This window comes from Myotis myotis, unplaced genomic scaffold (genome assembly GCF_014108235.1).
Source record: "Myotis myotis isolate mMyoMyo1 unplaced genomic scaffold, mMyoMyo1.p scaffold_m19_p_2, whole genome shotgun sequence".
In the NCBI taxonomy this organism is placed as follows: Eukaryota; Metazoa; Chordata; class Mammalia; order Chiroptera; family Vespertilionidae; genus Myotis; species Myotis myotis.
In genome coordinates this window covers 94082381-94154469 of record NW_023416324.1, presented here as the reverse complement: position 1 = coordinate 94154469, position 72089 = coordinate 94082381, and the positions used below count along the sequence as shown (strand labels likewise).

Genomic DNA, 72089 nt, shown 5'->3' with positions numbered 1-72089 from the left:
ATATTCTTGGCATGGTTCTCTCGCCAGTCATCTTGGAAAGCGTGTCTTGAAACTGGCTTCCATATTCAAGCAGGTTCAGTTCCACCGCTTTGTAGTTTATGCTCATGTTGTGAAAAAGCTTCTTTGCCATGTTGCAGTAGGAACAAGATGTTTTTGAGTAAATCACCACACAGTTGTCAGAAATGGTTTCCTGGATCTGATTCATGGGAGCAGCTGCCGGCTTCCCCCAAGTCCACGACGTGCTGTTGCCCATCCTCGAGGCCGCCCTGCTGAGCCGGCCCGCCAAGCCACTCCCGCTCCAGGCTAGCAGCGTCCCCACAAGGACCGCGCAGCGCCATATCATGGTCAGAGAGCCTCATCATGTTTTTTAAAATGTACTTATTATAGAAATTTCTACTCAGCCATTTTTAGCTATTGTTTGTAATAACTTTAGATCAGCTGTTAGATTTCCTAGTAAAATAACAATATCATCTGCAAAGAATAATTATTTTATTTTTAATTTTCTAATTTTAATTTCTTTTTTATTCTCTAATTGAATTTCTAGTATCTGTAGAACAATTCTAAATAAAAGTGACGATAAAGGACATCTTTCTTTTTGTTTCTGAATTTTTTAAAAATGTTATTTCCAAAGAATTCATCTCCTCATCAATTATTGCTTTTAAATACAAGAATGGATTTTGGTTATTTGATTTTATAAAACTTTAGTTATCTATGGAGATCATATACTTTTTTGTCTTTTGACATTTTTATATGATAAATAATATTAATAGATTTCCTAATATTTAACCATCCTTGAATTCTTGAGATAAGCCCACTTGTCTGTGGCATATTATTATTTCAATATTTTCCTGGACTCTGTGGACTAATTGAGAAGTAAAGGTTAATCTGTCCAAGACTGATCTATGGAATTCTGGTCTCCAAGAGCTACTCTTTCAAGCTACATGGAAAGTAGTAATAGTCCAGTTTTTATGGCATCAATGCTTGTCAACTGCAAGGTCTGGATCAAGCTCCTGATTAGACTAAGATAGGAGCTTCTAATTTCCCTAAACTGAATGCTGATATTATTACAAGACTAGAGGCCCGGTGCAAGAATTTGTGCATGGTGGGGTCCTTTGGGGTGGCCTGTGGAGATCGGGCTGAAACTGATAGTCCCACACTGCCTGCCACTCCTGCCTACTGGTCTGTCGGTGCCTGGCCCATTCTCCAGAGATTGGAAGAGATTGGACCTGCAGGAATACTGCGGGAGGGAGTGGCTGCTGCCAGGCTGGTGGGCTCCCGGGATGGGTCCATCAGCTGAGTGGCACTCCCACTATGGGAGCACACTGACCATCAGGGGGCAGCTCCTGCATTGAGTATCTGCTTCCTGGTGGTCAGTGCTCATCATAGCAACCGGTCGACTAGTCGACTGGTCATTCGATTGCTTAGGCTTTTATATATTTGGATAGCAAGAAACTAGGAAAAATTCCAAGGCAGTAGGAGTAGGGAAACTGAGATAATAAAATTAAACAAAGCCAAACAGTTTGCCAGTCTACAGCCAGCTTGTAAATAGCAAGCCCTTATCTTCCCCCAGTCAAGGACACTTGAGAGCAAATGGTTAATGTCTCTCCTAATAATGTAAGAGAAGATGAGGATGGGGAAGGATGAGTGCAGTCTTATCTTATTCCATCCCCTAAAAGAAAAGCCAGCAGTCTCAGGGTTTGACAAGATAAAATTGCCAAGTGCTTCTCACAAATTCTGAGAAAGCCATAACAAAGTAAAAGGGGGACCTTGAAAATTAATCTGTATCAAGATGTCTGGCAGAGGAATTTTAAGATTTAAAGACATAAAAGTATATAAGGTAGAAATTTCCCACCCCATTGGCTCTTGGGAATGCTGAGAGCCCATCTGAGTTTTATGCTGGGTGATATATTTGCTTTCCTTACTCCTTTAATAAATTTGCATGTTTTGCTTTCTTAATAAATTACGTTCTTACTAAATTCACTTTAACACAATACAGTATCTGGAGTCACTCATTTGAATTCATTCCCATGAGAAGACAAGAACTGAGGAGGGGACAACTCTCTCCCTCTGACTCAGGGGACTGACAATAACAGCTCTCTGGTGCTTTGATAGGTGACTGGAACAATATGACAAATCCTGCTGTTACCTTGCTCCTTCATATAGCTCTAGCTGCAAGGTTTGATTTCCAATTTCTTTCTCAACAGAAGAGATTCTGATGTTTTCCCTCCTAGTCCATGAACCTTGGGCTGGCAGAATAGAACTGAAGCCAAGTTTCCATTACACCATATTGATTCTTGGTCCCTGATCACATCAGGCAAGGGGCTGGTGCCTCTATAGCATTATGGCATAAAACTTCCTCTGCATAGGAGTCAGGGCCCTTCCTCTGGAGTATTATGTCAGGCTCTGCCAAAGTTTCAGGCAGTGCTTTAGCATGTGATAGATAATAAAGGACCACACATTCACTATAGATTCTGTCTATCTCAGAGTCCCCAGTGCATCCTGGCCTAGCAGGGACATTTTCCCTGTTTGCATGACTTTATGTAGGTCTTCTATGTTGGTATTCATGTGAAATAAGCCTATAGTTTTCTTTTATGTGATAACTAGAGGCCTGGTGCACAAAAATTTGTGCACCTGGGGGGGGGGTTCCCTCAGCCTGGCCTGTGCCCTCTCGCAGTCTGGGACCCTTGGGGGAATGTCCACCTGCTGGCTTAGGCCCGCTCCCCAAGGAATAGGGCCTAAGCTGGCAGTCAGACATCCCTCTGGCAGCCTGGCAGTCCTTGGGGGATGTCCACTTGCCAGCAGGGAGCAGGCCTAAGCTGCAGTCAGGCATCCTTAGCGCTGCTAAGGAGGCAGGAGAGGCTCCCACCACCACCGCTGTGCTGGCAGCCGTCAGCCTGGCTTGTGGCTGAGCAGAGCTCCCCTTGTGGGAGTGCACTGACCATGATGGGGCAGCTCCTGCATTGAGCATCTGCCTCCTGGTGGTCAGTGTGTGTCATAGTGACCAGTCATTCCCAGTCGTTCTGCTGTTAGGGTCATTCTGCATATAATCCTCTTCTTATATAGGATGTTGGGCAAGTTTTCTTTTTATCAATGTTATGCTGTTTGCATAAAGAGAATATGAATAGTCTGAAACAAATTAAATGGCACTGGAATTATCTATTCTTTCAAGTTTGGTAGAAATCTGTGAAACTGTCCAGACTTGGTTATTTTAGGGAGCAGATCTTTAATACTTTTAGATCTTCTATGTTAATTAATCTGAATGTATTTTTCTATTTTGGGCTAAATTTTGATAATTAATGCCCACTTATTTGGATGAAGTCTTAAAGTTAGCCTTATATAGCGAAATAACAACAGACCCCACAGAAATACAAATGATTGTTAAAAAATACTATGGACAGCTCTACTCCAACAAACTAGACAACCTGGAGGAAATGGACAAATTCCTAGAAAAATACAACATTCCAAAACTCAATCAGGAAGAATCTAAAAATCTCAACAGGCCAATAACTATGGAAGAAATTGAAGCAGTCATCAAAAAGCTTCCAGCAAACAAAAGCCCAGGACCAGACGGCTTCACAGGGGAGTTTCACCAAACATTCAAGGAAGAACTAAAACCTATCCTCCTCAGACTACTACAAAAAATTCAAGAGGAAGGAACACTTCCAAGCTCATTCTATGAAGCCAGCATCACCCTAATACCAAAACCAGATAAAGACAACACAATGAAAGAGAATTACAGGCCAATATCTCTCATGAACATAGATGCCAAAATCCTCAACAAAATCTTAGCAAATCGGATCCAGCAGTACATCAGAAAGATCATACACCATGACCAAGTAGGATTTATCCCAGGAATGCAAGGATGGTACAATATCCACAAATCAATAAATGTGATACATCACATAAACAAATTGAAAGAAAAAAACCACATGGTCATATCAATTGATGCAGAAAAAGCATTTGACAAAATTCAACACCCATTTTTGATAAAAGCTCTCAGCAAGGTGGGAGTAGAAGGATCATACCTCAACATAATAAAAGCCATATATGACAGGCCCACAGCCAACATCATACTCAATGGACAAAAACTAACACCATTTCCCCTAAGAACAGGAACAAGACAGGGATGCCCACTCTCACCACTCCTGTTCAACATAGTACTGGAAGTGTTAGCCATTGCAATTCGGCAAGAAGAAGAAATAAAAGGCATCCAAATTGGAAAAGAGGAAGTAAAACTGTCCTTATTTGCAGACGACATGATATTATACATACAAAACCCTAGAGACTCCATCAAAAAGCTACTAGACTTAATACATGAATTTGGCAATGTAGCAGGATACAAAATTAACCCCAAGAAATCTGAGGCATTTCAATACACCAATAGTGAACTTTCAGAAAGAGAGATTATAAAAACAATCCCGTTTACCATCGCACCAAAAAAATTAAGCTACCTAGGAATAAACTTAACTAAAGAGGTAAAAGACCTCTACTCAGAAAACTACAGGACGTTGAAAAAAGATATAGAGGAAGACATAAACAGATGGAAGAACATACTGTGTTCATGGATTGGTAGAATCAACATCATTAAAATGTCCATACTACCCAAAGCAATCTATAAATTCAACGCACTTCCCATTAAAATACCAATGGCATACTTCAGAGATCTAGAATGAACTCTCCAAAAATTCATCTGGAATAAAAAAAGACCCCGAATAGCTGCAGCAATCCTGAAAAAGACCAAAGTAGGTGGGATCTCAATACCAGATATCAAGTTGTATTACAAAGCCACTGTTCTCAAAACTGCCTGGTACTGGCACAAGAATAGGCATATAGATCAATGGAATAGAATAGAGAGCCCAGAAATCAGCCCAAACCAATATGCTCAATTCATATTTGACAAAGGAGGCAAGAACATACAATGGAGCCAAGATAGTCTCTTCAATAAATGGTGTTGGGAAAATTGGACAGATATATGCAAGAAAATGAAACTAGACCACCAACTTACACCATACACAAAAATAAACTCAAAATGGATAAAGGACTTAAATGTACGACAGGAAACCATAAAAATTCTAGAAGAATCCAAAGGCAACAAAATCTCAGACATATGCCGAAGCAATTTCTTCACCGATACAGCTCCTAGGGCACTTGAAACTAAAGAGAAAATGAACAAATGGGACTACATCAAAATAAAAAGCTTCTGCACAGCAAAAGAAACCATCAACAAAACAACGAGAAAACCCACTGTGTGGGAAAACATATTTGCCAATGTCATATCTGATAAGGGCCTAATCTCCAAAATTTATAGGGAACTCATACAACTTAACAAAAGGAAGATAAACAATCCAATCAAAAAATGGGCAAAGGACCTAAATAGACACCTTTCAAAACAGGACATTCAGAAAGCCAAGAGACATATGAAAACATGCTCAAAGTCACTAATCATCTGAGAGATGCAAATCAAAACAACAATGAGGTACCATCTCACACCTGTCAAACTGGCTATCATCAACAAATCAACAAACGACAAGTGCTGGAGAGGATGTGGAGAAAAAGGAACACTTGTGCACTGCTGGTGGGAATGCAGACTGGTGCAACCACTATGGAAGACAGTATGGAGTTTCCTTAAAAAACTGAAAATGGAACTCCCATTTGACCCCGTGATCCCACTTCTAGGAATATATCCCAAGAAACCAGAAACACCAATCAGAAAGGATATATGCACCCCTATGTTCATAGCAGCACAATTCACCATAGCTAAGATCTGGAAACAGCCTAAGTGCCCATCAGTAGATGAATGGATTAGAAAACAGTGGTACATCTACACGATGGAATACTATGCTGCTCTAAAAAGGAAGGAACTCTTACCATTTGCAACGTCATGGATGGAACTGGAGAGCATTATGCTAAGTGAAATAAGCCAGTCAATGAAGGAAAAATACCACATGATCCCACTCATTCATGGATAATAGAGACCATTATAAACTTTTGAACAATAATAGATACAGAGGCAGAGCTGCCTCAAACAGATTGTCAAACTGCAGCGGGAAGGCCGGGGAGGGTTGGGGGGCAGGAGGTAGGGGGGTAAGAGATCAACTAAAGGACTTGTATGCATGCATATAAGCATAACCAATGGACATAAGACACTGGGGGATAGGGGAGGCTAGGGGACTGTCTAGGGCGGGGGGATAAAATGGACACATATGTAATACCCTTTGTAATACTTTAAGCAATAAATTTAAAAAAAAAAAGAAAGTAAGTAAAGTTAGCCTTATATAATTTAAAAAAATTTACTCTGAATTTGCATTATCATTTCTAATTTTTATATTTGTATGTATATCCTCATCTTTCCAATATTTTTTAATGTTAATATTACTAAACCCAGCACTTGAATTTCTTTAGTTGTATTATTATTTTTTGGTTTTGTAATTTATTGATTTTTTTCATTTGTAGTAATTTCTTCTTTCTGCTTTCCTTAAGTTCATTTTGTCATTGTTTTTTCAAGTTCTTAAACTGTATGCTAATATGCTCATTTTTCATATTTTCTTTTTAACAATATAAGCATCTAATGCTACTGTTTTCCTCTGAACACTGCTTTTATTTTTCCCTGTAGCTTTTTGTTTTGTGTTTTTAGAGAGAGAGAAAGAGAAAGGGAAAGGGAGAGAGAAACATCAATGTGAGAAAAGCATCGATCAGGGATTGAACTTGCAACTTGGGTATGTGCCCTGACCAGAATTGAACCCATAACCTTTTGGTGCAAGGGACGATACTCCAACCAACTGAGCCACACCAGCCAAGGCAACCCATAGGTTTTGATATATGTTGTCTTCTAAATATTCTACTATTTTGGTTTTGATTTTTAGTGACTAAAAATGAAGAATTTTTGTTGTTGTTTTGGAAAAAAAAATTTTGTTGCTAATCCTCACCCAAGGATACTTGAGGATATTTTTTCCATTGATTTTTTTTTTTTTTTTTTAAGAGAGAGTGGCGGTGAGGGAAGAAGGGGAGAGAGAGAGAGAGAGAAAGATCAATAGGTTGCCCCCTGCACTTGCCTTGACTGGGCCAGGGATTGAATATACAACCTAAGGAATTAAACCCAAGACCCTTCAGTCTGCCAGCTGATACTCTAACCACCTTGCCACATTGGCCAGGGCAAAAGAAAATTAAATATTTTAGATGGTAGGTTTGTTTTTTTTCTAGCATCTACTTTTATTACTAATTTCTTATTTTATTGCATTATGATCAGAAAATATTATTTCTATTTTTATCATAAAACTAGAGGCCTATTGCACGAAGAGATTCCTGCAGTAAGCCTTCCCTTCCCTTGGCTGCTGGCACCAGTTTTCCTCTGGCACCTGGGACACAGGCCTTCCTCTGGCTGGGCTCCGGCCAGAGTCCGCCCCTCCTCCCCCCCCCACCCCCCCAGCCATCAGGCTTCGCCGCTCCACTGATCCCGGGGCTGTGAGGCCTCGCAGCTCCGCCAATCCTGGGACCGTGAGGCCTCGTGGCTCCACCGATCCCGGGGCCATGAGGCCTCGCTGCTCAGCCAGCTTCAGGTACGTTTGGCTTCGCTCCACCGCTTGGAGCCTACGTATGCAAATTAACCGCTATCTTTGTTGGCGGTTAATTTGCATATCACCCTGATAAGCCAATGGGAAGCATGTCAAAGGTACAGTCAATTACCCTTTTTGTCTTTTATTAGATAGGATATGTATTGAGATCTACTTTCTGGATGATTAGAGTCAATTTTTGTGACTATTACTAGGTCATCTCTAAAAAAGTTATTCTCTGGTTTTAGGGTATAAAATTCAAGATATAGCAATTACCTCATTATTTGTGGTGTAGCTCATCTGTGTATGTGTGTGTGTCTTTTTGATATAATATGAACTGAGTCTTCTACTATCAGTGAATTTTTGCATATTTATTTTTGTAGTTCTTGTGGATTTTAAACTATGACTATTAATGCTATGCTATATACAGTGCTTATTCATAATTCTTGGAGATTGCAAGCTCAATTATTATAGAGTGTGTTTCTTTGTGAAATCTATGATACTACCACTTAAAGCACATGTGCTTGAGGGCATATTTTTATGTCACAGCTATTGTGCAATCACAGACCATCCAGGGCCAAATAAAAACAAGACCTTGATTTTTTTTTGAATTTATGATAATAGAACTAAATTTCTACTATAAAATAATGTGCTTCACCAGGTCTCAAAAAATAACTTCAGTTTATGTAGCATTATCTTTTAGAAAAATAATTGTATCTGTACATATGTGAACCTCCTTCAACAACACACACATACACACAACAAAATAAAGTGAAAGGATTTAAAGAGCACATTACTCACAGCTGATAATCAAACCACAGTTGCAATTTTCCTTCCTTCCTTCATTTGGCCATCACCTCCCCCATTCCTCTCAATCCTCATCCTTTCTCTCTGTGTCTCTTGACATATATCCCTTGAAGAAATATGCTCTTTCTGAGGAGCCCTTGACTGCTGCTCTCTCACAACCAAGATCATTTGAAACTTGGGGCATTGTCACACGAGTGCCCTTGGACTCACTGAGTATGCAGTGTGATCCCCCAGAAGTGGAAAACAGTGGAATGATCTCTCTAAACCCTGACACATCACACATTCCATTTTTTACCCTTCAGAGTTTTCATTTATTTAAATTCTTTTTTTTTTTTCACTTTTATTGCATGCCACCAGTTTCTATACATGCATTTTGCAAAGACAACAAAATCTGAGTCTGACAGGTCATCATGTCTCTCCAGGTCAGATGAGCTCAGAGCAACTTCTTGGCCCTGACATTTATGCACAGTCACAAGGCCAACCTTGGAAAGCACAAATGGGGGAAATTTGGAAATAAAGAGTGATGTTTCATAACTGCTAATATAACTTAGATTAACACGTTGGAACCTGATGGTTAAATTTCTTGTATTGTGGTGAGCATGTGTCAACCCAGATCCTCAGAACACTGAGCTACACAGTGCATAAGGGGACCAGGAAAAACCTGATGCCACTAGCAGGTTCTAGTCTTGCTTTCTCCTTTCTGTTTACTAGAAGATGTGAGGATTCATCCAGACATGTAACTATTAGAGCAAGAGCACAGAATAGTTCTGGGTTGCCCCACCCAGATCAGGCCAGGTAACCATGGATTTTGAACAAAATTAGTATGTTTCAGTTTTTGGTTACAAATGTGCTTCTAAGGAAAATAGTCTAATTTTAAACAACCATAAGTAATTGGGAATTGTAAATGTTTTACTCTTTTATTATGGGGTATTACATATTAACATTTTTATTTCAGAAATTGTAGCAAGATATGAAATTAAGAATGGATAAACATCTAGATTATTTTTAAAATTTCATGTTAACTGCTGGAAAGTAATAGCAGAAAAAGAGAGTGACAAAGGTCCAGTCTGTTTTACTTGTTTAAGAATACTGGCTGAATTTTGACAATTACAAACCCGTTAGCTTGAAATCTATTCCCAGCTACATTCTAGAATAGACAAGCAAATGAATATTGGCTGGTAGAGATCACCTATGGAAAGAGCAGACAGACCCATCACTTCTTCTTCCATTGGAGTTGCAAGAAAAAACTTATAGATGGGGACACAGAGTGAGTATCTCACATCAGAATTTCCACAAAACATTCAAACTTTCTCTTGTGATAGCTGTCAAAATCCAACCTGAATGAGGAAGGATAGATGATTCTAAAATTTTTAAAATATTTTTGCCTGAATAATCTACACTAATAAAGAGAAAAATGGTAATTGGTGTACGGTGCTACCCTTTTCATTGGCTAATCAGGGCTATATGCAAATTAACTGCCAACTAAGATGGCAGTTAACTGCCAACAAAGATGGCGGCTAATTTGCATATGTAGGCACAATGCAGGGAGGCAAAAGGGAAAGCAGGAAGAAGCCCCCTGCCACTGACAGTGATCGGAAACCCAGGGGGGAGCTAAGAGCTGGGGGGCAGGGCAAAGGTGGCCCTGGGGCCGCCTTTGCCCTGCCCCCCAGCCATGATCAGAGAATCAGGCGCATTTGCCGCCCTGGCCAGTGATAGCAGGAAGTAGGGGTGGAGCCAGCAATGGGAGCTGGGCACGGTCGAAGCTGGCAGTCCCTGGAGCTAGGGGTCCCTTGCCTGGGCCTAAAGCGGAGCCCACGATCGCGGGGCCACTGCAGCTGCGGGTCCCCGCTGCCCGAGCTGGATGCCTCAGCCAGAGGAGTCCTGCAGGGGCAGGCGCGGAGCCCGCGCGATCGTGGCCCCAGCCCCCCCCGCTGCCACTGTGGGTCCCCGCTGCCCGGGCCGGACGCCTAGGCCAGAGGCATTAGGTCTGGGCAGGGACGGAGCCTGCAACCGCGGGGAGCTGGGGGTCCCCTGCCAAGGCCTACTGCTTCGGCCAGAGGTGTTAGGCCTGGGCAGGGGCAGACCGGGAGATGGCGGCGCTGCTGCTGCTGTGGGTCCCTGCTGCCCGGGCCAGACGCCTCGGCCCTGGGGTTAGGCCTGGGCAGGGGCGGAGCTGCAACCGCGGGGAGCTGGGGGTCCCCTGCTCAGGCCTAACACCTTGGCCAGAGGCGTTAGGCCTGGGTAGGGGCGGAGCCTGCAACCACGGGGAGCTGGGGGTCCCCTGCCCAGGCCTGACACCTCTGCCGGAGGCCTCAGGCCTGGTCAAGGAGCCGATCCGGTGATTGGTGATTGGAGGGTGATGAGGGTCAACTCCTCTGGCCGAGGCCTCAGGCCTGGGCGGGGGTCAGAGCCAGTGATCGGGGGGAGATGGGGGTCCCCTGTCCAAGCCTGACACCTCTGGCAGAGGCGTCAGGCCTGGGCAAGGGGCCGATCAGGCAATCGGAGGGTGATGGGGGTCTACGCCTCTGGCCGAGGCATCAGGCCTGGGCAAGGGGCAGAGCCAGCAATCGGAGGGGTCTGAGGGTCCCCTGCCCAGGCCTGACGCCTGGGCCAGAGGCATCAGGCCTGGGTGGGGGCAGAACCAGTGATGGGGGGAAATGAGGGTCCCCTGCCCAGGCCTGACACCTCTGTCAGAGGCGTCAGGCCTGGGCAAGGGGCCGATCCTGCGATTGGAGGGTGATGGGGGTCAACACCTGAGGGCTCCCAGTATGTGAGAAGGGGCAGGCTGGGATGAGGGACACTCCCCCCCCCAGTGCACGAATTTCGTGCACCGGGCCCCTAGTAGTATTGATAATGGCTTTTGTCAACTGGAATGAAGAGCCTAACCCACTACCTAACTGCCTACTGCACTTGGGAATGAAAGGAGCAAAGGGAATAAAAGTGTAGGTGCTGGAATCTAATGACCTGGATTTTGAACCACTCATGCTCTGCTGTGACCTTGAAAGGTTTTTATTTTATTCATGAATTAATTCATTGTTTCAACAAATATTTATTAAGCTCCTAATGTAGGCTAGGTACATTTGTATGGTTGGAGGAATCAGCAGTAAATTGTAAATAGATAAATGAATGAAGTCCTGTCCTCTTGAAATTTATATCATGAAGCTTATATCATGGGCAATAAAATAAATACATAAGCTAAATATGATGTATGATGGTGAATGGCACTAGACTAAGAGTAAACTTGCATCCTCATGTTTATTGCAGCATTATTTATAACTAGGGGCCCAGTGCACGAATTCGTGCACCTTGAAAGGGACTGTGGGCCAGGGATCTTGGCCCATCCTCCACACCCCTGCCCTGCCCCTCCCCCCTCAGCCCTCTGTCCCTCCTGCCCGCAGCCCCACTCCCTTTGCTGCTGCTCCCATGAGCTAATGGCGCTGGCCCTGCTCACACCCGCTGATGGTGTGGAGCGATTGGGGCTGGCACTGTCAGTGGATGCGAGTGGCGGCTGCTGCCCCAATCACCCCTCAGGAGCAGGGGAAGTGGCAAAGCCCTCAGGGATGATCGGAGCCAGCAGCCGCTGCTCGCACCTTCTGACAATGCCGAGCGATCAGGACCGGCATGGGCAGCGGGTGCGAGCAGTCGCTCTGGCACTGGCTGCGGGTGAGAGAGGCAGCTACAGGACCTGATTGCCCCTCAGGAGCAGGGGGAGGTAGAGAAGCCCTGAGGGGTGATCGGGGCTGGCAGCTGCAGCTCGCACCTGCTGACGGGGCCAAGTGATTGGGGCTGGCACCAGGCGCCAGCAGTGGGTATGAGCAGCGGTTCCAGCACTGGCAGTGGGTGTGAATGGGGCTGGCACCGGCAGCAGCTGCAAGCACTGGACAGGACCCCGGTGCATGGGAGCAAGGGATTTTCAGTAACCACCAGAGGCTCACCCCGATGACAGCAACCAGTGCCCTCCCTTGGTCTGGTGATCCCGCTCACCTGTTCCACCAACCTGCCATGGCTGACCCCTGCCATGTTCCATGCCCTGCTGCCTGCTGCCAATGCCCACCATGTTCTGCGCACTCCCCCTGGTGGTCAGTGCACACTGACCAGTTGTTCGGTTGTTCCGCCGTTCTGTCTATTTTCATATTAGGGTTTTATATATATAGATAGTCAAGACATGGAAGCCATGTAATTGTCCATTGATGGATAAATGGATAAAGATTTGTGGATATTAGTCTAGTGCCAAAGATCATATATATATGATCCCACTATTTGTGACCATATGGATGAGCCTTGAGGGCATTATACTTTATTCAAAATCAGACAGAGAAAGACTGTATCATCTCACTTCTTTGTGAAATCTAAATGAAAAAAAAATTAACTCATAGAATCAGAGAAAAAATTGATGGTTGCCAAAGTGATAGGAAAAAAGTGGGTGAAAGGTACAAATTTTCAGACATATGATGAATAAATTCTGAGAATGTGATGTACAGCATGGTGACTATAGTTAACAACACTGAATTGTATATTTAAAAATTGTTAAGGGAGCAGATTTTAAAAGTTTTCATCACAGGTAGAACAAAAAAAGATTACAACCAGGTGAGGTCATGTGTGTGTTAACTAACCTTATTTTGGCAATCATTTAACAATATATACATATTTTAAATTATTACATTGTACACCTTAAACTTACACAATGTTATATGTTAATTATATATATCAAATCTTAGAGGAAATAAAGAAGTGAAAAGCTGTGCAATAAAATGTCTTCTTCCTACCTCTATCTGTCAGCCGCCCCATGTCCATAAAACTTTTGTTTCTTGTGCATCTTTCCAGAGTTTTTAACATAAATATATATAATCTTTCCTTTTATAGTTACACCAAAGGAACATGCTATATACTCAGTTTTTTCACCTTGATTTTTCACAAAATTATATATTTGGAGATTTTTTCATGAAGTTCCAAATAACTGCATGTTCCATATTTTATTTAAATAATCCCCACTAATGGACATTTGAGGTGTTTCCAGTCTTTTGTTATAAACAATGCTGCAATAGGAAACCTTATATAGGTGTCATTTTGTGTGCATGCAAGTATATCTGCAGGATAAAGTTCAGAATAAAATTACTAGGTTAAAGGGTGACACGTGATTATAAGGTTGATAGCTGTTGCCAAATAGACCATCACTGGAGCTGTGCACTCCAAGCAGCAATGCATGACAGGACCTGCTTCCCTGAAGCTTCACACCAATGGAAAGTAGTAACAATGTCTGGATGTTTGCCAATGTTATTGATGAAGAATAGCATCCCACTATAGTTTTTACTTGAATTTCTCTTATGCTAAGTGCAGCGAGCATCTTTTCATATGTCTAAGAGACAGTTATTTTTCCTTTTCTGCAGATTGTTCCTATCCTTTGCCCATTTTTCTATTGGATTGTTGATCTTGGCTCTGTTGTAACTCAAAATGAGAAATGTTAAGGGCTAGAAATTATTTTGGGGTCTAAAAAACCCATTGCATTTTTAATGTTGTAAAACTTACAATAAGCCTGCAACTTGAATACTAGTAAATTTGTCTTATTACGCTACAAAATGCACTCTTTGTTCAGGGGCTGAAATTAGAGATTTCGAACATGGCTTATATGTATGTGTATGTGTGTGTATAATGATGCCCTGCTTATAAAGTCACACAAGGCTATAAAACTTTACTTTAAACAAGGAAATCCAACTCAAATGAGCTCTCTGGAATATACCTATTCTGAGCTTAAAAATAAAGTTCAGATTAGTCTAAGCATTGCACACACTGAAGGGGATAACATTTCTAATTATTTTAAGCCCATTTGTTGAACTGTTTCCAGTCTAAATCATTAGTGTCAAACTACATTTCTACATTGGCTATTTAGATGGTGTATAGTTAATTACTGGTATATTTATATTAAACTCCATTTTATTGAGAATTTTTAAAGGAACAATGGACATCAACATCATGAAATAGAATGTCAGAGCTTGTCATCTGTCTCCCCTCATTTTACATAGGCCATTGGTATGGGCTGTGATTTCCACCCCTGGCTTTTACTTTTTCTTACCTTTGTAAATGCTTTCAGTGCTTATCATAGTGCGGTTGTAAGATAGGTCCCCTGAAGTCCATGTTGCATGGTGCTATACAAACCTAAATATACCCAGAGTCATTCTTACTTATTCCTTGGCTACTCCAAATTTTAAGAGTCACTGGAAAATGTTTCTAAGAGAGTAAATATTGTATTTTTTGAGTTGATAGGCTTTAGTTTCCCGTGGGTTAATTAAGGACTTTTTATTAGATGTCCTCTAAAGTTCCCTAAGATCCAACCATCTGTGAGATTGTGAGAGAATTAAAAGGTGGGTGACAGATTCCTCCACTCTCCCCAAGGACAGGGCTGCCCTGCTATGGAGTAAGTTAATATTTCTGCAGAGCTTTGCTACATTCTGTTTCCTGAGGTCATAACCATCTGGGTTTCAGTTACATTCCTAGAATAATGAGTCTGTTACAGTAAATGAACATTTTCAAGTGCAACTGAGTAGCCATCTATTGAATGCACTGGCACCTAATAATTCTCTCCTTGGTGGGAGGAGAGAAGGAGGCATTTGAGTGACAGGAAGTAGCCTGTAAAACGGGATAGAGAAAAGGACCATGAGAATGGAAGGCAGCTCTCTCACAGCTGCTGTCAGAGCAAGGCGATGGCCATTTTCTGCAGATGGGGAGGCTCCCTGACTCCAACCGCTTCAAGGTTGGTGCTCACCTGACCCCTGTAGTCACCTCATCTAAATCAGTCTCCTTTCTCCTTTTTGAAAGTCATTATTGATATCAAATGACAATTCAGTATCCTGACTTTATCGGATTCCAGCTACCACAAAACATGGAGTTGGATCAAGTAGCCTGTGTTGAGAGAGTAAGTTTTAGAAATAGATAGATTTTATATGTTAAAAACATAAATTTCAATAAAGCATGTTATATGTAACTGTATTGCCCTTTGACTTTATGGTATTTTCATATGGTTTTTATCAAGACAACTTTGTGGACATACACATAGCAGGTGTTCCTCTTAAAGAGGCAAAGGGAAAGCTGGTTGGCAACTGTCAGAATAGGAAGTCCTGGTGAAGAAATGCCCTGACAGGATATAAAGAAAGGCCCCAAAGCAAGGATGGAAAAGAAAAATGGTTAAGACATCATCTACAAGTACCTATGCATGCTTTTCTTATCAATTGCTAATCTTGCAAATTTTAACACAGTGGAAAGAACAATGTTTTAGAGTAGGATTACGTGTCTATGTCTGGCTGCACAGTCCTATATAATAAAAGCCTAATATGCAAATCGACTGAATGGCAGAATGACTGGTGGAACAACAGGTTGCTATGATGTACACTGATCACCAAGGGACAGATGCTCAAAGCAGTAGCTGCCCCCAGCCCTCAGGCGCCAGATCAGCCAAGGTGGGTGCCAGCGGGGGCTCCATGATCTCCCCGCCAGTCATCCCACAGAGAGAGGCAACCAGTGGCAGCAGCAGGGCAATCGGGGGGCAGGACCAGCCGATGAGGGGGTGGTGCCACCCCCTGATTGCCCTACTGGTTGCCTCCAAGGGGAGTACCAGCGGGGGCCCACTGATTGCACCACCAATTGCCCCACAGATCAGCCCAGATCGCCAGCCAGGCCTAGGGACCCTACCTGTGCACAAGTTTTGTGTACCAGGCCTCTAGTGTTCTATAAAAAAAAGTTAAGTTTCAAGGAAACTCCATCCTGTTTTCTATAGTGGCTGCACCAGGCTGCATTCCCACCAGCAGTGTACTAGGGTTCCATTTTCTCCACATCCTCACTAGCACTTGTCATTTGTTGATTTGTTGATGGTAGCCATTCTGCCAGGTGTGACATGATACCTCATTGTCTTTTTAATTTGCATCCCTCTGATGATCAGTGACTTTGAGCATTTTTTCATATGTCCACTTTGGAGAAGTATCTATTTAGGTCCAAAGCCTATTTTTTAATTGTATTGTTTGTCTTTCTTCTGTTAAGTTGTATGAATTCTTTATATAGTTTGGACATTAACCCTTTATCAGATGTATCATTGCCAAATATGTTCTCCCATACAGTGGGCCCCCTTTTCATTTTTTTGATGGTTTTTATTTTTGCTGTGAAGGAGCTTTTTATTTTTATGTAGTCCCATTTGTTTATTTTTTCCTTAGTTTCCTTTGCCCTAGGAGATGTATCTATAAACACATTGCTATGAGAGATGTCTGAGATTTTCTGCTTATGGTTTCTTCTAAGATTTTTATGGTTTCATGACTTACATTTAAGTCTTTTATCCATTTTGAGTTGTATACTCCATTGTATACTCTTGCCTCCTTTGTCAAAGATTAATTGAGTGTAATGGCTTGGGTCCATTTCTGGGGTCTCTGTTCTGTTCCATGGATATATATGCCTGTGCTGGTGCCAATACCAGGTTGTTTTGATTACGGTGGCTTTGTAGTACAACTTGACATCTGATTTTGTGATTCCTCCAACTTTGTTCTTTCTCAAGACTGCTGTAGCTATCCGAGGTCTTTTTTGGTTCCATGTAAATTTTTGAAGTATTTGTTCTAGATCTGTGAATATGCTGTTGTATTTTAATAGGGTTTGCATTAAATCTGTATACTGTCTTGGGTAGTATGGACATTTTTATTATGTTGATTGTACCAATCCATGAGCATGGTATAGCCTTCCACTTGTTTGAAGTTTCCCAAAAAATTAAATATGGAATTGCCATTTGACCCAGTGATCCCACTTCTAGGAATATATCCTAAGAAACCTGAAACACCAATCAGAAAGAATGTATGCACCCTTATATTCATAGCAGCACAATTTACAATAGCTAAGATCTGGAAACAGCCCAAGTGCCCATCAGTAGATGAGTGGATAAAAAAGGTGGTACATTTATACCATGGAATACTATGCAGCAGTAAAAAAAAGAAGGGTCTCTTACCCTTTGAGACAGCATGGAGGGACCTGGAGAGTATCATGCTAAGTGAAATAAGTCAATCAGAAAAAGGTAAGTATCACATGATCTCACTCATATGTGGAATCTAATTAACAAAATAAACTGATGAACAGAGAAGATCCAGAGACATGGAACTGAATTCGAATTCTCAGAGGGAAGGTGGGATAGGGTGGGTGGGAGGTAATCCACCAAAGACCTTATATGTATATATGCATAACCCATGGACACAGACAATTAGGTAGTGAAAGCCTGGGGCAGGGGGGGGAGGGGTTGGCAGGAAGGGGTTATTGGGGGGAAAGGGAAACATATATAATAATTTCAACAATAAATATTTTTTAAAACACACAAAAAATAATCAAGTTTTCTATCTTTTCTTTATCTGTATAGACCACCCAAGCTCAACTAAGAAGTAGCTCCATTTTCAAATATTGTGCTTGGGGCTATATGTGGTGTTGTTGCTACAGCACATTCTATTGATTTGTATTCTTTTATAGGAATCAGAAAGAGTTTATATTCATGTGGAATAGACAACAACATTCACTTGTAGTTTGTTTCAGGACTATGCTAGCTTTCCTGCCCTCAGTATCAGTCCAAGGAAATATGGACCACTCAACCTCTGCAAAATATCACATTAATTCATTACACTGATGGCATCATACTCTTTGGACAGGTCAAACAAGTGATGGCTAGTATGTTGCAGGCATTAATAAGATATACGTGCTTCAAAAGGTGAGGATTAAAACATACAAAAATTCTAGGGTCATTTGAGTAGAGTTTTTAGGGGTCCAGTTGTGCCTAGATATCCCCTCCAAAGTAGCAGATGAACTGCTGTATCTCGCATCCCTACCACACAGAAGGAAGTGTTCTGCAGGCTACATTGTATGCCTAGGATATTCTCTATATCAGATGATACAGAAAGCTACCAATTTTAAGTGAAGCCTGGAGCAGGAAAGGGCTCTACAATGGGTCATACAACATTCAGTACTGCTACTGGTACGACATACTGTGGCAGACCCTAGTGTCAGAGGCATCTGTGTGAATTTGTGTTAAACCCCAGTAGAGGAATCAGAAAGGCAGACCAAATACAAACAGATCTGGAACAAAGGCATGCAACTGGGGAGAAGGCACAAAGGATTAAGATTTTATATCACATGTTGATGTCCACCATTAATTATACATGCAGAAATAGGCAAACAATTCAGCCAGTTCAGGTTGAACAGCTTTTATTATTGGCCTCCTTAAAGCTGGTACAATGGCTCAAGTGCTTAAATTCTCATTTAACAAGGCCAGCCTAGCTACTGCTGTCTCTAAACATCCAATCTGTCAGCAACAGAGACCTATGCTGGGCATGCATTATGACACTATTTCTTAAATAGACCAATCATCCTTTTGGTGGCACGTCTACTACATTGGATCCCTTCCATCTTGGAAGAGCAGTAGTTTTTGCTACTGGGGATAGATATCTTTTTTAGGTATAGTTCTCCTTTCCCTCAGAGCTTCAGTCAGCACCACTATTCAGGTGCTATTTGCAGAAAGCCTGATCCCATAGGGTTGGAATCCCATACAGTACAACAGTCAACCAGGAAACCCATATCAGAGCAAAGGTGGTGCAGGAGTGGTCTCAGAACCATGGGATCCACTGGCTGTATCACAACCTTGCCTTAAAGAAACAACTGGTCTTGTAGATCACTGGAATCGCCTTCTGAAGACTGAAATGAAGTGCTAGGTTAGAGGAAACACTAAGGGATAGGTGCTACCCTTCAGGACACAGTGTATGTATTAAATCATCAACCTTTACATTATGCTATATCCCCAGCAAAAGGAGGTAAGGTTGCTGTTACACAATGGAGGCAGAGGAATGTGTGTGGAGCTCAGGTGATCTATGGGGGTACCATATTATAATCTGGAATGGGAAGGTTCAGTAATCCTGATGTGAAAGGGTATGATTATCAATGGCTCAGACTCCCTAGAAATGAAGGCTTAAATCACACCACCATGCCATCAAGGCCACCATGACAACCAATAGTGAAAGGAATGGGTACAGTAGAAGGGATGATGAGTACCAATACTGGACCAGCAACCAACTGTATTGGTAGGGGGTTTGTTCACCCCAATGAACTCCTTCTTCTAAATTCCCTCTCAAGAGTAGCCCACAGGAACCACAGAGTAACTGCTAGACAGGGCATGGAGAAAAGGTTATGCAGCAGCCATGATGATGTATGTATTAGATCTCCTTAAGGAAAACCTGTTGTGGAGAGCATAATTGACTAACAACCTCAAACCACGGTCCTTTTGAACCTACAGGGCTATCATGACTGAGCATGGCAGGAATACTAAGAGTAGCCCATTCTTGCCAGACATGGAATCCTTCCAATGTGCAACAGTTACTCAAAGACTCGCTAGCCTGGCTGAGACTGTCTCTGCTTTAGGAGGATCTGAGCTGATGTAGGTTAGAAATATGTGCAAAGACAAGAAGTTAGTTAATAGATAAAGTCAGTCTTCAGCTTTTAAACTAAAGGGTTTTATTCTGTATTATGCTTGTGCAGTTACCAGTTGAGTCAGATTTTTAGTTTGTGGAGATGTAGTCATATGTTGTTAAGATACTAAGAAAATAATTTTTTGAGAACCATGCCAACCTAGCTTTGACACTCTTTGACTTTGGGTGAGTTGTTTAAGTCCTCTATTCTTGGTTCCCATGTAAGAAAACTAGGTGTATCAGCCAAAGTGCAGTCAGGAGGTATAAAGTATACAAGGTATTTATTTATTTGTTTGTTTGTTTATTTTATTAATGCTCGCCCGAAGATGTTTTTCCCATTGATTTTTTAGAGAGTGTGGAAGGGAGAGAGGGAGTGGTGAGAGAGAGGGGGGAAGAGAATGAGAGGAAACCATCAATGTGAGAGAGACAAATCTATTGCTTGGGGCCAGGGATTGAACCTGCAACCCAGGTACATGTCCTTGACTGGGAATCAAACCCAGGAACATTAGATGCACATGCTGACACTCTAACCACTTAGCCGCACCAGTCAGGGCTATACAAGATATTTTAACAGATAGAATTTAAAATAAAGAATCTTTATCTTGGCATAAATTTAATTATATAACTCAAAAGACAAAAGGGAAAAAAATATGATATCATAAGGACAGTGATTTCGTGAAGTATCTATCTTCTTCCAGACTGGAGGAATAAAGAGCAAAGGTTGGAATTATTAAATTTAGAAACTTGGAGGAAGGGCCCTGTATTAGTTTGATAGGACTGCCATAGCAAAGTACCACAGTCTGGGTGGCTTAAACAAACAAACAAAATGTATTGTTTCACAGTTTTGGAGTCTGGAAGTCCAAGATCAAGGTGTCAACAGAGTTGGTTCCTTCTAAGGTCTGTGACGGAAAATCTGTTCAGGTCTCACCCCTACTTTAAGATGTTTTGCTGGCAATCTTTGGCATTCCTTGGCTTGTAGAAGCATCACCCCAATTTCTGCCTTCATCTTCACATGTTGTCATCCCTGTGTATGTATATGTCTATATTGAATTAGAACCCAACTTAACTACTTACATCTGCTATGATCCCTCTTTCTAAATAAAATCACATTCTGAGGTACTGAGAATTAGACTTCAACATATGAGTTGGGGAGGGGGATGCAGTTTAACCCATAACAGGCTTGTAGAGTCAAAATGGACCCCTGAGGAGCATGTGCTACTTGGCTGGTGTATCTCTGGGTTTAGAGGAGGGGTCCTACTGACCTGAAATCAAGACCCCTGAGAAGGCAACACAAGCCGGTTGGTGCTTGTGGCTCAGAAAAACTTCAAACTTGTTTCAGCTGCTGCTTCAAGAAGAAAGTGGGAGAAACCAAGATGGCGGCATAGGTTAACGCCGGAGATCGCTGCCTCAAACAACCACTTCAGAGATATAACTCAGAGATAAAGGACAGAACGGACATCACCCAGAACCACGGGAAGGCTGGCTGAGTGGAAATTCTACAACTAGGAGGAAAGAGAATATCATACCCAGACTCAGAGGAGGCGCAGTGCTGAAGTGAAATACTCAGGTGCGGAGTGTGCGCGCGGAGCGGGCTGGCGGCGGAGGGCGCGGTTGTTGTTTTCAATCGGGAGGGAGTTTCAGACTCTGAGCTCCAGATCCGGGCGAGTCTCTGGGGACCGAGACTCAAACGGGAGAAACGGGACTGTCTGGCTTCGGTCGGAACTCGAAGGCAGCTTTCTCTCCGAGGTTTGCAGCCATTGCTGGGGCTCTGAGAGGCAGAGCCCCTGGGGAAGGAACTGAGAGTCGCCATAACTGCTTGTTCCGCCCGCCCTGTAGATCCCCCCCGGGGACCCGCCCCGCCCAAGCCCTGCTCAGAGCCATTTGCCGGATAGCCTCAGGCAAACGCTAGATTAGCACCGCCCTAGAGATCCAGCACAGAAGCCCTCCCACTACAGACACAGCAGACTCTCATAGCCAGTTAGCCTGGAGGTCAAATCACCCCGGTATTGCCGACATCAATCAAGGCTTAAAGGCAACAAGACTGCGGACAAAGACCACTAGGGGGTGCACCAAGAAAACATAAAAAATGCGGAGACAAAGAAACAGGACAAAACTGTCAATGGAGGATATTGAGTTCAGAACCACACTTTTAAGGTCTCTTAAGAACTGTCTAGAAGCTGCCGATAAACTTAGTAAGGCCCTCGAAAAGACTGGTGAGACCGCCGATAAATGTAGTGAGATCCTCAAGAAATCTAATGAGACCCTCGATGTTGTGATAAAGAACCAACTAGAAATTAAGCATACACTGACTGAAATAAAGAATATTATACAGACACCCAACAGCAGACCAGAGGAGCGCAAGAATCAAGTCAAAGATTCGAAATGCGAAGAAGCAAAAAACACCCAACTGGAAAAGCAAAATGAAAAAAGAATCCGAAAATATGAAGATAGTGTAAGGAGCCTCTGGGACAGCTTCAAGCGCACCAACATCAGAATTATAGGGGTGCCAGAGGATGAGAGAGAGCAAGATATTGAAAACCTATTTAAAGAAATAATGACAGAAAACTTCCCCCACCTGGTGAAAGAAATAGACCTACAGGTCCAGGAAGCGCAGAGAACCCCAAACAAAAGGAATCCAAAGAGGACCACACCAAGACACATCATAATTAAAATGCCAAGAGCAAAAGACAAAGAGAGAATCTTAAAAGCAGCAAGAGAAAGAAACCCAGTTACCTACAAGGGAATACCCATACGACTGTCAGCTGATTTCTCAACAGAAACTTTGCAGGCCAGAAGGGAGTGGCAAGAAATATTCAAAGTGATGAATACCAAGAACCTACAACCAAGATTACTTTATCCAGCAAAGCTATCATTCAGAACGGAAGGTCAGATAAAGAGCTTCACAGATAAGGAAAAGCTAAAGGAGTTCATCACCACCAAACCAGTATTATATGAAATGCTGAAAGGTATCCTTTAAGAAGAGGAAGAAGAAAAAAAAAAAGGTAAAGATACAAATTATGAACAACAAATATGCATCTATCAACAAGTGAATCTAAGAATCAAGTGAATAAATAATCTGGTGATCATAATAGAATCAGGGACATAGAAAGGGAATGGACTGACTATTCTTGGGGGGGAAAGGGGTGTGGGAGATGCGGGAAGAGACTGGACAAAAATCGTGCACCTATGGATGAGGACAGTGGGTGGGGAGTGAGGGCGGAGGGTGGGGCGGGAGCTGGGAGGAGGGGAGTTATGGGGGGAAAAAAAAGAGGAACAAATGTAATAATCTGAACAATAAAGATTTAATTAAAAAAAAAAAGAAGAAAGTGTACCTTCTGCTTTGAAGAAGTGTTGTTAGGATGGCAATCAAAAGAACAGCAAGCAGACAGGAAGCCAATAGAACAGAGCAAATTCATCTTTCTACCCTGTCGTTCAAGTCTCTGCCAAGTAACTCCAGTGGGCATAGCCTACCATGGAGTGAGCTGAAAATCCATAAATGATTTTAGAAAGTCCTATCCCCTGCATCATGGAGCAGAGGGTAGAAGGGGGGAAAATTTGGTGGTAAGACCCAATAGCACAGTCCATCCCTTTTGTTTACTCACCATCCAGACACCCTGCTACTATTTCCATTTCTGTACTTCGCCAAAAACAACTCTGTGTTTGCACCCAACAATATGCAACTGTATTTGAAACAAAGATGTTCTTACCCTCTACTCAAAATGAGTAAAAACAATGCCATTGCATTTATCTTGGGGAAAGGGGCATGCTATCCATCTCTAGGCTATGTTAATTATTCCTCAATGCAGCAACAATCCAATATAAATGTTTTGTCATTTAAAGACTAGATTGTAAAGTTTCCTTACATCAAAATGTGTATAAAATAATAAAGCGCATGAGGGATTGATTCTTCTAGTCAAAATGGCAGACTACATAAGCTCTGTGCTTGTCTCATTTCATGATCACATCAAAATTACAACCAAATTATAGAACAGCCATCAAAGAGAACTACCTGAAGACTAGCAAAACAGAAGTCCTATAACTAAGGATATAAAGAAGAAGCCATGTCGAGACTGGTAGGAGGAGTAGAGATGCAGAAAAGGCAGGTACAACATGGTGTTGTGATTAAGGATTAAAAGGTATATCTCAGCTGCAGAGGTTCCTCTTGAGGACTGATGGGTCCCAATCTACACTGAGCTCACTAGCCTGGGACACCAATGCAGGGAAGAAGAATCCGTATAACATCTGGCTGTGGTAAACAGTGAGGATTTCATCTGAAAAAGACAAAGGGCTGCAGGAGATCAAAGCACTGCTCTAAAAGGACCCATGCACAGACGTGCTCATGAACAAACTCACTTGCTCTGAGTTCCAGTGCAGGGGAAGCAGCTCAAAAAGCACCAGGGACATATAGGGAAGAATTAAATTTACTGCCCTAACTGGTTTGGCTCAGTGGATAGAGCATCAGCCTGCAGACTCAAGGATCCCAGGTTCGATTCCAGTCAAGGGCATGTACCTTGGTTGCAGGCACATCCCCAGTAGGTAGTATGCAGGAGGCAGCTGATCGATGTTTCTCTCTCATTGATGTTTCTAACTCTCTATCCCGCTCCTTTCCTCTGTAAAAAATCAATAAAATATATTTTTTAAAAAATTTACTAACCCAAGGGTGAGGGCTGAAAGGACAGAGATTGAAGCAACTCTCTCTGGGGATGGAAACACTGGCAGGTGCCATTGCTCCCTTGTTGAGCTCTTCTCCCATCCAGCTGGCCCAGCACAGGTGGGCACAAATTTGTGCTCTCTGTTAACCTGACTAATGCCTTTGTCCCACCCTGGTGATTCCCTGAGACCCCACCCCAAACAACTTACTTACTCAGCCCAAACCATAAACATGGAATGGAAGGTAAAATCTGTAGTGATTTTGGAATATTCAAACTTAAGTAAGCATCAACTTAAAATAGACTGCTATAACTATAGCTTGGTATATATGATGCACATGATAGCTACATACCAAAAATATATAAGATTTATAAGAAATAGAGAAAGGAATCCAAACATAACACTACATAAAGTCATCAACATAACAGAAGAAAGCAAGAAAATAAGAAAGTAACAGAGAACTACAAAAATAATAAGAAAACAATAAAATGGCAATAACTTCATACTTATCAATAATTACTTTAAATGAAAATGGACTGAATACTCAATTCAAAAGATATAGACTGGGTGAATGGATAAGAAAAACAAAACCAAAAATCCCTCACATCTATACATATGCTGCCTACATAAGACATACTTTAGACTAAAAGACACACACAGACCAAAAATAAAGTGATGGAAAAATATATTTTATGCAAAAGGCATGAAAAAAAAGATCTGGGATAGCTATACTTATATCAGACAAAATAGACTTTAAAACAAAGGCTATTAGAAGAGACAAAGAAGGGCATTTTATAATGATGAAGGGATCAATCTCACAAGAAGATATAACTCTTAAAAACATCTACCCAACAAAGTTAGGAACACCTAAATAAAAGGGTGAGCAAAAGTAGTTTAGAGTTGTGAGTATGGTAAACACAGAGAGTATTCTTATATTATTATTTATTAACTAGAGGCCCAGTGTATGAATTCTTGCACCAGTGGGGTCCCTCCGCCTGGCCTGTGGGATTGGGCCGAAACCGGCTCTCTGACATCCCCCGAGGGGTCCCAGATTGTGAGAGGGTGCAGGCCAGGCCGAGGGACCCCACCAGTGCACTATCAGGGCCGGGGAGGGATGCAAGAGGTTGGCCAGCCGGGGAGGGTCTGCAGGAGGGCTCCAGGGCTTGTCCGGCCCATCTAGTTCAGTCCCGATCGGCCGGACCCCAGCAGCAAACTAACCTACCGATTGGAGCGTCTGCCCCCTGGTGGTCAATGCACATCATAGCAAGCAGTTGAGCAACCTTAGCATATCATTAACATATTATGCTTTGGTTGAACAGACCACCGGATGACCTGACACTTAGCTTATTAGGCTTTTATTATATAGTATTATTGTATTATTTATTTGTATTACAACTGTAAACTTACTTTTAACCCTCTTTGCATATGTACTTCTTTATTCAGTCTTTTATTGATGGGCACTTAGATGGCTCTATATTTTGGCTATTGTAAATAATGCTGCAATGAACACAGGATTTCATATATCTTTTCTAATTAACTAGAGGCCTGATGCATGAAAATTCGTGCAAGAGTAGGCCTTCCTTCCCCTGGCTGCTGACACCAACTTTCCTCCAGCACCGGCTTCCCTCTGGCACCTGGGACCAGACTGCTTCCCTCCTCTGGCCACTGGCAGGCACTCGGGACCTGGGCCAGCATCCCTCAGACTGCCCACAGGCACCTGTGCCCCGGGCTGGCTTCCCTCTGGTCCTAGGTTTGTCAGGAAGTACATCCAGAATGATGTCTGGAAGACGCCCAATCTAACTGCATTTTACTATTTTATTATTATAGACTAGAGGCCCGGTGCACAAAATTTGTGCACTCGGGGGGGGGGGGGTCCCTCAGCCCGGCCTGTGCCCTCTCGCAATCTGAGACCCCTCGGGAGATAATGACCTGCTGGCTTAGGCCTGCTCCCAGGTGGCAGAGGGCAGGCCCAATCCCTAGGTGCAGCCCCTGGTCGGGCTCAGAGCAGGGCCAATTGGGGAGTTGGGGCACCTTCCCCTGTCATGCACAGAGCAAGGCAGATTGGGAGGTTGCGATGCCATTCTCAGTCACGCTCAGGGTAGGGCCTATTGGGGGGGTTGGGGCACTGCCCCCTGTCACACTCAAGGCAGGGTAGATGGGCTGGTTGCAGCATCACCCCCTGTCACGCACAGAGCAGGGCCCATCAGGGGGGTTGGGGCTCCGTACCCTGTCACGCACAGAGCAGGGTCAATCAGGGGGTTGGGGAGCTCCCCCCTGTCATGCACAGAGTAGGGCCGATAGGGGAGTTGGGACACCGCCCCCTGTCACACTCAGGGTAGGGCGGATCAGGGGGTTGGGGCACCGCCCTCTATCACCCACAGAGCAGGACCGATCAGATGGTTGGAGCACCGCCACTCTCACACTCAGGGCAGGGCCAATGGGGAGGTTATGGCTCTACTCCGTCACACACACAGCAGGGCCCGTGGGGAGTGGGGGGGTTGGGGCGCTGCACCCTGTCACACACAGAGCCACAGGGCGATCAGGGGGTTGGGGAGTTCCCCCCTATCAGGCACAGAGCAGGGCCCATCAGGGGGTTGGGGCGCCTTCCCCTGTCACGAACAGAGCAGGGTGGATAGGGAGGTTGTGGCCCCGCCCCCTGTCACATACAGAGCTGCAGGGCAATCAGGGGGTTTGGGCGCTGCCCCCTATCATGCTGATCCTGGTGCTGGGAGGCCTTGTGGCTCTGTTCATCCCGGTGCTTGGAGGCATATTACCCTTTTACTATATAGGATAGAGGCCTGGTGCATGGGTGGGGCTGGCTGGTTTGCCCTGAAGGGTGTCCTGGATCAGGGTGGGGGTCCCCACTGGGGTGCCTGGCCAGCCTGGGTGAGGGGATGATGGCTATTTGCAGCTGGTCACACACCCTTCAGGGTGGGGGTCCCCACTGGGGTGCCTGGCCAGTCTGGGTGAGGGGCTGAAGGCTGTTTTCAGGCTGGGGGTGACTTAAGCTCCCAACCGCTCCTTTTTTTCTTTTTTCTTTTTTTTATTCTGGGCCAGCTTTAGCTTTGAGGCTTGGCTCCAGCTCTTAGGCCTCCGCTGCTGAAAGTAGGTTTCTGGCCTTTGCTTACAATGTTCCGGGACCCTGGCCACTCCTGGCCTAGGCACAGGCCTATAGGCTTGGGGCAGCCTGGCTCCCAAGGCCCCAATTTATCAAGAGAACAAAGTCGGCGTTAGTTACAGCCCTCAGAGAACCCAGTGCACTGCATCTGTGCATACAACTGCCTCGTTCATATGCCTGCTTCGCCCTACTGAATTACTAACATCTTGAGGACATAGCTCTGTCTTATCCTGCTTTAACTTCAGTGCCTGACCTGGTGCCATGAACCTGAGAGGGTTTGCTGAGTCAGTGAATAATGAGTGAGTGAATGAGTGAATGAATGAGCGAGTAGGTGAATGAGCAAGCAGCTAAGGGGAGGGAACGTGTTGCCACAGCAACATGGCAGAAGTTCCGGCCCCACTCCTGGCTCCCTGGAGCCCACCCCGGGGAAAGTTCCCCCCTGCTCCCAGCGTCCTGGCACCCCTCTCCTGGCTGCATACTGAATTACTAACATCTTGAGGACATAGATCTGTCTTATCCTGCTTCAACTTCAGTGCCTGGCCTGGTGCCATGGACCTGAGTGGTTTGCTGAGTGAGTGAATAATGAGTGAGTGAATGAGTGAATGAATGAGCGAGTAAGTGAATGAGCAAGCAGCTGCCAGCTGGGATAGTTGCACTCTGCTCTGAGCTGCCTGATGCAAACCCCGGGAAGTTCCCGCCCTGCTCCCAGCGGCCCCACTCCCTTCTCTGGGCTGCATAGTTCGTGCAGGGCAAAGGCTGCCTGGGTGTGGGTTTTGGCAAATCAGTGCATTAGCACCTGTCGGCTGGGGATCCCCCTGGAGGGCCGTTTGTGGGCATGGCCAGTGGAAGATGGGTGCATTAGCACCAGGCAGCCGGGGGGCCCCGCTGCAGGGCTGTTTGTGTGTGTGGCCAGTGGAAGATGGGTGCATTAGCACCGGTCAGCCTCAGATCCCCTCGGGATGGAAGTTTGTGGGTGTGGCTGGTGGCCGATCATTGGGGTCCCGCTGCCAGCCCTGGGTCTGTTCCCATAGGGGCCGCCTGTCACCCGGGTTGCAAATAGCAGGCCCGGATGGTAGCGGGCAGGCGGGATGGCGCTGTCCCGCCCTGCCTGCAGTATGCAAATTGGCCGCCATCTTGGCTGGTGATTAATTTGCATATCGCCCTGATTAGCCAATGGGAAGGGTAGCGGTCATGCGCTAATTACCGTGTTTCTCTTTTATTAGATAGGATGGTTTGGATTTCTTCTGATAAATACCCAGAAGTTGGATTTCTGGGTCATATGGCACTCCTATTTTTAATTTTCTGAAGAACTTATATATTATTTTCCATAGTGGCTATACCAATTTACAATTCCACCAACAGTGCTTGAGGATTCCTTTTCTCAACATTCTTGCCAGCACTTGTCATTTATTGATTTATTGATGATAGCCATTGGACAGGTGTGAGGTGATATTTCATTGTAGTTTTTATTTGCATTTCTCTAATGATTAGTGATGTTAATCATCTTTTCATATGTCTATTGGCCATCTGTATGTCCTATTCAGGTCTTCTGCTCATATTTTAAATTAGAGTGTGTGTGTTTTTTGGTGTTAAGCTGTATGAGTTTCTTATTTATATATCTTTATCTAATGTATTATTGTTAAATATATTTTCCCATTCAGTAGGTTGCCTTTTCATTTTGTTGATGATTCCCTTTTGGATACAAAAACTTTTGAGTGATGTAGTGCCATTTGCTTATTTTTTGTTTCCCTTGCCTGAGAAGACATATTCAAAAAAGTATTGCTGAGTGATGTCAAATAGTTATTGCCTCTGTTTTTTTCTTGGAATTTTGTGGTTTCAGGTATTACATTTAAACCTAATTAGTTTTTATTTTATTCTTGTATGTGGTATAAGACAGTGGTCTAGTTTCATTTCTTGCATACATCTGTCCAGTTATCCTAACACCACTTATTGAAGAGACTATCTTTACCCCATTATATGTATATGTTCATTTCTACTTTGTCATACATTAATTGACCATATAGATGTGGATGTATTTCTTGGATCACTACTCTGTTCCATTGATATATTTATCTGTTTTTATGCAACTACTATGATGTTTTGATTACAGTAGCCTTGTAGCATAGTTTGATATCAGGTAGCATACCTTCAACTTTGTTCTTTCTTATCAAAATTGCTTTGGCTATTCAGGGTCTTTTGTGGTTTTATATAAATTTTACAATGATTAGTTCTGTAAAACATGCTATTGGTATTTTAATAGGGGTTGTGCTGAAACTGTAGATTTCTTTGGGTAGTATGGACAGTTTATTGATAATTCTTTGTATACAAGAGCATGATACATCCTTCCATTTACTGGTATTTTCTTCCATTTTTTTCTCCAATGTTTTATGTCTTATAATTTTCCAAGTACTACAAGTCTTTAACCTCCTTGATTAAAATTATTCCTAGGTATGTTTTTTGATATAATTATGAATAGGATTGTTTTCTTAATTTCTCATTCTGATCTGTTCATTATTAGTGTACAGATCACAACAGATTTCTGTATATTGATTTTGTTTCCTGCAAATTGGCTTAATTGATTTATTAATCTTAATAATTTTGGGTGGAGTCTTTAGGGTTTTTTTATATATAGTATCATGTCATCTGCAAATAGTGACAGTTTTACTTCTTCCCTTCTAATTAGAATGACTTTTAAAGTTTTTTGTCTGATTGCTGTGGCTAGGACTTCCAATACTATGCTGCATAAAAGTGGTGAAAGTGGACATTCTTGTCTTGCTCCTGAAATTAAAGAAAAAGTTTTCAGTTTTTCACCATTGAGTATGATGTTAGCTGTGGGCTTTTCATTTATGACCTTTATAATATTCCTTCTATCCCCAATTTCCAGAGAGTTTTACCATAAATGAATGTAAATGGGTTTTGTCAAAATTTTTTCCTGCATCTATTGCTATGTTTATATTATTTTTATTCTTTAGTTTGTTTATGTGGTGTATCACATTAAGTGACTTGCTGATATTGAACCAACCTTGCATCCCAGAAATAAATTCCATTTGACCATGGCATGTGGTCCTTTCAATATATTGCTAAATTTGATCTGCTATTATTTTGTCAAAAGTTTTTTTATATATGTCCATTAGGAATATTGGCCTACAATTTTCTTTTTCAGTAATGTCTTTGTTCGGTTTTGGTATCAGGGTAATGCTGGCCTCATAAAATGAGTTTGAGGGTCTTTTCTACTCATCTATTTTTGGAGTGGTTTGAGAAAAATATGTATTAATTATTCTTTGAATGTTTGGTAAAATTTCCTTGTGAAGCAAACTGGACAGGGCTTTGGTTTTTTGGGAGATTTTTTTTTTTTAATATATTTTATTGATTTTTTACAGAGAGGAAGGGAGAGAGATAGAAAGTCAGAAACATCGATGAGAGAGAAACATCGATGAGAGAGAAACATCGACCAGCCGCCTGCTGCACATCCCCCACCGGGGATGTGCCCGCAACCCAGGTACATGCCCTTGACCGGAATCGAACCTGGGACCTTTCAGTCCGCAGGCCGATGCTCTATCCACTGAGCCAAACCGGTTTCGGCGAGATTTTTTTTTTTTTATGACTGATTTGATTTCATTTATAGTTATCAGTCTGTTCATATTTTGGAAATATGATTCAGTCTTGCAAGATTGTATGTTTGTAGAAATTTATCCAAATTTTCCAGGTTGCCCAATTTGTTGAAATATAATTGCTCATAGTATTTTCTTATAATACTTTGCATTTCTGCAGTGTCAGTGTTCACTTCCTCTCTTTTATTTATGATGAGAGGCCCTGTGCACAAAAATGTGTGCACTCAGGGGGGTCCCTCAGCCCGGCCTGTACCCTCTTGTAGTCTGGAACCCCGCATGGGATGTCCATCTGCTGGCTTAGGACCGCTCCCCAGGGGGATTGGGCCTAAGCTGACAGTCAGACATCCCTCTGGCAGCCCGGGAGCCCTCAGGGGATGTCCACTTGCCAGCAAGGAGCATGCCTAAGCTGCAGTCAGACATCCTTAACGCTGCTGAGGAGGCGGGAGAGGCTCCTACCACTACCGCTGTACTGGCAGTCGTCAGCCTGGCTTGTGCCTGAGCAGAGCTCCTCCTGTGGGAGCTCACTGACCACGAGGGGGCAGCTCCTGCATTGAGCGTCTGCCCCCTGGTGGTCAGTGTGTGTCATAGTGACCAGTCATTCCCAGTCTTTCTGCTGTTAGGGTCAATTTGCATATTACCCTATTATTATATAGTATAGAGGCCTGGTGCATGGGTGGGGGCCGGCTGTTTTGCCCTGAAGGGTGTCCCGGATCAGGGTGGGGGTCCCGCTGGAGTGCCTGGCCAGCCTGGGTGAGGGGCTAAGGGCCATTTTGAGGCTGGCCACACCCCCTTCAGGGAGGTGGGTCCTGCTGGGGTACTTGGCCAGCCTGGGGAGGGGCTGATGGCTGTTTGCAGGGTTCCCACAGCCCCTTAAGGGTGGGGGTCCCCGCTGGGGTGCCTGGACAGCCTGGGTGAGGGACTGAGGGCTCTTTTCAGGCTGGCTAAGCCCCCCAGCGGGGACCCTCACCTCATAAGGGTGTGGCCATCCTGGGTGAGGGGCTGATGGCTGTTTGCAGGCTGGCCAAACCCCCAGCCACCCAAGCTCCCAGTGGAGGTTGGCTGGAAGCAGGTATCTGGGATTTATTTGTCTTCTATAATTGAAACTTTGTTGCCATGAGTGGAGGGCACAGCCGGCTCAGGGCAGGCAGGAAGGTTGGCTTTCTCCATTGCCCGGGCAACCAAGCCTCCTGCTTGCTCTAGCTCCATGGCTGCCGGCTGCCATCTTGGTTGGGTTAATTTGCATATAGTTGCTCTGATTGGCTGGTGGGCATGGCTTAGGGGCATAGCATCTTTGTCTTTCATTAGTGTAGATTTTATTGTTTTTTTCAGTGAGAAAGGGAGAGGGATAGAAAGTTAGAAACATCGATGAGAGAGAAACATTGATCAGCTGCCTCCTGCACACCCCCTACTGGGGATGTGCTCACAACCAAGGTACATGTCCCTGACCAGAATCGAACCTGGGACATTTCAGTCCGCAGGCCGACGCTCTATCCACTGAGCCAAACCAGTTAGGGCTTGACACACTTTCTGACCTAGACTTCCAGAACACTCAAGGCTTTCCTCCTGCATTAACTGGCATCTATTGCTCAGTCTCCTTTTTAGGTTTCTCTTCTCCTTTAAGACTCTAAACAGTTCACTGTTCTGGAACTTGGTCCTTGGTCCTCTCCTCTCCTCTATTTATATTCACTTCTGGGTGATCTGATGACTTAGGTATTATCTATATGCTGACAATTCCCAAACCATATTTCTACCCTAACTTCAGACTACTATATCTAACACCTCCAGCTGAATTTCTTTTTTTAAATTTATTTTTATTTTTATTGATTTAAGAGAGGAAAGGAGAGAGAGAGAGAGAGAGAGAGAGAGAGAGAGAATGAAACATCAATTATGAGAGAGAATCATTGATTGACTGCCTCCTGCATGCCCCCTATTGGGGATTGAGCCCACAATCGGGGGAATGTGTCCTAACCGGGAATCAAACCATGACCTCATGGTTCATAAGTCCACGCTCAATCACTGAGCCAAGCCAGGCAGGGCTCCACCTGAATTTCTAATAGGTTAAGACTCAGCCCATATTAGTGTTTATTGCATGTATTATTATATTTAAGATAGTTTTTCTTGAAATAAAAAAAAGAGAGAAGCCAAAAAAAAAAAAAAGACTCAGCCCACCATTAGTCTTCCCTATCCACATAATTAAATTGGTTCATTACCAAAAAAAAAAAACAAACTTAGGTGATATTCTTTACTCTCCCAATCCACATACTCTCATAAGAAATCATTTTTGCTCTAGCTCCCCTTTAAAATATTTCCAAAATCTAACCAGAAGTGGAATTACTGAGTCAAATGGAAGTTCCATTTTTAATTTTTTGAGAAAACTCCATACTGTTTTCTATAATGGCTGCACCAGTCTGCATTCCCACCAGCAGTGTACGAGAGTTCCCTTTTCTCCACATCCTCCCCAGCACTTGTCATTTGTTGATGGTAGCCATTCTGACAGGTGTGAGGTGATACCTAATTGTCGTTTTAATTTGCATCCCTCTGATGATCAATGACTTTGAGCATTTTTTCATATGTCCACTTTGGAGAAGTATCTATTTAGGTCCAAAGCCTATTTTTTAATTGGATTGTTTGTCTTTCTTCTGTTAAGTTGTATGAGTTCTTTATATATTTTGGACATTAACCCTTTATCAGATGTATCATTGCCAAATATGTTCTCCCATACCGTGGGCTCCCTTTTCATTTTTCTGATGGTTTCTTTTGCTGTGCAGAAGCTTTTTATTTTGATGTATTCTCATTTGTTTATTTTTTTCTTTGTTTCTTTTGCCTTAGGAGATGTATCCATAAACATGTTGCTATGAGAGATGTCTGATATTTTGCTGTTTATGGTTTCTTCTAGGATTTTTATGGTTTCATGACTTACTTAAGTCTTTTAACCATTTTGAGTTTATAGTTATGTATGGTGTGAGTTGGTGGTCTAATTTCACTTTTTTACATGTAGCTGTCCAATTTAACCAACACCATTTATTGAAGAAATTCTCGTTATTCTATTGCGTGTTCTTGCCTCCTTTGTCAAATGTTAATTGCGGGTAATGACTTGGGTCAATTTCTGGGTCTCTTTTCTATTCCATTGATCTATATGCCTGTTTCTGTGCCAATACCAGGTTGTTTTGATTACGGAGGCTTTGTAGTATAACTTGATACCTGGTATTGTGATTCCTCCAACTTTGTTCTTCTTTCTCAAGATTGTTGAAGCTATTCAAGATCTTTTTTTCTTCCATATAAATTTTGGAGTATTTTGTCTAGATTGATGGAAAATGCTGGTATTTTAATAGTGATTGCATTAAATTTGTAGATTGCCTTGGGTAGTATGGATATATTAATGATATTGATTCTACCAATCCATGAACACGATATGTTCTCCCACTTGTTTATACCTTCTTCTATCTCTTTTTCAATTTTCTGTAGTTTTACGAGTACAGGTCTTTTGCCTCTTTGGTTAAATTTATTCCTAAATATTTTAGGGTTTTTTTGTTGTTGTTGTTGCAATGGTAAATGGGATTGCTTGTTTAGTTTCTCTCTCTCAGAATTCATTATTGGCATATAAAAAAGCCATCGATTTTTGGGTATTGATTTTATATACTGCTATATTGCCAACTTCATTTATTAAATCTAGTACTTTTTTGGTGGAGTCTTTAGGGTTTTCTATGTACAATATCATGTCATTTGCAAATGATGAGAGTTGTACTTCCTCCTTTCCAATTTGGATGCCTTTTATTTCTTATTCTTGTCTGATCACTGTGGCTAGGACTTCCATTACCATGTTGAATAAGAGTGATGAAAGCAGACATCCCTGTCTTGTTCCTGTTCTTAGGGGAAATGGTTTTAGCTTTTGCCCATTGAGTATAATGTTCACTGTAGGTTTATCATACATGGTCTTTATCATGTTGAAATGTGCTTCCTCTATTCCCACTTTGCTGAGATTTTTTAATCAATAATGGGTGTTGTATTTTTTGAAATCTTTTTCTGAATCTATTGATATTATCATGTGATTTTTGTCTTTCAGTTCATTTATGTGATGTATCACATTTATTAATTTGCAAATATTGTACCAGCCTTGCATCCCTGGAATAAATCCCACTTGGTCATGGGTATGATCTTTTTAATACATTGCTGGATCCAATTTGATAATATTTTGTTGAGGATTTTAGCATCTATGTTCACCAGAGATATTGGCCTGTAATTCTCTTTCTTTGTAGTGTCTTTATCTGGTTTTGGAATTAGGGTAATCCTGGCCTCATAAAAAGAGCTTGGAAGTATTCCTTCCTCTTGAATTTTTGGAATATTTTGAGGTGTTAGTTCTTCTTTGAATGTTTGGTAAAACTCTCCTGTGAAGCCGTGTGGACCCAAGCTTTTGTTTGCTGGGAGATTTATTGTTTGTTTGTTTGTTTGTTTTTTACTGCTTCTATTTCATCAGTTGTTATTGGCTTATTCAGGTTTTAAGATTATTACTGATACAATTTTGAAGATTGTATTTTTCCAGCTATTTGTCCATTTCATCCACATTGTCCAGCTTGTTGGCATATAGTTAGTTGTTCATAGTATTTCCTTACAATCCTTTGTATTTTTCTGGTGTCTGTGGTTACTTCTCCACTCTTGTTTCTGATTTTATTTATTTGAGTCCTCTCTCTGCTTCTTGATGAGTCTGGCTAATGGTTCATCAATTTTGTTTATCCTTTCAAAGAACCAGCTTTTGGTTACATTGATTTTTTTGTATTTTTTTTAGTGTCTATGTTATTTATTTCTGCTCTAATCTTTATTATTTCCTTTCTTCTACTTACTCTGGGCTTTTCTTGTTGTTCTCTTTCTAGTTATTTAAGTTGTGTGGTTAAATAGTGCATTGTTGATTTTCCTGGTTTTCTGAGGTAGGCCTGTAGTACTATTAACGTCCCTCTCAGGACTTCTTTTGCTGTGTCCCAGAGATTTGGGGTTGTTGTATGTTCATTTTTATTTGTTTACAGGAAGTTTTTTTTTTTCTTTCTTGATTTTATTGGTAATCCATTCATTGTTTAATAACATGCAATTTAGCCTCCACGTGTTTGAATGTTTTGGGGTGTTTTTGATTTCTAATTTCATTCCACTGTGATCTGAGAAGATGCTGATATGATTTCAATCTTCTTGAACTTGTAAAGACTTGTTTTGTGTCCTAATATGTGGTCTATCTTTGAGAATGATCCATGTGCAATTGAGAAAAATGTATATTCCACAGCTTTGGGGTGAAATGTTCTATAAATGTCAATTAAATCCATCTGATCCAGTGTATCCTTTGGAGTTACTGTTTCTTTGTTATGTTTTTGTCTGGAATATCTATCCAGTAAAGTCAGCAGGGCATTAAAGTACCCTACTATGACTGTATTGTTTTTGATCTCTCTGTTAACATTGTCCAGAAGTTTTTATTATATATATAGGTGCTCCTATATTGGGTGAATATTTGTTTACCAGGGTAATGTCCTCTTGCTGGATTGATCCCTTTAGTATTATGTAGTGACCTTTGTTGTCTCTTGTGATAGCCTTCATTTTGAAGTCAATTTTGTTGGATATGAGTATTGCTCCTCCAGCTTTTTTTCCTTTTTCATTTGCATGGAAATTATTTTTCCATCCCTTAACTCTCATCCTATCTTTTGTTCTGAGGTGGGTCTCTTGTAGACCGCATATAGTTGGATCATGTTTTTGTATCCATTCAGCCACCCTATGCCTTTTGATTTGAGCATTTAAACCATTTATATTTCAGATTATTATTGTTAGGTCCTTATTTATTGCTAATTTAATTCTGTATGTTTCTCTTTCTGTTTCTTCTTCTCATTACAGCAGTGCCTTTAGCATTTCTTGTAATGCTGACTTGGTGGTGATGTACCCCTTTAGCCTTTTTTTTTTTTGTCCAGGAAGCTCTTTATGTGACCATCTATTTTGAATGATAGCCTTGCTGGATATAGTAATCTTGGTTACAGATCCTTGCTTTCCATTACTTTGAGTAATTTATGCCATTCCCTTCTGGGCTGTAGAGTTTCTGATGAGAAATCAGGTGCCAGCCTTATTGGAGCTCCTTTATAGGTAACAGTTTGCTTTTCTCTTGCTGCCTTTAAGATACCCTTTTTGTCTTTAATTTTTGGTATTTTAATTATGATGTGTTCTGGGTGTGGGCCTGTTTGGGTTCTTCTTACTTGGGGTACTTTGTGTCTCCTGGACTTGTATGTCTCTTTCCTTTACTAAGTTAGGAAAGTTTTCTGCCATTATTTCTTTGAACACGTTCTCTGTACCATTTTCCCTTTTTACCTCTCCTGGCACACCTGCTATTCGAATATTGTTATGTTTTATATTATCCCACAGCTCCCTGAAGCTGTCCTCTCTTGTTTTTTAATTGTTTTTTTCTTTTGGTTCTCTGATTGAGTGATTTTTTCAATCCTGTCTTCTAATTCACTTATTCAGTCCTCAGCTTCCCCTAATCTGCTGTGTATTCCTTCCAATGTGTTCTTTATTTTTGCTATGTCATTCTTTATTTCTGTTTTCAAAGCTACTTTATCTTTACTCATGCTATTGAGCATCTTTGCCATCATTATTCTGAAATCTGTATTAGATAATTTTCTTATCTCCATTTCATTTATCTCTTATTCTGGAGAATTCTCTTATTCTTTCATTTGGGGGTTGTTTCTTTGTCTCCTCATTTTGGCTGCCTATTTGGGTTTGTGACTATGTATTAAGTAGATCTGCTATGCCTCTCAAGCTCTAGTGCAGGACAGTGTCAAACACTATTTCTGATTAGTTATATCAGGAAAAGATTCAAAGTCTCTGCAAGCATGTCAAACTTGCGGCCCACTGGCCGCATATGGCCCATGATGAATATTTTTGCGGCTCAGTCAATATAATGGTATGTAAGAAACGTTTTAATAAAAATTTTGTAACTTAATTTTTTACAATATCCTGTTATACATAATTATTAATAACAAACTACAATGTTCACTAATGACTGATTATTATAATCATGTTGCATTCATTTCCCTTATGCGCTTTACATGCCGCAGGCGCACCATTTCTCTCCACTAATACTGGCAGTGAATATTTTAGCAGCCGATTGCCAGGTCATTAGTCTTGGGCTGACTTGTTTGGTGTGTGCAACAGGAAATATTTTGCTTTCGGGGAACAAGAAAAATAGGTTTATTTGCATTACACTTATTAATTTGTACAGTTATTCAGTGTCTGGTAAGTTAATGTTAAAAAAAAAATTAATTTTTACTAAAATGTTCTATTATTTTATGTTAACAATTAGTCATTTGTTTCAGCCCTTTGTATTCAGTATGTGTCTATAAAAATAAACCTACGTTTCTATGAAAGTTGAAGCTTTTGTTTTTTTGTGGCCCACATAAACTTCAACCTTGTTTATTTGGCCCGTGTTAGCCTTTGAGTTTGACATGCTTGCTCCAGAGACTATCTCTGTCTATGGACTGATAGGATTTTCTCTTGAATTGCCCTCCGGCAATTGTCCACAGGTGTGGCAAGAATTGCCCCAATTCAATAGATTGGGGCAATTGCTTCTGCCTTGAGGCTAATGGTTATTCTCAGTCTCTTAATCGGAGCAACTCTGCATAGTGGGAAAGATGTTTTCCAATAGGGTGGAGGGTGGATCAACTGTCTTAACCCCAGGCAAGGTCACCTGTATAGGAAATGTCTGTGTAAAAAAGATGACCTTCGCAGCGAAGGAATGACTCAGCACAGGAAACCGGGGTGTCTGCCTCTGAGCTCTAACCCCAGAGCCCCCAATCCTGGCTTCTCTTCATACAGCTCTAGTCCACTCTGCCCTCCCTCTGCCGGAGTACAAGGTTGGTGGCTCACAGGGAATTTTATTCAATGGCCCTTTAAGCAGGTGCCTGAATTTCCAGCTATCTCTCCTTGCAGACAGCAACCCTGCTGATTTTGACAGCCAGATGTTATGTGGGTTTCCGTCCCAGTTCTGGTGCTCTCTGCTGGATGGCCCAACTTGGGGATTAGACCCCAGATTTCTCAGTGGCAACCCTCCATAGCTGTGATATCTCTCTGGAATTTCAGTTGCTGTCAGTCAGAGCCCAGCCAGCCCTTTCACATTTCTGCCCCTCCTACCAGTCTCTATGTCGTCTCCACTTTTGGTCCTCGGTTATCAGGGTTTTCTCCAGCGAGTCTTCTGTTGATTATTCAGGAAGTTTTTTTTCTGTGTTTTAGTTGTAATTCCAGTTTAGTCCTGGGAGCATGTCCGTGCAGCATCCACTTATTATGCCACTATTCCACCTTTGCTTTTTAGAAATTTCATTTCTATAATTAGCTTGCTACCCCGTGTCCCTAATGTCACCTTTGCCCTTAGAGTATGTGACTATTATGGCAACCTAACCATCCTTTCAAGATGCAACTCACAATATGCACTCCTCTGCTCAAAACCCTGTTGCCAGTCCTCACAGAGGTCTTCCAGGCCCTATGACCTTACTTCACCACACTACCTCTCTGAGCTTACATAATTGACCAGGTTGTGCTGTTGTCCTTTTTGCCTCTCCTCAACATTCCAGGCATATTCCATCCTTAGTGCCTCTTCCATGGCAGTGCCTATCACTAGTTTTGATCAAATGTCACCTTCACAAGGAGAAGTGCTTTCGCTACTCAAAATTATAAAGATAACACACCTTTTCCTCATAGCACTTACCTTCAGCATACAAGTTGTTCACAGTCTGCCTTCCTCTCAAGCATGCAGACTCCTCTGGACAGGGGTTTTTGTCTGTTTTGTTTAATTGATGTTTCTTATGTGCATGAATAGGGTCTGGCACAGAAGTGTTTCAAAAATATGTGCCAATGAATGAATAAAAACAAAGCTATCATACAGCTTTTGGTCTCTTCTAATCTTTATGTATGCCTTCATTTTTATGATATTTCATAAAATATTATTTTATATAACATTCTAATATTGCTGTAACAGAATCTTTATTAATTTAATTTGCCTATAATATTTTATAGCAGGAGTCTACCAATTTTTTCTATGAAGTTCCAAATAGTAAATACTTTAGGCTTTGGAGGTCACATTCTTAGCTTGCAGCCTATGTAAAACCTTGTAAAAATTTATATATTATGATTAATATAGTAATTACTCCATCATATGAGCTGCTTCCCATTTTTTTACTATTATGAATTCTTTTTTCTATTACATTTATTTCAATTTCTTTTCCTATTTCAGGGTTTTCCTTACTTTTTAATTTCTTTTACTAATTAAGAAGTAAAAGAATTATTTCTATAACATATTTAGCATAAATTTATTATTTGTCCTTTTAAAAATATTCACTTATTAATATTTATAGTAAAACTCACACATGCTCATTATGGAGAATTTGGAAAACAAAAAATTTTTAAGAAGAAAATACAAATCACTAACAGATGCAGCACTCAGAACAGCCATTCATAATGCTTTATGGACTTTTTCCAACCATTTTTTCTCAGCAATGTTTATATGCTTTAAAAAAATCAGGATAATGCTATGTATACACAAGCTTTAGTCTTGAATTTTTCCCCTTAGTTATGAGAGCATTTTCTAATATCATTAATGTTTTCCAATATCATTTAAATGACAGCATAATATAACATCATATAATAATTTATTACTATTACATCTATTTAAACTACTTTCATGTTTTAAGCAATGCTTTTGCTGAGTTTCTGAATCATTTTTAGGATCAATTTCTAGAAGGGAAATTGTGTCTTTTGGTCTCTTTTTGACAAATGCTTTCCCAGAAAGGACAGACTTATACATAGTTCTCTGAGCAATGCCGGGCATTGTACATTCATTAGCATTAAAGGAAATCAAGGGGTTGAGCCTGGGAGACAGGATGAGTCACCTTTAAAAGTACTGATCTTGCTGAATAAATTCTGTATCTTCTCTTGTCTTTTTTCTGCAATACAGTTTTAAGAGCATAATCAAACAAACACTGGTCTAAATCTTGGCTCAGTCACTTGGTAGATAGTTAGACCAGGGCCAAGTTATTGAATCAATTTCCTCATTCGTTAAAGGAGAAAATGACCTCCTCAAGTGGCTGCTGTGGGTTCGTGATCTGATGCAGGTGAAGTGCTCAGCACAGCAGTGCTCCTAGGAAGTTTTCAATGATTACTAGTTATTCCTAATTTATTCTCTGAGTTGTTCGACACACATTCCTTTTTAATTTTTTAAAATTTTAGACTTGTTTGATGAATTTTCTGAGATCTTAAAATTTTCAGCTTGAAAATGTTTTTATTATTTTCAGATAGCTTTTTCCCTTTGGCATTATTCTTGGAGTTTACCTTGTTGACACTTTATAACAATCAGGGATTTATTTAAGTTCATTTTACTGGTGTTTTATAGTTTGTAATGAAGAAGGTATCAGTGTTGCTGCTCATATTTTAATCTCCAGCACCTCAGAATGTGACTGTATTTGGAGATAGGGACTGTATTTGAAGTCATATGGGTGGACCCTAATTCAACATGACTGGTGTCCTTATTAGAAGAGAAAATCTGGGCACAGGCACGTACAAAAGAAAGACCATATGAAAACACAGAGAGAAGACAGCCGTCTATACACCAAGGAGAGAAACCTGAGCAGATCTTTCCTCCTGGCCCTTAGAAGGAGCCAACCCTTTGATACCTTGACCTTGGATTTTTGGTCTCCAGAACAATGAGACAATCTGTTTCTGTTGTTTAAGTCCTCCAGGCTATAGTATTTGTTAGGCAGCCAAGCACATGACTGCATGCCTCCAGCCACCATACTCTCTCTTCCAGGATAACTGCAGAGCATGCACCTGGTTTTCCAGCTGTCACCTGCTACCCAGCAGCCAGAGTCATGATCAGAAGTGTAGATCTCAACATATCACTCTTCCACACATGATCCTTCCATGGTTTTTCAGGTACAGACCCCAATCCTAACCATGGCTCTCCAGGTTTCTACCTCCTTCTCCAGGATCCTCTTGTGCCTCTCTCCTCTTCCTCCTTTGTGCCTCTGTTTATTCTCTAAATGCTGCTTGCTCCTTCCCCCTCAGGACCTTTGGACATACTAGCCCCTTAACTGGGAGAGTTATTTTTGTCCCGTAACTATGTGTGTATTAGTTTCTAACCCATTCTTTCCATTTCAGCTCAAAACACTCCCTTCCTCAGGGAGGCTTTCCTCTATTATATTATCACATAATTCCTTAAATGCTTATTTCACATAACATAATTGAAATTACTATAAGTAACAAATTTGTGAAAGTCATTATTCCTTTTCTGTTTTCCCTATAGATCTGTACTGTCTAATAGAACTTTGGATGCTGTTGAAAATGTCCCTATAATCTGTGCTAATATAGTCACCACCAGCCATGTGTGGCTATTGAGTACTTTAAATTTGACTAGTGGCCACATGTGATATTGATGTAAATTTAAGTTCAAGTAGCTTCATGTGGTAGGCTACCACTGAGTCAGAAACACAGCTATGGACTGCCAGATCCCACGCATGAGGTCAGTCTTTCTCTAACATTTGGCATTGGGCCGTCTGATTCAAATATCTGTGAAGGAATAAATGAATTTAACTAATCCTAATTTCATCAAGGAGGTGATGCATTTCAAACCGAATGTACTGCATAAAAAATATTACTTTAATTGGTCTCACATTCTCAGAAAGTCAAAGTCTGCTATTATTCTCCCTGTCACCTTTTCTCCTTCTAACAGAGAAATTCGGGTCAATGATAAGTAACTTTCCAGGGTCTACTCTGTAATGCAATCTGATTAAAATTAGTAATTTCTCATGTGGTACCTTGGGCTGGACTACAAGTACAAATAGTTTTTAGAATATAAGACCAAGAATGGAATTATTAATCTGATAGAGGCCAAATGAAAATTGAAAAGCAATAAGAGACAGTTACCTAGGTAAAAACTCAAAAAAGCTCAGAAAATTCATTAAAGAAATAGACAAAGATTTTTGGCTTAATTCAAAGATTGATAAAAACAAAACAAGTTTTGAATAGTAGGGCTGAGTTAACTCAGGTAACCAGAGACAACTTTAAATGGAGCCCAGCCTATGTGGCTCTGTGATTGAGCGTTGATCTGTTAACCAGGGGGTGACCATTTGATTTCCATGCTGAGGTGGGAGGCTCAATCCCCAGAAAGGGATGTGCAGGAGGCAGCTGATCAATAATTCTCTCTCATCATTGATGCCTTTCTCTCTCTCTCCCTCTCCTTCCTCTCTCTAAAATCAATAAAAACATATTTTTAAAGAAATAAACAGAGTTTCTCCAAGCTTAAAAATGGGTGCTTCCCAGCAGAACTGGTATATAATCTCCATAAATATAGAGCTAACTTCTAATTAGCTTATCAGGTAAAATTCAGAACACTCAGTTACATTTGAATTTCAGATAAAGAATGAATAACTTATTTGAAATTCAATCATATCTAAAAATAAACTGCATTTTTCTGTATTTTTATATGGTAAACCTTGGCCCTATTTTAAATACATGGGAATAAAATTGCCACAGAAGATAACAGTGTGCCAAGTCAGAATATAGATGTCATAACATAGAGTTCAATGCTAAGGAAGTGACTGGGAGACTTTCCTCTGTCTTGTCTATCCATTTCTGGAAACCCCATATTTTCTCATGATCATGTTCCCAAATAACTAGACCAAGTTTTACCATCTTTTAGAGTTTATTTCTGTACTGAATGATGACTCTTTTAATCCTGAGAGTTTCTGTTCTTCATAAAGCAGCAGAAAAAGGAAAATAGCTGAATAGCCTATGAATATAAGCTGTATAGTTTAAGAATAACAACTTTGTCTTAATATACGTCATAACCTTAGAATCTAGCACAGTGCCTGGTCTCGAGCTGGGAATCATTATGTTTTCTAATTCTATAGAAATGTTGTCATTCAGTTTATGTTGGAGATAGGGAGGGGCAGACTTGTCACCAATATTACTATGTGTAATTCATTTGTTTATTCCCATTGTTATTAACAGTTCCTCAAATATAAGAGGATCTCTGTAAATGCTCATCGTACTAAACTTAACTGATTTAAACCATGTGATTTCTTCCTATTAGGGTAAGTTTTTCTTGAGAAACATTTTTATTAGTTTTCATATCATAGAAATTTGGATCTGCTAACTACCTCATAACCACAATTATTATTTTATTACTCTTTTATTCCTTTGGGTTTCTTGTTCATGGTACACAATGCTCTCTAGTGTGACAGATCTTGGCGTTAGTAATTCCAAACCTCAACACTCTCTCATTGTCTAGTCCCATGCAATTACACGAGTATTTGAGATTCTGGCTTAGGAAAGTCAATATAAGTGAAGCAAACAAGGTGGAAATGAACAGAGTGACATCTGGAGTAGAGCACAGCCAGGATTCATATCTAGCCTTTCTCCAGCTGGCCTCCTCCCTCCTTAATCATCACCCTTCTCTAAGTCAGCACATGAAGGATCCTGGACTATTCACATGGGTTGTTAGAGTCTGTCCCCAGTTAACCTCCGGCCCCATCCAGGTAGGCAACACCAAGTCATATGCATTGGTCATTTCCCCAAGCACTATGGCTAAGTTTGGGTCTGATTTTGTATTTCCTGAAAAATGATGCCATGTGTAAACTTTTAAATAATCTTTTAAAATTTCTCTTTTTTAAATTTTCTACACAAAGTTTACAAACAATAAATCTAGATTGACCAAGACTCATTTAATTAAATTAAAGACAGAAGGAAAATGAGAACACTAGTTATCCAGGTGGTAGAATGTTTCGGTTTATGCACACTGTTTCCTGACTCTCTAAGATAGACTTTATGATTTTAATCAAAAGTATAAGCTTTCAGGATAATGCTAAGAGATGGTCCATTGAACTTCATTCTTAAAATATAAAAGACATTCATCATTCTACAATCCCTGCATTGTAAAATTTTATGTTTCCATTATAATTTTCCATTGCCCAAACTTTTGGCTACACTTCCACATTTTCTCAATAATGATTTCTTATATTTGGCTAGTCATGTTAAATTTAGAAAAAGCTGGGGCACTGATAACCTCTGCCCCAATTCCTCCTCTATTAGGTCCTTTCTGATGCTATCTTGGGCTCCTTAATCATGTTGTGTATCTCCCCATCCCTGTGTTCCACGTTCTTAAGCAATTACTTATTTGGATATCCACCCAGGCAGATCCATCAGATCTTTTAAGTCAACTCACCTAAATCTAGAATCTGGACCCATGGTTGGCAAACTGCGGCTCGTGAGCCACATGCGGCTCTTTGGCCCCTTGAGTGTGGCTCTTCCTAAGCCTTAGGAGTACCCTAATTAAGTTAATAACAATGTACCTACCTATATAGTTTAAGTTTAAAAAATTTGGCTCTCAAAAGAAATTTCAATCGTTGTACTATTGATATTTGGCTCTGTTGACTAATGAGTTTGCCGACCACTGATCTAGACCATTGGCTGCATAAGATGGGTCTTCTATTCCTGCATTAACAGGAGAGTGGACATTGTTAAGATACTTGTTGAGATGCCTCACTCTGTGTGAATGTTTTTTAAGTTGGCGGTAGAAGCACTCCTTGTTCATAAAGAGATATGGTTTCTGTGAAGAGAGAGGCCAAGCTTCCCCTTTCTCTCCTACACCTATCATTCGTGTGTGTGTGTGTGAGTGTGTGTGTGTGTTACACAATGATTACATGGAGCAGGAAGAAATCAGGTAGAAAAATAGTTTGAAGATTTTCAGGTTTCACCAGTGAATAAACCACAGAAGAATATTTCAGGGATTATTACTGCTGCAGAGAGTGAGTGGTGGAAATATGATGTGGAGCTTCTCTCTGATATGTGGACATAGAAGGTATATTCTGTTCTCTGTTTACCTCCCCCTTCCTGACTCTCATGGGTGCTCCTGCCCCACACTCAAAGCTACCTTCATGCCAAAATAGTCTCAAGTTGGACCTTTAATATACCTTTTCCTCTGATTCCTCCTACACTTTGCCTGGCTAGTCCTATTCATCCTTCAAGTTTCAGCTTAGGTATGTCACTCCAGTGAGGTTAGCCTTCCTCTAAACTCCACAATTGGGTCAGGAGACCCTCCTGTGTGTCCCCTCAGTGCTCTGTGCTTACATCTACCTTTTCTTTGGCATATCATCTTGAAGAAGAAGTTCTTTGTTCTCTCTCTCTCTCTCTCTCTCTCACACACACACACACACATACACACACACACACATTTAGATGATTACACCGAGACACACTTATACCCTGGGACAGATATGTCTATTTAGACACACACAAGCCAGCATACACATACACACAGGCTGTGAACACCTTTAGGGGAAATATTGCTTCTAGTCTATATAACCAGGATCCTTGCTTGGAGTAAGTGATCAATAAATCACTTGGATAGATGTTAAGTGAGAAATGAAGTGCCAGAAATATGCACCTCTTATGGTCAACTGTTATTAAACATTTAATCACAAATTTTTCCATCCATTCTGATTCTAATTGAGAGCCCAGTGATCATAACTTGAACTTTGAAGCCAAATTTCTTCTCCCCAGTACACCAAATCAGACAATGTTGAAACCTCTTTGACCAAGTAGCTGTCAAAAGCAAGGTAATTTTATCCTCTGATTTGTTCCTATCAAAGACTCTAACAAACAAACAAACACCAACAGTTCCCATTCCTGAGCAAACATTACTTCTATTGATAGGAGTCCACAAGATCATAGGCAAGTCAGCGTTTACCAACAAGTGAAGCAAGTTACTGCTAACTGTCCAAGATCAACCCATGATATTGATAAAACATCCTATCTAATAATAGACAAACATGGTAATTAACCACACCTCCACTACACTTCCCATTGGCTAATCAGGGTGATATGCAAATTAACTGCCAACCAAGATGGCGGCCGGCAGCCAGGCAGTTGAAGCAAACATGAAGCTTGGTTGCCCCGGCGATGGAGGAAGCCAAGGTTCCCCGCCTGCACAGCCCAGCTCTGAGCTGCACTCTAAGCACCAATGTTGCAATTATAGAAGCTAAACAAACCCCAGAAACTTGCTTTCAGCCAGCCAGCCTCGGAGCTGGAGTCGCAACAAAATTTCAATTACAGAAGGTAAATAAATCCCAGAATAAAAAAAAAAAAAAGGAGAGACTGGCCACTTCAGTTGCAGGCTTGGCCCACCTGAAAACAGCCCTCATCCCCTCATCCCCTCATCCAGGCTGGCCAGGCACCCCAGTGAGGACCCCAACCCTGAGGGGGTGCAGGCAGCCTGAAAACAGCCATCAGCCCCTCACCCACACTGGCCAGGCACCCAAGTGGGACACCCACCCTAATCTGGGACACCATTCAGGGCAAAACAGCCAGCCCCCACCCATGCACCAGGCCTCTGTCCTATATAGTAAAAGGGTAATATGCAAACTGACCCTAACAACAGAAAGACTGGGAATGACTGGTCACTATGACACACACTGACCACCAGGGGTCAGACGCTCAATGCAGGAGCTGCCCCCTGGTGGTCAGTGAGTTCCCACAGGAGGAGCTCTGTTCACCCACAAGCCAGGCTGATGGCTGCCAGTACAGCGGTGGTGGTGGGAGCCTCTCCTGCCTCCTCGGCAGCATTAAGGATGTCCGACTGCAGCTTAGATCTGCTCCCCGCTGGCAAGTGGACATCCCCCAATTGCTGCCGGGCTGCCAAAGGGATGTCTGATTGCCAGTTTAGACCCAATCCCCTGGGAGCAGGCCTCAGCTAGCAGATGGTCATCTCCCGAGGGGTCCCAGACTGTGAGAGGGCACAGGCCAGGCTGAGGGACCTCCCCCCTGCCTGGGTGCACAAATTTTTGTGCACCAGGCCTCTAGTATATATATAAAATGTCATGAACCACACACAATAACAAGGACTGAGAAATCTCAACCTCATGAAAGATATAAGAATATATATGTAATTATATATATCACTAGAGTCCTGGTGCATGAAATTTGTGGGGGGTGGGGTCCCTCAGCCCAGCCTGCACCCTCTCACAATCTGGGAGCCCTTGGGGGATGTCTGACTGCTGGTTTAGGCCTGATCCCAAACCAGCAGCTGGACATCCCTCTCACAACCCAGGACCGCTGTCTCCTAACCGCTTGCCTGCCTGCCTGCCTTCCTGATCACCCCTAACCGCCTCTGCCTGCCTACCTGATCACCACTAACCACCTCTGCTTGCCTGCCTGATGCCCCTCTTTCCTGCCTGCCTAATTGCTCCTAACTGCCTCTACCTCAGCCCCTACACCCAGGACCCAGGCTTCCCTCCTCCGGCCAGCCACAGGCAACCAGGACTCAGGCTTCCCTCCCTCTGGCCAGCCGCAGGCACCTGGGACCACGGTCGGCTTCACCTGGGCTGGCCGCAGGCACATAGAACCCCAGGCGACTTCACCCAGGCAGGCACCTGAGACCCTGGGCGGTTTTGTCCGGGCTGGCCACAGGCACCCAGGACCCCAGGCAGATTTGCCTGGGCCCCAACTTTGTCAGGAAGGATGTCTGGAATAACATCCAGAAGATGTCCAGTCTATCCAGCCTAATTAGCATATTACCCTTTTATTAGTATAGACTAGAGGCCCTGTGCATGAAATTCGTGCACGGAGGCGGGGGGTCCATCTGCACGGCCTGCACCCTCTCGTAATCCAGGACCTTTTGGGGGATGTCCGACTGCTGTGTTAGGCCCAATCCTACAGATCAGGCCTGAACCGGCAGTCAGACATCCCTCTCGCAATCCGGGACTGCTGGCTCCTAACTGCTTGTCTGCCTGCCCGATTGCCCCTAAAACTCAAGCTTCTTCTTTTTCTATTTTTAATATTTATATTTCTTCTGTATTTTTTTATTTTAAAAGTCAAGCTTCTTAAGAACATGAGGCATTTAACATTATTCCATATTCCTTACAGAGAGCTAAGCATGGTAAACACAGCAAATACTTAATACTTGTGGGCTTCTTTACAAACACTTTCCAACCAGGAATGTTTTAATAGGCAGTCTCCAAAAACTTGAACTGGAAAATCTAAAAGTAGAGTGCTCAGATTTCAGGCATCAGATGCTATTAGCAGGATTTCTATCCCAATTAAACTCTAATTCTTAGCTCTCAATAGTCTGGACAAACTTCCCTTTGCTGTACCCAAAGTTTCTTATTCGTCACTATCCCATTTCCTTTTTATTTTTTTTTTAGTTCAATGTTTTATATCCACATCAGTTTCAACTTACCATACAAAATCCACCTGCCTGCCTAGCCAGGCAGGCAGAAGGGGGGTCATGGCAGCATAGAAAACCAGGATTCTTGTCCCAAAAGAGAAGAAAATGGGTTTACAGTCAAGGAAACAAAATCAGAACCCAACATGATCAAGGAGAAGCCTTGAAACTGCATCAAGCGGAGGTGCTGTGAGCAGCAGTGCATCTCAGCTGGCCCAGCAGTACCTGCAGCAGTCTTGGTTCCTGGGAAGCCTGGGGTCAGGTAAGGCCCAGCTCTTGAGGTTATTTTTAATAATTTTGCTTTTTGGGGAGGAGGGCTTCTGTTCAGCAGCTCCATGTGGGGGTAACCAGTGCAGGTCTCACTTCAGGATTTGGAGGAGAAGTTGGGTCTGTGGGGTGGAACCTGTGGGACCTGCCCAGCCCCAAATGTCACAGCTGAGGTTCTTGGAAGTGGCCCAGCGAAGTTCCTTCCCGCCTTCTTCCTGCCCTCACCCCAAGTATATGGCTTAAAAATCAGGGCACCAGGCTGAGGCTGAACACCCCAGGGGCAGGTACACCAATTTGTAACATGGCAGGTACAGGAAGGGGGAGCTTAGGGGAACTGTAGGAACTGGTGGGGGCAGCCAGAGCCAAGTGAGGGCAGTGCCCATGGGGAAAGGGGTCATGGGGTGGAGGAGGTATGCTCCTCTAACAGAGACTTAGAGTTACAGAGAATAAGAGAGACAGAGAAGACAGAAATGGGGATAGAAAGAGTGACAGGAAGAGAGAGACTCAGAGAAAGCAAGAGAGAGATTGAGACAGAGAAAGATTCACAAAGGGGAGGCTGGGCTCGCATGGGGTGTGCCAGTGTGATGGTAAGGGTGTCGTTGTGTTGCACGAGGGAGGTGTGCTGGTAATGCAGCACCAGCTCCTTCAGAGACCCATACAGGTTGTAAGGCTCCGCAAAAGCCAGTGGCCGAGCAGTAGATGACACAGTGCTTGGTATCGCTGTCCATCACCACAGAGCAGCGGGAGGTACCATCCCGCTTGCTGTTCAGCATTTCCTCAGCCTGCATGAGGTTGATCTTGCCCACATACCAGGTTCGTTCCTCATGGTGGGGGAGGTCATCCTCATCCTCCACCAGTGCATACTGGTCTTCAGTCTCATTTTTGATTCCCAACCACTCGGTGATTTTCTTCTGCTGGGGACCTTTCTGGGTGAGCCATACCAGGTACTGGTCTCAGATCTTGCGTAGCTGCATGAGATCTGGCTTCAGGCTATTCATGAACTTATCTCCAAGGCCTGTGTCCGCAGCTCCTGTTCCAGCTTCCTGCAGCCCTCATGGATCTCAGCAATGCAAGACTTGAGCCGTTCTGAGTTCAGCAGGATCCTCTGCATCTCTTTTTCATTGCCCCCACACTGAAAGTGGTCCAGATACTCTTTGCTGCACTTCTCTTGAGTCTGGCCCTGCTCTTTGAAGATCTTGATGGTTTCATTGAAGACTTCAATTGTGGTGCGCTTCATCTGCAGTTCCTGGGAGGTGTGTGTGTACTCCTCCTGGAGCTGGTCATACTCACAGCTCTTGTCCTCTGCTTAAAACCAAGGTAACAAATAAATAATTTCCCGCCAGAAGTCACGTCCAAATACTGCGAGACTGAGGACTATAAGGTTGACTATGTACATGCTCAGTAACAGGCTCATGTTCTAGCCTTAGGTGCCCAGGCATCCTCCACAATCCCACAATCCCACAATCCTCTGGTCACATTCTTCCGGTTTTTCTAGCTCCTCCTTAAGTGGTGTTTCCTTCAGTTGCATTGCAACATCCAGGGCCTCTAGTTGGAGAGGATTTTTCTGTTCTCTGACATTGGAAATATTGGAATCAGTGAAGTTTTGGGAATACTGCCACTGCCATGAACATGTCAGTCCCAAGTGCACTCATGAAACAACCACCCATTCAGTCCACTGCTGGCGAAATCCTGGTTTGCAATGAGAAAGGTACTGTGCTGAGCTGTTTTCCAATTGGATCTTCCTCTTCCTTCCCCAGTACACTCCAAACCTACCCTGGGCTGACCACACAAACCCGCAGACCCTTAAGACCTTCCCCCCTATTTCTTTGTCTCCCATCAATCTCGCACCCTATCACATTGTCTAGGTGCGTCCCTAACCGCTCCCTGTTTGGTCGTCCATCCGGTCTTTCAGGACGTTTAGGAAGGGCTCTTTATAATAGGACCGGTGGCCCGGTGCATGAAATTCATGCACATTAAAAGGGAATTAATTTGTCCCAGCTGGTTTGGCTCAGTGGATAGAATGTCGGCCTGGGGACTGAAGGGTCCCAGGTTCGATTCCAGTCCAGGGCACATGCCTGGATTGTGGGCTTGATCCCCAGTGAGGGGCGGGCAGGAGGCAGCTGACCAATGATTCTCTCTCATCATTGATGTTTCTTTCCCTCCCTCTCTCTCTCTCTCTCTCTCTCCCCCTTCCTCTCTGAAATCAATAAAAATATTTTTAAAAAGGGAATTAATTAGAGGAAATATTTTAATATTGCTGTTTGCCCTTTCTCTATAATAGAAGTGTCAGAGATGAAAGGAAATTAGTAAAATGTATATGAAAATAATATACATTTAAAGAGAGATTAAATTTATTAATAAATAAAGAGTAACAAAATGATGTAATAACAGAGGCATGATATAAAAACAAAAACATGATATAAAAACAACAAAAATATGATATAAAAACAACAGTGATGCAAGAAATGACTGATAGAATGATTCAACTTATTCTAATATCTCCCTGTACAGCACATTAAGAGTGAAAACACTTCAGGATGCTTGACTAATTTCCCTTGTGATGAAGTACTTAGAACTTTAACTGTAACATCACATGCTCTTCAAACTCTAGAGAAAGCAACATATAACTGACCATGTGCGAAAACAGGTTCAGGTAGGAGTATTCTTACTCTGTCTAGAGTTTGTCCTTGTGATTTATTAATAGTCATCGCAAATGCTGGCATCATGGGAAACTGTTGTCAAATTAATTTAAATGGGAGGCCAGTGTCAGATGGGGACAAATCAATTCTTGGTATCAGAACAACCTCTCCCTCTGCAGATCCTGTTAATACTTCAGCTTAGATAATGTTAGGTCGTAATCTTTTGATAATAAATCTGGTACCATTACAAAGACCCTATTTACTATTAAAATTTCTCAATAGCATGATGATTGCACCCACTTTCAATTTTAATTTATGACACGGCATTCCCAAAGGAGTAATACTATTAAGAAATTTGATGGAACTTACAGAAAGAGAGACAAAAAAACAATCCCATTTACCATTGCACCAAAAAAATTAAGATACCCAGGAATAAACTTAACTAAAGATGTAAAAGACCTCTACTCAGAAAATTACAGGACGTTGAAAAATGAGGTAGAGGAAGACATAAACAGATGGAAGAACATACCATGTTCTTGGATTGGTAGAATCAACATCATTAAAATGTCCATACTACCCAAAGCAATCTATAAATTCAATGCACTTCCCATTAAAATACCAATGGCATATTTCACAGACCTAGAATGAACTCTCCAAAAATTCATCTGGAATAAAAAAAAAGACCCTGAATAGCTGCAGCAATCCTGAGAAAGAACAAAGTAGGTGAGATCTCAATACCAGATATCAAGCTGTATTACAAAGCCACTGTTCTCAAAACTGCCTGGTACTGGCACAAGAACAGGCATATAGATGAATGGAATAAAATAGAGAGCCCAGAAATCAGCCCAAACCAATATGCTCAATTAATATTTGACAAAGGAGGCAAGAACACACAATGGAGTCAAGATAGTCTCTTCAATAAATGGCGTTGGGAAAATTGGACAGATACATGCAAAAAAATGAAACTAGACCACTAACTTACACCATACACAAAAATAAACTCAAAATGGATAAAGGACTTAAATGTACAACAGGAAACCATCAAAATATTAGAAGAATCCAAAGGCAACAAAATCTCAGACATATGCCGAAGCAATTTCTTCACCGATACAGCTCCTAGGGCATTGGAAACTAAAGAGAAAATAAACAAATGGGACTACATCAAAATAAAAAGCTTCTGCACAGCAAAAGAAACCATCAACAAAACAACAAGAAAGCCCACTGCATGGGAGAACATATTTGCCAATGTTATCACCGATAAGGGTTTAATCTCCAAAATTTATAGGGAACTCATACAACTTAACAAAAGGAAGATAAACAATCCAATCAAAAAATGGGCAAAGGATCTAAATAAACACTTTTCAAAAGAGGACATTCAAAAAGCCAAGAGACATATGAAAACATGCTCAAAGTCAGTAAACATCCGAGAGATGCAAATCAAAACAACAATGAGGTACCATCTCACACCTGTCAGACTGGCTATCATCAACACATCAACAAACGACAAGTGCTGGAGAGGATGTGGAGAAAAAGGAACCCTTGTGCACTGCTGGTGGGAATGCAGACTGGTGCAGCCACTATGGAAGACAATATGGAGTTTCCTCAAAAAACTAAAAATGGAACTCCCATTTGACCCCGTGATCCCACTTCTAGGAATATATCCCAAGAAAACAGAAACACCAATCAGAAAGGATATATGCGCCCCTATGTTCATAGCAGCACAATTCACCATAGATAAGATCTGGAAACAGCCTAGGTGCCCATCAGTAGATGAATGGATTAGAAAATGTGGTACATCTACATAATGGAATACTATGCTGCTGTAAAAAAGAAGGAATTCTTAACATTTGCAACAGCATGGATGGAACTGGAGAGCATTATGCTAAGTGAAATAAGCCAGTCAATGAAGGAAAAATACCACATGATCTCACTCATTCAGGGATAATTAAGGCCATTATAAACTTATGAACAAAAATAGATACAGAGGCAGAGCAGCCTCGAACAGACTGTCAAGCTACAGTGGGAAGGCCGGGGAGGGTTGGGGGGGCAGGAGGGGAGGATAAGAGATCAACCAAAGGACTTGTACGCATGCATATAAGCATAACCAATGGACATAAGACACTGGGGGGTAGGAGAGGCCAGGGGATTGTCAAGGGCGGGAAAAAAAAGGAGGCATACGTAATACCCTTTGTAATACTTTAAGCAATAAAACAATTAAAAAAATAACTAAAATAAAAAATATGCTAGGGTTCTTCATCAGACTTCTCCAAACTCACAACCAACTCTGTGGACCACCAAGCCAATTTTAGAAAAATACCTAAAACTAATGCCATGTTTCTCTCAGTTCTTCTTTGGCTGATGGTCTCAGTCTTATGCTTGAGGCAATGAGGTTTAGTAGAAATCAGTAGATTTGGAAGTGAATAGATCTTGGCTCCAATTCTCACTTCCCACTTCCTAGCTGAGTGACATTGGCAAGTTATTTCATTTCCATGCTAAAATAGTTACTCCTATTCAAGCCTCCGCAGCACTTTGTACAGATGGCTTCTAATGAATTTTGAGTATGCCATACCATCACTCACTCTGATTAATCAAAAATGGGAACCAAATCCATTCTAATGGTCTCATACAGCATTTAATTAAGGATACTGTCAACCGAACTCCAAGAAACAGGATGAAATCAATCTGCAGACTTGACCTCTATCATACCCAAGGATCTTGACCAAATCAGCTGGAAATACAAACAACAAAAAAAACACACAAAGAATCCCCCAAAACCAACAACCATAAGCCATCAGTAAGCCATCAAGGTCTACCTTAGAAAGCCAGATGGTATTCTCTACTTTCTTTATTGGCCTTGTACCTGGCCTAGGTATTAATTCTGGTACACAGGATACATCGGCTATTGCATATTACCTTGGCCCACAAGGAAGTTGAGAACAATTCTATCATCCATAACCATACTGGCCAGTGAGTTGAGGGTCACCTGAATGTATTGCAGGGCTAAAGTGGTATCACTGATGGCTTCAGCTAAAGTCAGGAACAAATTCCATAGCAACGTTTCTAGGAGAATGAGCCTTAAGATAGGGATAACCTCCTGTCAAGTGTGCATAAATGAGTCAGCACCCCTCCAGGAAGCTCCCCCTGTACCCAAGGATACCCTTGTTTTGGAGCAATCTCCACAGTTATCTGATGACTACTTGGTATATTCGTGATGCTTCCCTAAACACCTGAAAGTTGCTTAAGACCCTCCCTATGGTGCAAGGCACCATGTTTTCAGGGAGAAAGGCAAGTTTGTGCCTGGCTTCCACATGGGGATATCCTGGGAGCATATTTGATGCCCTGTTTACAATTGTTGGGGCCTCCCAAATGGCACCTACATCTCTCAGAAAATACAGGTTGACGGTCCCTAATGTGGCCTTATGGCCACCTGGTAGGCCTCAGAGCTCTCAGTTCACTTAGAATAATTGAAACCAGTCCTTATTTTTAAAAGACTGCCTAATGGCAATTAGTCCAATCTGTCCAACATGCCTACACAACAAGCCAGGTGGCATTTGTCCTCCCCATAGGATGACTAATAGCTACAAGGGAGGTGGGAGGTTCTGGAAGTTGTGACATGTTTTGCATGGAAGTATAGGAGCTGAAAGTACTGATTTTTCCAATAGACTTCTCAGTAGATTAAAGGAAATGGCTATCAAATTGTGATCAGAGTCACCTAGTGGGGATGGCAAAACCAACAATCAGTCAAGTTTAGGGAGCTTACAACAGTTTGGGAGAATTTTACTACGCCATTCTCCTCTGAGAGGAAGGCTCAAAGAATGACTCTTTTTTCAAATGTTATATCTACGACCATGTCAAACCAACAAAAGAATCCAGGTGGCTAAACCAGAATTAAATGTGAATGCTTAAGGCCTCCCTTTGGCTAAGGTGCCACCTGAAGGGTGTGGCAACCAGGTTGGCCTGGGGATGCTGTTAGGGCAAAGAAAACATACCCAGCACCAGTCAGGGCATCAGAATACTGAATTTTCAAAATAAATCTATACACACTCCCCAAACCCTCATTCTGATCATTACTCAGTAAGAAACTATAATTAATTTTATGTCTTAACTTGACTGGAACACGAGACCCCCAAATATTTGGTTAAGCATTATTCTGGATATGTCTGAGAGTGTTTCCAGATGAGATTACCATTTGAATCAGTGCTCTCAGTAAAGCAGACTTCCCTCTGAGATGTTGGTGGGCTTTCATTCAATCTGTTGGAGGCCAGAATAGAGCAAAAGTCAGGGTAAGGTACAATTCACTCTGCCTGTTTTCAAGCTAGGACATTAGTCTTCTGCCTCTGGACTAGAACTTACTCCTGGTTTGCAGGCCTTCTGACTCAGACTGGAATGATATCATTGGTTCTCCTAGTTCTCCAGCTTACAGAAGCAGATCATGAGACTTCTCCAACTCCTTAATCATGAGCCCATTCCTTATAATACAGCTCTTTATATATGCACACACATACCCTATTTGTTCTGTTTCTTCAGAGAACTCTAACATAGCCGTCAAGAGGAAGTGATTGCTTTCAGTGGACAGCCATATTTAGTGACCAAACTGCCTTACTAAAATGTATTGACCAGGATGGGGTTAGAGAGGTAGGGTCAGAAATCTTCTGAGTACATTTTTTAAATAGGCTGTTCCAACAGTCAATAAAAAAAGAAAGAAAAGAAAAGAAAAAGAAATTTGATGGCAAAATTTTCCTTTTCAGCATCATCTGTTGAATCAATGGAATCATCACGCAAATATATGTGAAAATCTCCATCGAGTATATCCAAAATTTCTTCATTTAATTTTTGAACATGCTCAGTTTTTGGACAAAGAATTGCATATTTAGATATATTTTTAATATTATCTATACATATACTATTTCTAAATGTAGCTTCAATAATAGATCCATTACAAATCATTTCACAGGGGATTTCAGTAATATCCATTCCTAAGTGAAAACTGCTATTAAGTTTGCCATCTCCAAGTTTTACTAACCATTCACTATAAGCAGAATCCTCTGATCTCATATTTGTTGTAAGAGACAACTTTCTGAAACATCCCCAAACATTACAGTACTTTAAACTCATTTGTACTATGGCCGATCATATAGCATGTGGTACAATACTGAGACATAGTCGAAAATCCCCTCCAAGAAGGAGAATTTTTCCACCAAATACAACATTCAAATTCATAATTTCTCTTAGTAATCTGTCTATGGCATTAAAGCATGACTGGATGCCATGATGCATTCATCAATAATGAGAAGTTGGACCTTTTTAATAGTTTTAGCAACTTCACTGTTTATATTGAGACTAGAAATTGAAGTTTCATTTAATGGAATTGGTAATTTATATTGGGAATGAAAGGTTCTTCCACCATTAAGTAAATTTTCAGCAATTCCTGTAGACACTGTAGGTAAAACAGTACCACCACGACCCCTAATATAATGTATTAAAACTTTATAAAGATATGCCTCCATGCTCTGAGGGCCGGTTCCTGCCTCAAACCTCACCCTCACCAGAAACAGATCACGGAGGGTGCAGCCATTGCTAAGGTGACCCCTGCAGGACTGACTTCCTTCTGGTTGGTCAAGCCTTGGTCGTGACGGGTGTTATACTCAGGGTTTTTATATAAATAGATAATATATATTATATATACCATATTTATTTAGCACAACATACATGTGTAGATAGATAGATGATGGATGGATAGACAGTTGGATAAATAGACAGATGGGTGGAATGTAGAACATATTAGGGGAAAACAGCCTGTTTTATTTCCTTTGATGTTGTTGATGATATGAGAAAATTTGCTGTACACTTGTGCTTTGGGTGAGGTTGTATGGAAGCTGTGGAGAAAAATCAGTAATTGGAAAGGTCAAGCAGCACATTTCAGGTCCTTTGGCAAGCTTACTTCATTCTGGGACAAGGTTGGGTGGTCATGGGTAGGAACAGCCAATTCAGGCAGGGGCTGGAGTAAGAAGAAATGAGCTGATCGTTCCCTTCCCCACCCAGTGGCCCCAGACTTCATCTCAAGAAACCTTCAGTGCCTCCCAGTGCTTTCTGAAATAGGCATTGTGTTTCTTTTATTTTCCACACCCTCTAAGCCTGGGCCTTGGGATCCAGAACTCTGTGCAAGATAATGATGATGATAATATCACCCTGCATTTATATTGTACTCTGCAAAGCGTTTTCATACTACAAGTTTCACTTGGCCCATGTGTTTAAAGATAAGCTGCCTCCATGCCCCACAGGAAGGCTGTGGTGGCCAACCCCCCCTTTCTTTCCTGCACCTCCCACCTCCGAGGCCATTGTCCATGACAGTGACTCCCCTCTGCCATGCCTGGCCTTCCAAAGACAGTGTCCCAAAGACCCACACATTGAAGAGCTTTCTGAAGCTTATTTTCTTGCTCTAAAAGAAAGTTCTTTGTTTTTGATAGCTCAGAATTTTCCTTCAATGCTCATTTTTCTCTCTATAAGGTAAATCTGAGGATCCCTGCTCCTCCAAGTGTGATCTGGGGACCGGCAGCATCAGCATTGCTTGGAGTCTGGTGAAAATGCAGTCTCTGACCCTATTTGTGGGCTTACAGATATGGGACCTGCATTCTCACAAGGTCCCAGGGGACTCACGTGTTCATTAAAGCTTGGGAATCTCTGTTATAATGGTCCTACATACAAAAAGTGTTTCAAATACATTTTTTATATTTTCAAAGACATTTTTTATATTTTGTTGATAAATGAATTGTTGGTCATAAGTATTCACCCCATAGACTTTGTTCGTTAGCTTTGCTAGCTTACAGAGTACTGACATTCCAGATGCTTTGAAACTTGTAGTAAGTTGGGCAGAGGGTTTTTGCTATTGACTATCACCCACTTCTAATACTGTATTGATTCTGAAGCTCAGAATCAGTGACTGGGCCTGAGGGAGTGTCAAGAAGTGGGAGTATTAGGGGAAATTGTGGACTGTTTTTGCATATTGTTTGGGACAAATACTTTAATTCCTGGGTGATATTGTATTCCTGGGTGTTAATGTATTCAGAATAATAATATGCACTAAGAGAATGAAGCTTTGTTTACAGCAGATGGGAGATTAAATTATGATGGTCTCCTATATACACAGGTTTCACAGTACATCTACAAAGAGGAGGGGAGCCATTGTTTTATTTGTCAGGGTGCATTTTAACTTTACCAGAAGAATTAGAAAGGCGGCGCTTGAATATCAAGTATAACTGATAGAATGGAAATTTACAATGGCGACGTTCCAGCGCTTGGTGGGGGAGCCACACAGAGTTGCCTCAGCGCATCTTCACAGTGAGCAGTAGTGATGTGTTATGGTCGCGTCGGCAGGCCACACAGTGGTAAAGCATTGCTGCATGGCTAGAAGAGCGGCTCTCAGCACATTCATGTCCACTGTTCTTGGCCTAGAATTTGAAATACAGAATATTCTCATTGAACACTTTTTAAAATTAATAACTCAAAGTCATGTTTCAGAGTTTTGCTAATATGTCCAGAAAACTGACACATTGGAGAAATGTTTACCTGGGCACAGTTTCCAAAAGGAATGAAGCTTCAAATCATGGCCCCAGATCTCTCTATCCAGGCCCTCAGACCAACTTGCGGAACATAAAATACTAAAAAATGTGCCTGGGAGAGCAGCAGCTCAACTAGTATTTGCTGAACCAGCAGACAAGGGAATTTGTTTTTTCAAATCCCTTTACCTGCTTTCCTGTAATGGTGAGTCCTGTCGATATGGCATGACACCCTGGTGGGCTAGTTAACAGACACAGGCAGAGTCTGGCAGGAGTTACAGCAGGAATTAGATCATTTTTAATGTTTTCATTGATTTTTTAGAAAGAGAGGAAGGGAGAGGGAGATAGAAACATCAGTGAGAGAGAGATAGCTGCCTCCTGCACTCTGGGGATCGAGCCTACTACCTAGGCCTGTGTCCTGACCCAGAATCCTACCAATGACCTGTCAGTGCATGGAACAACACTCAACCGACTGAGCAACACTGGCCAGGCTGGATCATTTTCTTAAAAAAAGGGCTGTGTAAAGGTAACTGGAAGCTGAAAAAGTAAGTTCTTATTCAGCACAGATTTATTGCTGAGTCAGAACAGAACTCATATCCATGAAAAAGACTCTTGATAAAGTGAAACTTTTTTCTAATTATAATATATTATTATTGTAGAAAATGTATAAAACACAGTAAAGTATAAGAGGAAATTGAATTTTGTCATCCCCATCACTGGGAGATAGCTGTGGCTATTATTTGGAGATGTTTTCTTTTAATATTTTCTATGCACATACACATTTATAAAAGCAGAATGATTAAATTTCTGATTTTATATTTTACCTTTTCTTCTAACATTGTATCATAAAGTATTTTTCAGTATCAATGAACATTCTTTAAAAATACCATATTAAAGTCTGACTGTACATATGCATACACAAAATACATTTAAACATTCTTCTAGTGTTGCTATTCTAAACAGTCTATGTAAATCAGAAATTCACATTTCAGATTATTTTCTTGGTGTAGTTTCTAGAAAGTTGAAGAGGCTTTCTAAAGAACAGCAGTACACTCATAAGTTGAGGTGAAGCTATAGAAAAGCAGTGCTGGACAGAATCCTATGTGCCTCGGGCCTTAGGCCTTGGCTCAGCCTATCAAATTGCTGGGCTTCTCTTTGAGGGTTTCTTAAATTTCCTGGCTTCTAAAAGACAGGGAATTTCTCTAATATTTACTCCATAAGCTAAGGAAAAAAGGAGAAGGAGCAATATTATTCCTTGAAAGAGAAAGTAATATATTTTTCATCAATGTGATTTTATCCCAAATGTCTTTGAAGGACTAGCATCTACTCAGGTTCATAAAATATGCTTCAACCTTACAACAACCTTTTGATGGAGGCATTTGAGGTTTGTTATTATAAACTACAGGCCCAGCGCATGACAGTGGGGTTGGGGGGTGGTTGGTGTCCCTCACCCTGGCCTTCACACTCTTGCAGTGCGGGAGCCCTCAGGGGATGTTTGACTGTCATAGAGGTGGGAGAAGCTCCCTCCACCACTGCTGTGCTCACCAGCTGTGAGCCCGGCTCAGGGCTTCTGACTGAGTGGCACTCCCCCTGTGGGAGTGCACTGACCACCAGGGGGCAGTTCCTGTGTTGAGCATCTGCCCCCTGGTGGTCAGTGTGTGTCATGCAGACCAGTCATTCTGCTGTTCAGTTGATTTGCATATTAGCCTTTTATTATATACGACTAGTGGCCTGGTGCACGAAATTCGTGCACGGGGGGGGGGGCGGGGGGGGGGTTACCTCAGCCCAGCCTGCACCCTCTCTAATCGGGGAACCCTTGGGGGATGTCCGACTGCTGGTTTAGGATCCCAATCCCTGGGATCCCCCTAACTGGCAGCCGGACATCCCTCTTGCAATCTGGTACCACTGGCTCCTAACTGCTCACCTGCCTGCCAACCTGATCTCCCTAACTGCTCTCCCTGCTGGCCTGACCCCCCTAACTGCTCTCCCCTGCAGGCCTGATCGCCCCTAACCACCTCTGCCTTGGCCCCGCTACCATGGCTTTGTCCAAAAGGACATCCAGAAAGTTGTCTGGAAGTTGTTTGTTCTAATTAGCACATTACCCTTTTATTAGTATAGATTCATTTCAGAGAGGGAAGGAGATAGAAACATCAATGATGAGAGAAAATCATTGACTGACTGCCTCCTGCACACCCCACACTGGGGATTAAACCCATAACCCAGGCATGTGCCCTGACCAGGAATTGAACTCTGGGCCTTTCAGTCCTCAGGCAGAGGCTCTATCCATTGAGCAACATTGGCCATGGATACACTTTCCCTTTCCACTGGGACATGTTCTCTTTGCTGGAGCTGAAACACTGAAGCTGTCTCACTGGGGCAGAGTGGGGTGCAGTGGGTTGGAGTAGGTGAAGCCCCCTGAAAGCTGGAGAGGGGCCTTTTTTAACAGACAGACTGTTTCATGGCTGTGCTGCCTCGCAGTTGAATGGCCACACTGTTGGGCTGTGCTACTGTCAGTGTGAGTTTACACAACTGAACTGTCTGCACGGATAGCTTCCTCCTCACCACACCCCCAAGCTGGGGGTTCCTCTTAGGGTTGAAGTGACACCGACCACCCTTGGTTGGTAGCCCAATCGGCCACTTTGGAAAGAGAAGTGGGGAATCCTGATTTTACTTGAATGCTCCAATTTCTTAAGTTGGCAACTAATGCGAACTTCAGATGTTTGGGCCAAACCAGAGAGGTGGTCAGGTCTGGTGTCCAGGCCACTGGGCAGCACTGGGCTCAGCCCAGCTGTAAAGGGACCCTAGGTGTCTGGGCAGGTGAAGGGGTTGGGGGTACGCTTGGGTAATTCCGATGTCACCCCACTTGGTTTTTTGGGTTTTTTTTTCCCCACTGATCACAATTTATTATAATCCGTTGGCAGCATAGATAGATATTAGTTACTAGAACTATGTCTTCATAGAAGTGGACACTATGTAGCCATTCTATGGGGAACTGTGTGCACTTAAGCATCAGCATGATCTTTCAGTTTCTTTTTTTGTTGTTGTTAATGAAAATAAGCTTTATTACATCAAGTAATAAATACATGCAAAGATGCAAACACTATTAGTCACTGTCTTCCAGATGTTTGGATCCACTGATGGGAAAGGCAGAACTGAAATGTACATACATCCTTAGGGGAAATTTCAGGGGTCCTTGTCAGGCGAGGTTCAATAAATTGCTCTTTCTTCTGTATTTATAACTTGTGCATTTTAAAGACTGACTTCAAAGTGCTAATAGTCATGCAAATGCTTAAGCAAAAAAAAAAAAAAGTTGCATTGAAAAGAATTTATACTGTGTGGTGAATGGGCACTGGCTACTAAAGCGCTGCCTCAGGACTCACTGAAACAAACCCTCAGAGTTGGATCAGCTCAGAAGAGAAACATAAAGAACCACGTGAGTAACAGAAATGTATCCAGAAGAGAAACACATATCTGGGAAGCCAACTACAGTTTGTTGTGATAGGTAACTGACATGCATCATGTAAATCAATGCTTTAAAAAAACACACAAAATGCCCTGGGTAGTTCCTAACTAATATGTAAATCTAATAACTGCAAAAATCTCTTCTCCATCTCAGCAATGGGAGGTTCAGAGCCTGATGAACCCGGGAGGGGCACGGGGAGGAGAAACCAAGCTGTTACCATTTTGAAACCAAGTTTCATCTGAAGGGGGTGCAAGCATGAGCTGTCACTTCTTGGAAGAAGAGGGAAAGCCTTTCATGCTGACTTAGGGGCTAGGACCTGGTGTTCTGCTTCATCTCGTCCAAGCACTCCTGAACCAGCCCTGTCGTGTGGATGATGCCTTGTTTCAGTCTCTCCATCGTGCTCTTGCTGCCCGCTTACATGAGTCAGATCTCCTTCCCTAGTTCTTCGATGATGACCAGCAGCTCAGCATATTTGCTCTGGGGCACCTGGCTGTTCTCTGTTCCCTGTGTCTTAGAGATGGTGGTCCTAGTCACTCAGCAGCTGGCGGTACTGGGAAGACGTTGCCATGCTGGTGGAAGGCGGATGAACGCTCCCAGAGGCCTTGATGGAGGTGGTGGGCATGTGCATGGTCAACTTCAGTTTGTAAGACATCCATCCCCCCAACCCCCCCTCCCGCTGCGGGTCGCAGGCCCCATGAGACGGCATCAGCAGCAGTGGCGGTGAAGCCAGGTGGTGGCGAGGTGGGCCTGGGGTCTGTGTGCCTATCTGTGCGCCTGCCCAGCTCCCACACACTTTTTGTTGTTGACAGCTCGGGCGCACTGAAAAATATGGCTGTCCCCTCACCCTGACACTGCCTCAGTATCATGATCTTTCAGTTTCTTGATGTTCTGCTTGTGCTGCTCAATTTCTTTCTGCAGATGCCCAAATCTCCTTTTAATGCTGAGTGATGTCTTCTTCATGTTGTTTCGTCAAGGCTGCCAGCTGTTCTTTAATCCGCTCTGGGAAGTATCCTTCCTCTTCAGCCTTCTCTTTTTTTGTGAAGATCCCCATGGCTTCTCTGATTGCGCCTGCCTAAGAGCTGAAATTATCTGACCATTGCAGCCAAAGCCTCTGGCTTGCATGGCCCTCACCCCCCACACTTCCAGCCGCAGATGTGCCACTGATGCAGAGACTGCCCTGGTTGTCAGTGCTGCCCAGTTCCGGACCACCCCACTTAGTTTTAAATGCAAACCTGCCTTGGACAGGCCTTGAAGGTCTTTTTTCCATGGCAATCATGGGAAAGCAGGCCAGCCAGGGCTCTCTCTGCCTCCGATCACCATGGTGATCACGGGGTAGCAGGCCAGCCAGCACCCACAGCCCCGGATGCCGGCTGGCCTCGCCAGTGGCTCTCTCTGCCTCCAATCCCCAAAGCAATCACTGATCACCAGCTGCCTTTGCCCACCCCCCACCTCTTGCCTGCCGCCTGGGTTTCCCATCCCTTTCGCCTCCCAGCATTGCGGCTATGTATGCAAATTAACCGCCATCTTTGTTGGCGGTTAACCACCATCTAGGCTGGCAGTTAATTTGCATATCTCACTGATTAGCCAATGGGAAGGGTAGTGAAGTTACGGCTAATTACCATGTTTCTCTTTTATTAGATAGGATAGTTCTATCTTAAATAAGAATCTCATTTTAAAATTATTTTAAAAAATCAATTCTATTATGTCAAAAGGTCTAGAGCAAAAGCTTATTTTACTTAATTTAGAGCATGCATTGGCCCTTTCTGAAATGAAATAACTTCAACCCAATTTTAATAATAATGCATTGTTTATGTGTATGGTATATATATAGCAGTGGTTCTCAACCTTCCTAATGCTGCAACCCTTTAATACAGTTCCTCATGTTGTGGTGACCCCCAACCATAAAATTATTTTCATTGTTACTTCATAACTGTAATTTTGCTACTGTTATGAATCGTAATGTAAATATCTGATATGCAGGATGTATTTTCATTGTTACAAATTGAACATAATTAAAGCATAATGATTAATCACAAAAACAATATGTAATTATATATGTGTTTTCCAATGGTCTTAGGTGATCCCTGTGAAAGGGTCGTTCAACCCCCAAAGAGGTCACGACCCACAGGTTGAGAACCGTGATATATCTAGTAATGTGTCACAAGTATACAGGGTGTCCCAAAAAATGTATATGCATTTTAACAGCTGATAACTCACTTAATATTTATTCCTTTCCAGGTTTAACTAATTTGACATAATGGGTGAAGCCAGACTAAGCTTTGAACAAAGAAAATTTATCCACTAGACTTTTTTATGGGGATGCATAAAAGATAAAGTTTACAGTACAAAACTGGCAATAGTTGACAAATTGAGGGTGCACAATATTGAACTAAATGATTCTTGACACCCATATAGTAATTTGCAGTTTACAAAACATTTCAAACCATGATCTCTTTTCTTGTCAAAAGAGAAACCTAGGCATGGAAGATATTATTTCAGTTGTTGGTGAAAATAAGATTAACTAAATTGTCCAAGGCCACCTGCCTGGTTCACGGGTTACTACATGGTCCCCCACCCCAATCCTTAGCCACCTTCCGAACACTACCCTCCCAACCCCCTACACAGCTTCCCTAAGATTCTTTGTGAACTTTATCACTGATTAATCAATTTTGGTTTCAGTTTCCTCTTTCAGAACAAGAAGATGACTCTCTCCCCGCCCCTCATAGAGCTATTACAAAGATAGATAAATTAGTCTGAAAACTGAGCTCTCTCTCTCGCACACACACACACACACACACACACACACACACACACACACCAGTACACACACTCACTCACACATCTCCTATTTACAGAAAGGATTTGAGGTGGTTGATACCCACATTAGTGACAATAGTAGTTTCACAGGAAGAGAAAAGAACAAAAGAAAATATGAAAATTAAATTATAGAATTTCTACTATATTTTATGTCATTTAAAACATTCTATTTTTTTAATTTCTTTAAAATTTTATTGACTTTATTGGAGTGACATTGGTTAATAAAATTATATAGGTCTACTATTTTTATTACACACTGCATGTTCAAATGCAGATGATGTCAAAATGAGAATATTCCTTCTCATCAATGACATTTTAAAGATCACCAACGAATCAAAAAAATATAAAGGTCCTATGCGTTAATAAAAATATGAAATAAGTAGATTAAAAAAAAAAGAACCCCAGTGTGGGAATATGAAGAAGAATGGCACTAAGGATAAAAAATGTAAAATATAAAGTACAAACTCAGGGACCAAAGTTTCCAAAGTCCCCCTCAGAAAATAATATGTGTAGACAGTACTGAAAGCTCTCATTTCCTGGGACCTCACTTTCATGATCTGAAACAAAGAAGCAGACGTATTTTATGGGTTGTTATTCAGCATGTGGATAGTGCGCAGGAGACTGGTTTTGTTAAATGACTTCTGTAACTTTACCCAGCAAAATCTTTTCAAATAGTAAACCTTGGAGCAAATGAATACAATGTGAAGTACACTGCAAATATAAAGTGCAGTGTAAATGCTTCATGACGGGGTGATGAAAGCACAGATGATGTCTACAAATTGCCAGTTCTACCTGACTCCACCACCATAGAGTGAGTTTGGCAACTGTAATCTTGCAAAGTACAGAGATTTTGAAAAAGTGTACATAGACCCCTTTCTGACAGATGTTACCTCTCCAAGCAACACCTGATACATAAGTCTTAAATAATGTCAACACAAATTTAGCTTCTTAGCCATCAAGCCAGGGACAAACCCACCTCCCCTCTGCTCACTGGTAGCCTCACAGAACAGACACAGCCACTTTCCTGATGGGCCCTAATCCTGCTGGGTTGAAAGCATGACTTTCTAGATCAGCAGTTCTCAAGCTGTGGGTCGCGATCCCTTTGGGGGTCGAACGACCCTTTCACAGGGGTGGCCAAAATACATCCTGCATATCAGATATTTACATTACGATTCATAACAGTAGCAAAATTACAGTTATGAAGTAGCAACGAAAATAATTTTATGGTTGGGGGTCACCACAACATGAGGAAATATATTAAAGTGTCGAGGCATTAGGAAGGTTGAGAATCACTGTAGATGATAGTGACTTCAAAGTCACCACTCTGTTGGAGCTTGCATTGTCATGGAGTTTGTTGCTTTCCAGATATGGCTTGGTTTAAATTTCTGGAAGGGGATTCTTGCTTCTTCCCTCTCACCCATTCTTTCTTTTCTTTCTTGCAAAAGTAAAAAGTAGAAGGTCTCCTAAGTAATCATTTTGTCCTTGCTACTAGTGTCCCCTGTAGCTTAAGTGGTGTGGTTACCCAATTCTACCCATGCCTTTTCCCTAAACAGGGAAACTTATTTTAGTAAACAGAGGAAACGAAATATCCCACAAACAAACACACAAACAAGCCATATACATATATATATATATATATTCTAATAAAAGAGAAAAGTGCATAATGCATATTGACTGTACCTTCGCTATGCCCAAAGCCACGCCCACCAGCCAATCAGAGCGAATATATGTAAATTAACCCAATCAAGATGGCGGCTGGCAGCCACGGAGTTGGATCAAGCAGGAGGCTTGGTTGCCCCGGCCATGGAGGAAGCCAACCTTCCTGCCTGCCCTGGCCGACTGTGGCCTCTGCTAAAGGCAATGAAGTTTCAATTATAGAAGACAAATAAATCCCAGATACCTGCTTCCAGCCAGCCTCCACTGGGAGCTTGAGTGGCTGGGGGCTGTGGCCAGCCTGCAAACAGCCATCAGCCCCTCACCCAGGCTGGCCAACCCTCATGGGGTGAGGGTCCCTGCTGGGGGTCTTGGCCAGCCTTCAAACAGCCCTCAGCCCCTCACCCAGGCTGGCCAGGCACCCCAGCAGGGACCCCCAATTTGAAGGGGGTGTGGCCAGTCTGAAAACGGCCTTCAGCCCCTCACCCAGGCTGGTCAGGCACCCCAGCGGGATCCCCACCCTGATCCGGGACACCCTTCAGGGCAAAACAGCCAGCCCCCACCCATGCACCAAGCATATAATAAAAGGGTAATATGCAAATTGACCATAACAGCAGAACGACTGGGAATGACTGGTCACTATGACACACACTGACCACCAGGGGGCAGACGCTCAATGCAGGAGCTGCCCTCTGGTGGTCAGTGCGCTCCCACAGTGGGAGCTCTGCTCAGCCACAGGCCAGGCTGACGGCTGCCAGCACAGCAGTGATGGCAGGAGCCTCTCCCACCTCCTTGGCAATGCTAAAGATGTCCGACTGCAGATTAGACCTGGTCCCCACTGGCAAGTGGACATCCCCCGAGGACTCCTGGGCTGCCAGAGGGATGTCTGACCACCAGCTTAGGACCGATCCCCTGGGGAGTGGGCCTAAGCCAGCAGGTGGACATCCCCCGAGGGGTCGCAAACTGCGAGAGAGCACAGGCCGGGCTGAGGGACCCGCCCCCCCGAGTGCACAAATTTTTGTGCACTGGGCCTCTAGTGTATATATATACTAGTATATACTTATGTATTCTATAATGTGTAGTTACACAATAAAAATATACTATATACTATATATAATAAAATATATACAATAAAATATACAATAAGAATAGACATCTACACTAATAAACATAGAAATTGGTGTCACTCCGCTACATCCACCAGCCAATCAGAGCGACTATGCAAATTAACCCAACAAAGATGGCAGTTAATTTGCATATACAGGTGCTGAACGAAGACTGAAGGCTTTGGCCGGAGTGAAGACTGAAAACTGAAGAGTCTTGGCTTCTCCACTGTGGCTGGACCAAAGGCCTGGGTCCCGGGTGCCGGAAGAAAACTTTTGCCAGCAGCCAGGGGAAGGAAGGCTTAGTGCATGAATCTTCATGCAACGGGCTTCTAGTACATATATTCTTTGGGGGATATTTATATACTGGTACACAGATACATATACTCAATAGATCTATTCTGGTTCACAAGTTAGATTTTCTATTTATTTTGTTTCATTTTATTTTTTTCAACAACATTTATCCTCTCTATGCCCTCTCCCACCTCCACCTTCCCCTGCCCCCCTTCACCAAACTGTTGTCCATGTCCATGTGGATTTTTCGGTATACGTTCTGAGATTTGCTGCAGCTCAAGCCTCTTTCTCATGCTGCTGTTCAGGTTTAACCTGGTCCCACCCTGCCCACAGTCCCCATGCTGAGTAGTGGGTCTCTACCCTGTAGCAACAGTGGAATCACCACAGGGGAAGCTTTGAAAATCACCTGATGCCCGGGCCCCATGACAGAGCTTCTGAATCATGCCATCTGGGCCTGGGCCTCAACATTCTTTAACATTCTCCCCAACCGGAAACTAAGATGGCGGCATAGGTAAACACCGGGAAATTGCCGCCTCTCACAACAATTGAAAATTACCGCAAAGGACAGAGCAAACATCATCCAGAACAACAGGAAGGCTGGCTGAGTGTAAATTCTACAACTAGAAGGAAAGAAAAGCACGCTGAGAGCCAGAGGAGCTGCAGAGGTGAAGTGCAGAGGTACAAGTGCAGAGGTACGGCCGGCTCGCGCGCGCGCGCGCGCGAGTAAAGGGGGTGGCACCTGAGGACGCCGCTGTCTTTTTGAATCACAAGCTTCCGACTGCTCTGAACTCCGGTTCCGGGAAGTCTCTGGGGACCCAGGACTCATATGAGGAGAAGCTGGTCTGTCCGGCAGCGGGCGAACTTGAAGGCGGCTTTCCCTCAGAAGTGCTTGCAGCAATTAGCGGGTCACTGAGACCCGCGACTCCGGGCGGAGAATCAGCCATAGCTCCTTGATCCGCCCTTTGATTCCCTGAGACCCCGCCCCACCCAGGCTGCGGCAGAGGCTTTTGCATGTGAATGTACCTAACTGCAGCCGAGCCAGGAAGACCCGGAACTTCCAAGAGAAGGCCCAAGGCCCTGCAGCAGCTTGCATTGCTTCACAGCTGAGCCTCTTCGTGGCTCCTGCTGTGTGGCCTCAGGCAGAGGCTGAATTAGCACCTCCTTAGATCCAGGAGCCACTGTACCCAGTGGTCAGAGGGGGACCATCCAGACTGCAACTCCTCAGATCCATAAGGGACACACTCAGGGAGCAGACTCAGTGAGCACCAAAGCCCCACTGAAGCAAGTCTGGCCCCAGAAGGGTGTCTCCAGCACAGAAGTTCTCCCACTTTAGACACAGCTGATTCTCACAGCCAATTGGCCTGGAGGTCAATTCCTCCCAGTGATCCTACAACAACCAAGGCACCAAGAGTGCACCAAGAGTGTCCACCCCAGGTAACTGGGGAGGCTGAGCTACTGGGCCCTACAGGACACCTGGCGCGCAGGGCCACTCTATCAACACAGGGAAGCTGCCAAAATGCGGAGACAAAGAAACAGGTCACAAATGGCAGAAATGGAGGAAAGCAAACGATTGGATATAGAGTTCAAGGCCACGTTTATAAGGTTTTTCAAGAATTTTATGGAAACCGCCGATAAATTTAATGAATCCCTCAATAAGTATAGTGAGACCATGGAGGACATGAAAAAGGACCAACTAGAAATTAAGCATACACTGACTGAAATAAAGAATAATTTACAGAGATCCAGCAGCAGACAAGAGGATCCCAAGAATCAAGTCAAAGATTTGAAATACAAAGAAACAAAAAATACCCAACCGAAAAAGAAAAAAGAAAAGAGATTCCAAAAATATGAAGATAGTGTAAGGAACCTCTGGGACAACTTCAAGCGTACCAACATCAGAATTATAGGGGTACCAGAAGGAGAGAGAGGGCAAGATATTGAAAACCTTTTTGAAGAAATAATGACAGAAAACTTCCCCTACCTGGTGAAAGAAATAGACTTACAAGTCCAGGAAGCGCAGAGAACCCCAAACAAAAGGAATCCAAAGAGGACCACACCAAGACACATCATCATTAAAATGCTAAGAGCAAAAGATAAAGAGAGAATCTTAAAAGCAGCAAGAGAAAGACAGTCAGTTACCTACAAGGGAGTACCCATACGACTGTCAGCTGATTTCTCAACAGAAACCATGCAGGCCAGAAGAGAGTGGCAAGAAATATTCAAAGTGATGAATAGCAAGAACCTGCAACCAAGATTACTTTATCCAGCAAAGCTATCATTCAGAATAGAAGGTCAGATAAAGAGCTTCACGGATAAGAAAAAGCTAAAGGAGTTCATCACCACCAAACCAGCATTATATGAAATGCTGAAAGGTATTCTTTAAGAAGAGGAAGAAGAAAAAGGAACTCTTACCATTTGCCACAGCATGGATGGAACTGGAGAGCGGATAAATACCACATGATCTCACTCATTTGTGGAATATAATGAACAACATAAACTGATGAACAAGGACTGATCCAGAGACGGAGAGGCATTGATTGGACTGTCAGGACTTGGAGGGAAGGTAGGGGAGGGTGGGGGTAAGGGGGAAAGATCAACCAAAGGACTTATATGCAAGCATATAGGCCTAATCAATGGACATGGACAACGGGGGGGTGAGGGCATGAGCGGGGGGGGGGGGGGGTAGAGGGTAACGTGGGGACAAGGACACATATGTAATATCTTAATCAATAAAAAATATATTAAAAAAAAAAAAAACATTCTCCCCAACCGTATTAAGGAGCAGCCAGAGTTAAGAACCACTGGTTATGTCTTACTTTCTATTTCTCTCTCCACCCCTCATTTTAGCTCTTTATGCACCTGAGACCTAAGAG

General features: G+C 42.5%; 1 protein-coding gene and 2 pseudogenes across 1 annotated transcript in view; all 3 read right to left on the bottom strand.

Annotated features, from left to right (window-relative positions):
- The window catches only part of LOC118675038 (glutaredoxin-2, mitochondrial-like), a 471-nt gene extending 128 nt beyond the window's left edge, over positions 1-343 (bottom strand). Inside the window, exon 1 of the mRNA XM_036347165.1 lies at positions 1-343. This exon is cut by the window's left edge and continues 128 nt beyond it. Within this exon, the coding sequence (XP_036203058.1) occupies positions 1-343 (343 nt within the window).
- A 23622-nt stretch (positions 344-23965) lies between these two features.
- Positions 23966-56870, bottom strand: LOC118675594 (annotated as a pseudogene).
- Positions 56871-63658: 6788 nt separating this feature from the next.
- LOC118675300 lies at positions 63659-64001 on the bottom strand (annotated as a pseudogene).
- Between the last annotated feature and the right edge of the window lie 8088 nt (positions 64002-72089).